Raw genomic sequence first — 71593 nt, 5'->3', positions numbered from 1 at the left:
TATAACGAATGCTTTTCTAGGATCCACAACAGATTCGTCAAGTTTTAATCCATCACATGAGTTGTCGTGGGGAATCGAAGAATGGACTAAGATTATGGAATTGTTTTTTGAAATGTTGTGTGTGTGTGTGTTTGTGTGTGTGTGTGTTTGTGTGTGTGTGTGTCTGTGTGTGTGTCTGTGTGTGTGTGTCAGGTCGGAGGTGGCGATTTTTTACAACGACAGGTCTGTTCTGGAGAACCATCACATCAGCGCCGCCTACAGGCTGATGGCAGAAGAGGACATGAACATCCTGATCAACCTGAACAAGGACGACTGGAGGTGGTCTCACACACAGACACACACACACACACAGACACACACACACACACACACACACACACACACACACACACACAGACACACACACACACTGATGACGCATCACTAACGGCTCTGTGGTGGTTGACAGGGAGCTGAGGTCTCTGGTCATAGAGATGGTGATGTCCACAGACATGTCCTGTCACTTCCAGCAGATCAAGACCATGAGGAACACCTTGAGCCAGACTGACAGGTCAGTACTGCTGACGTGACCTTTGACCTCTTATCTGCTTCACTCAAGTTTCTCTCCAATCTCTCATCCTGTGTTTTAGTTAATTTTCTTCATTGTCATGTTGTATTCCCTGTTGAGTTTGTTTTCAAGTCGTTTCAGATGATTGGAGAAAGACACGTTCATTATCTGTATGAAACAGATTTTGCTCACAACTCTGATCCAAAGCTCTTCACATAATGCTTCAACATTAATATTAAAACTATTCAGAGTACATGATCTGAAGCTCTGTGTGGGCCAGTGGAGACAGACTGTGGGAGTTCTGTGTCCTGGTCCAACACAAGGTTCTGCAGGCTGCTGGACCAGACTGGTCTCTGAGTCCCTGAGTCCCTCCCCCTGTCTGTCAGTGGTGTGGAGGTGTGTGTGAGTGTGTGTGTGTGTGAGGGGGGGGGGGCAGCTGTCACGCTCCAAACCCACGCTTGGATGAGGTTTGCTGTCGACATGCTGCTCTGCTGCTGCTGCTCTCTGGAGAAGCACGTGATCCACATGCTAAACAGACACCTTTCATACAGGAGTGTGTGTGTGTGTGTGTGTGTGTGTGTGTGTGTGTGTGTGTGTCTGTGTGTGTGTGTTTCTCACATTTCATCCCATCACACTCATTTAAACTTGGTTCTTTGTCGCTCAGCATCGACAAAGTGAAGGTTTTGTCTCTGATGCTTCACGCTGCCGACATCAGTCATCCGGCCAAAGCCTGGCCGCTGCACCACCGCTGGACCCACAGTCTGATGGAGGAGTTCTTTCAACAGGTGTGTGCACCACACACACAACACACACACAGGGCAGATTCCTAAAGTGAAGTCGAAACATTGCCCCCTGGTGGCTGGCTGCGGTATGAGTCATAAACCCTGCCTCTTCAGGTATATTCAGGCGGTGGGAGGAAGTGGAGATGCTTCTTAATTTAAAGTCACTGAAATAGACGAGGTCATTCTCCATCTGGAAACACTATAAAAAAGAGAGTTAGTAGTTATATAACATTTGTTTATTCCAGACAAAAACATAAGTAAAATATTCACAAGCAATGTGTTTATCTGCTCTGATGTGAGATAATTCTACATTCATTGATTCAGCAGTAAACCAAAGAGGTTTCCTGTTTCCCCTTGTTTCTGTTCCAGGGAGATAAAGAGGTGGATCTGGGTCTGCCCTTCTCTCCTCTCTGTGACCGGAAGGCCACCATGATCGCCCAATCACAGATCGGTAAGAGGCAGCTCCACCCCAATGTGACCTTCAGGACAATACATCTTATTTTCCACATGTTTTAATACGTGTCTCATAAACTCTCGAGCGAATCAAACAAACACAAAGTCAACTTCACACATGTAACAAACCCACGTTGGGTCAGCATCGCTCACTGTGGTTGATGCTGGACACTTTTACCATGAGCTTCACATCGTGGTCATCAACCATTTTATTGATAGTTTAAATTTCCCTTAGTAAAACTAACTGGGTCGAGCTTCATCTGCGTCAGCTGTGAACTCCTCTGGTGATTCACCACCGGCCCGACTCTCTTCAGCTTCGCGTGCATCACCTCCACCCACTGGTTCCTGACCTCAGTAACAAAGTCTTTCTTCTATCACGTCTGTTTTGAAGGTTTCATTGATTTCATTGTGGACCCGACCTTCACTGTTCTGATCGACACGACCGAGAAGGTGATTGGACCTTTGATAGAAGAGGATAGGAAGGCCAGACAGAGTGGGAACAGGAGGTCCAGGTACTACTACTACTATTACATAACTAATAAATACTTATTAACAATTGAAAATTCAGTTTCGAGAAAATTATTTGATTATTTTCCCAAACAAAAGCAAATTCTGTTGTTTGTGTCACGTGTTTTTAAAGAAAACTCGAGATTTCGAACTATTTGTTGGACAAAACAAGTTATTTAAATATGTAACTTTGTATATTTATGTGCTCTGAGACTTATTAAAGGCTAAATGTCACTATTTTAACATAGCATAAGCTACTACTACTATTACTACTAATACTGCTACTGTATGCAAGGTCAGGAATTGATAATCATTTCTGAACTGGACTGTTTCACACTCAAGCTTTGAATAGATATGAAACTAGATCAGAATCATTATTAAATATCTGGTTGTCTGAAGAAAAGCTAAACGAAAGTCGTAGAAATCCAATCAAACGTTGCACTGGATCCGGTCTACGAGCCTTCTAATTGGTCAAGATGAAGTCATGGTCTCACGCGATTGGACCAAAAACTGAACATGTGACTAAAGCACCACGTGACGCTCCACTGGTTCTTACCTTCAGCTCGTGTGTCTGATCTGTTTCAGTCTCACAGGAAGTGGCTCCGTTACCGTGGAGTCGGTGCAGAGACACAGCAGCAATCGCCATGGAAACAATGATGATGGACAGATGGACTTTTCTCTGACCGCAATTGACCTTCAGGTTCTGAGGCTCCACCTCTCGGGCGTCATCGCCAGCAACAAGGACCGCTGGAAAGAGCTGTCTGTGCACGGTACACACACACACACACACACACAGACACACACACACACACACACACACACACACACGCACACACACAGACACACACACAGACACACACACACACAAACACACACACAGTGTATTAACTTATGTTTTGCGGTTGTTGAGTGTATTTGTGCGTATGTTGTTTTAAGTACAAATTAGCAAACGCTCGCATGCTAAACTAAGACGGTTCACGCGAAACATCACGATATTAGAGTTGCAGCGTAGCGACGTTAGCATTTAGCTCACAGCTCCACTTTGCTTAATGCAACCCTCCTGTTAGCTGTCATTAGCTTTGTGTCACGTTTCCTTTAATTCATAGATTTTAAGTCTTCATGTGTCTGCCGTGCACAGAACTGGCCAATAGGGAGAAAGAGAAACAAGAGGAGGCGGAGTCTAACATCGGCTCAGAGGTCCAGTCTGAAGCCTCACCCAACCACAGCCCTCCTGACGAACACACCGCCGACCAATCACAGGACTCGCCAGGTGAAACACATGACGACCAATCAGCCGACCAGATGCCTGCGGATCACCTGACCTGGAACGGTACAAACCCGACACACGTTTGAATTCTCACGCCCTGAAGTTTTATTCTCAGTGAACTCACCTGTTGCTATGGTAACGCTTTCAGGGGCAGGCGAGGAGAAGGAGGGCGTCGCCGACCAAGTGCCTGAAAACGTCTGATGACGCTTTGCGGCAAACTCGCCACTATATCTGGCTGTTGCAGATCACCATGGCAACAGGCGGCACTGTGCGGTGGACAGGAGATCGGACTCTTGTGTGTAAACGAGCGGAGTCAGCGGCCCTCGAACGAGGACCCGAACCCGAACCCGAACCCGGCCACCGGACCTTATGTTTACAACCGACCATGAAACATCACATTCACAGATTCATCAGATAACATGTGGTAACGTGTTGTGGTTTTATTAGAGACTCAGAGGAGCGATGTCTGTGAAATAAAGTGGAAATATCAAAGCTTAATGAAATGAAAATAAAGGTGAAAAGGTGAAACCCAAAGATCGGCTGAGAGTTTCCTGTTCGATGCTCGATGAACTGAGCAGTGAGTCATGAAGCTGTTCTGATAGATTCTGTACATGTGAAGTTCTGCTCGTGGGTCTGAGCTCAGTGAGCAGATGTTGTTCTTCTGGCTTCACCTGAATCTGTGAGTCGTCCTCCATCTTTAATCCACAGTCTGGTTCCTGAAGTAAAAATATCAACAGGGGTTTCAATTATCAGCCATAAATATTTTAATCATCCAAAGTAAACAAGCGACGAGTCTGTAAGATATGATGTGGAAGAGAAGCACTACACTACCCACAATCCTTGAGTCCTTATGTTTGCTGTGACCATGGTAATGATGAGGAGCTCTGATCGTATCATTTAGCACGAATTCCTCTGATCCATGTTGCTGGAAGTCGTTGGAAAGGGATCATTTGCAATGGTTTATTGGATTTTTCTCAAAAGTCAATGGAGAAAATGAATGAGAATCTTTCACTTTGTTGAAATGATAAAAACTAATTAGGTTGTGTTTGAAATGTGAAAAATTCAGGAACAAAACCATCAAATTTGAATACAAATACAGAAACTACATTAAAACTAAAATATCGGTACCAACATACTTTTTACATTGTAAAGACTCTTTTTAAAAGTATGTTGTATATTGTATAGTTTACAATACATAAAACTTTTGATCTGAGTCAATTCACTGAATCTGATGAAAACAACAGAGAATAAACCACAAACATCAGAAGCTGAACAGAAATAAAAGTTCGACAGAAACAATACAACCTGTTTCTCATGCAGTGGCTGCACTGTGAAGGAAACACCAGCAGGGGGCAGCACATTGTTGATCTTAGATTCAAACGTGCAGAAAAAGAAGACGACACTGATGTGACTTTGATGTTAAATTAAAACTTGCTTCCCTTAAATGATTAAATAGATTTGAGATTTTACTTTGAACTGTGAGAATTGAATTGAGGGTTTTCCCTTTTCCTCCTTTTCTAAATAACATCCGGAATAAAATAATAATCCAGAAAATTATAAATAAAGAATCTGAGTATTTTAAACAACTGATTATTATTACAACTGAAAACAAATAATCTTATTAAGAAATTGGATGTTGTTGTTGTTTGTGTTTTAAATGGTTTGTTTCCAGCTCATTTCTATGAATCAATGTCAGAATCAATAATTTTCCTTCATAGATAAAAATTCATGTTTTTACCATCAACTTTAAAAGTGATAATTTGTCGGATGTTCTTTGAAGATCCTGTGTGAGGAAGTAGATTATAGAATCTGTTAATATGATGACGTATTTTTGTGTTAGTTACAGTTTAACTCTACACAAGATGATTTTTAGTTTAATGTTTGATTTTGTGATTTCTCAGTTTTATATTTTATGTAGAATCCATAAATCACCAGAGCTCTGTTCCTCTAACGTGTGTCCATGAGACTCACTGAAGCTGATAATTAAACCATTTAAATCAGAGGTCTTCAACATTTCTGCAGCACTCAAGGTTCCTAAGAGCACAGTGGCCTCCATAATCCTTAAATGGAAGAAGTTTGGGACGACCAGAACTCTTCCTAGACCTGGCCGTCCAGCCAAACTGAGCCATCGTGGGAGAAGAGCCTTGGTGAGAGAGGTAAAGAAGAACCCAAAGATCACTGTGGCTGAGCTCCAGAGATGCAGTAGGGAGATGGGAGAAAGTTCCACAAAGTCAACTATCACTGCAGCCCTCCACCAGTCTGGGCTTTATGGCAGAGTGGCCCGACGGAAGCCTCTCCTCAGTGCAAGACATATGAAAGCCTGCAGAGAGTTTGCCAAAAAACACATGAAGGACTCCCAGACTATGAGAAATAAGATTCTCTGGTCTGATGAGACCAAGATTGAACTTGTTGGTGTTAATTCTAAGCGGTATGTGTGGAGAAAACCAGGCACTGCTCATCACCTGCCCAATACAATCCCAACAGTGAAACATGGTGGTGGCAGCATCATGCTATGGGGGGGGGGGGGGGGTTTCAGCTGCAGGGACAGGACGACTGGTTGCAATTGAAGGAAAGATGAATGCGGCCAAGTACAGAGATATCCTGGAAGAAAACCTCTTCCAGAGTGCTCTGGACCTCAGACTGGGCCGAAGGTTCACCTTCCAACAAGGCAATGACCCTAAGCAGACAGCTAAAATAACAAAGGAGTGGCTTCAGAACAACTCTGTGACCGTTCTTGACTGGCCCAGCCAGAGCCCTGACCTAAACCCAATTGAGCATCTCTGGAGAGACCTGAACATGGCTGTCCACCAACGTTCACCATCCAACCTGACGGACCTGGAGAGGATCTGCAAGGAAGAATGTCAGAGGATCCCCAAATCCAGGTGTGAAAAACTTGTTGCATCATTCCCAAGAAGACTCATGGCTGTACTAGCTCAAAAGGTTCTACTCAATACTGAGCAAAGGGTCTGAATACTTATGTCCAGGTGACATTTCAGTTTTTCCTTTTTAATAAATTTGCAAAAATTTCTACATTTCAGTTTTTTTCTGTCAGGATGGGGTGCTGAGTGAACATTGATGAGAAATAAAATGAACTTTTTGGATTTTAGCAAATGGCTCCAATGAAACAGAGTGAAACATTTAAAGGGGTCTGAATACTTTCTGTACCCACTGTATGTTTATAAATGGCAGTGGCATGGCCACCCTGTACCTTGCACATGTTTAAATTGAAAACATGAATTTATGAATCCGTGTAATATTTGAAAAGCTTAGTATTGAATGCACAATATCAGAGTAGTTATGTTTATACATGGCACTAGGCCCAGTTTAATATATTTCAAATCGCTGCAGTGAAACATTTAAAGGGGTCTGAATACTTTCTGTACCCACTGTATGTTTATAAATTTTCTTCAGGCTGGTGTGTGAATGGACGTGTGTGTCCTGTTCCCATGCTCCGACCCTCAGACACTGTGAACTGATTAAAGAGACGTGATTGGCTGAGCAGGATGTCTCTCTGATGTCTCAGTGACTCATTTGTCTGATTTACTTAAATCTTCTTTTCATGTTTCTGTCTTTGACCGCAGTCACAACCTGTGAGTTCTGGTTTGTCAGCTGACCTGAGGTCTGTGCTGCGGAGACGTCAGGACGTCCTCAACAGACACTGAGGGTCTGGTCCATGTCCCGTCTGTGAACATGGAGGTTTCAGAAGTATCACAGAACAGCAGCCTTACGGCTCAACAAGGCCAGAGGTGAGTAGAGTCGACTCCATGAGATCTGGAGTTCCAAACAACATCAACACAAAGATAATAAACAAGATAATAACCCTGAGGGAGATGAGTGAATACACAGAGCTCCTGCCAGAGAGGATTTACAATGCAAAGCAGCCAGAAACATGGAAGAGGAGTTCAGATACGATCAGATCTATCTGCACAGTGACATGCATCCAGAAATACATGAGAAAAAATAGTTGTTTGCATCTTTGCCTTTTTGCATAAAGAGTTCAACAGAACACTCTTGTCTGTAGCAGAGGAGGAAATGGAGTTACATTTCCCTAAAGCTGCACTAGAGCTGGATCAGTTAGGTGTTGGTGGTGGACACTGGGACAGACAGTCCACCGAGCAGCATCAGGATGGTCGGGATCCTCTTTGGTGTCTTGTGTCTCTCAGGTCAGTGAATTTAACTGTTTGTATGATGTCTAACAGGAAATCTGAACATAGAGATTAGTCCTCATACATAACAACAATAACTGGTTTCCTCCTCAGGGTGCCTCACCTTCTCCACCTGCCTCCTCCACCAGTACCACTTTGTGTCTGAAGCAAAGACTTGGACTGAAGCTCAGAGCTACTGCAGAGAGAAGTACACCGACCTGGCCACTGTGGGAAACCCTGAAGAAATGAAGGAACTGAACCACGCAGTTTCTGCTGCTGGTCACAGGTCTCAGGTTTGGATCGGCCTGTACAGTCTTGTGGACTGGAAGTGGTCAGATGGGTTCAACCAGAGTGGAGCTGAATATAGGAACTGGAAACCTGGTGACCCAAACAATTATGAAGCCAATCAGTTCTGTGTGGAAATGAATACAGACGGAAAATGGTATGATCAGTTCTGCGATGTACTGCTTCCATTTGTCTGCTACAATGGTAATGTTGTGCTTTATATTGATCTTTACGATACAACATCATGTTTAAGATATGATTTAGAAATCCATTGTGTGATCTCAACAATCCCTCTTTTGTCTCAGACTCAGCTGCAGGAGGATTCAAGTTTGTGAATACAGCAATGAATTGGTCTGAGGCTCAGAAGCACTGCAGAGAACACTTCACAGATCTGGCCACTGTGACGAACGACGATGACAACACCAAGATAAAGAGCTTGATACCCGATGACGAATATGCATGGATCGGTTTGTACAGAGATCCTCAGATTTACTGGTCCGACGGGAGTCACTTCTCTTTCAGCTCCTGGTTCCCTGGTTTCAACTCACTTGGCTCGATGAAAGTCAGATGTGGTGTTGCAGATTTGAATCAGGAAGGAAAATGGAGATTAATTTCCTGTGAAGAAAGAAAACCTTTTGTCTGCTACAGCATGGAACAGCGCGGCTGGTGCTTCCTTGAGTGAGAGAGAGAGAGAACACATCCTGACATCAGAAAAACAGTAATTGTCTCAATAGTGATTCTAATAACGTTAATGCATTAATGAATATTTGGATGATGTTTGTTTTGACTACTGTTTCTTTACAGTGAGAGAAACTAGAAATGTCTTGTGATGTACTTGTGTGTTATCACTTCATGAATCTGCTCTGTGATGATTCTTCAACACAAGCAGACACTTTGGATCATTTAGACTCCGCCTGGTTTCAAACTCCTTCTGTATCTTTTCGTTACTGTTTTGCATTTTGCATTTCACTTTTTACTTCACTTTTTAGATCTTTTATCTTTTATATATTTTATATAGATATGTTTATGTCTAAATAAATGTTACTTTGTATAAATATTAGAAAAAGTGAGTAAATAAGAAGTAAATACTGAGTAAATATATATTCTTTTTTTATTCTTTTTTTTCTTATGTGTGGTGTATTTACTGTGTTTTTATGTTTCTATGTTCATTGTATGCACCAATAACCAGAGCAAATTCCAGGTAGGTGTAAACCTACTGGGCAATAAATACCTTCTGATTCTGATTCTGATTCTGGTTCTGGTTCTGGTTCTGGTTCTGGTTCTGGTTCTGGTTCTGATTCTGGTTCTGATTCAGATAATCCGCCTCGTGAACGAGATCTCAGCTCTTAGCTCTCAGCTGTTTGTTTTGTCAGATTTAAAAGCAAAATTGCAAAGAAAACATTAATAATTCACTGGTGTTGGGTTTATGGAAACTCCTGTCTTATAGAAAATAGATTGGTAAGATTAAGTAAATAGACAAAAATGTGTAAATGTATAAATGCATCAATAAATATATGTATATGCGACATTAATAGGTGACTTATGTGTTCTTCTATTTTCTTTTTGATATAAAATACCTTGAGCAGCACACATTAGTAGCTTCATTAAATATATGTATTGAAATAGTGACCAGCTGTGTTACCAAAGTCCTAATATCTCCAAACATGACCAGCGAATTATAACTTTTAATGGACATTTTCTTTCTTAGTAAACTTTGACATCAGGTCCATAGTGGACAAATCAATTCACACGTCAGTATTGATCATCATATCTGCAAGGGGCAGGCTTTTTAGGCTATTTATTTAATCATTGAAATTAAAATGATATTGTTAGATTGCTTTGGTAATAAATACACAAAAAATATATTTAACAATAATATTTCACAGCTCATTAGAAAACACATGAGGTACAGAAACATAAAATAAACTGAACTCTTGGTTATTTTGTCGTGTTGGTTCTCTGAGTGAAGAGACGGCCTCTCCACTCTATTACATATTCTATAAATCTGGGGAATAATCCCTCGGCTCTCAGGTGCGTCGACATTAACCAGCGTGCCCGGCCACGCCCTGCAGGTCACCTGTAAAACACCTGTGCTGCCGTGGAGTCCATTGATAGTTTGATTGACACATGTCTCTGAGACGCCTCACGCCACACAGCGCCATTCTCAAGCGTGCAGGCGCCTGGCTGCTCACACAGGACGCTCACTTCTCTGCACTGGTCAGCCCCTGATTCTGCTTGTTGTTGTTGTTGTTGTTGTTGTTGTTGTTGTTGTTGTATGTAACCTGTTCAATGTAGGGGTTCGGGGGTAAATGATGATGGTCTCCATAGGGCAGCTGTGGCTGAGGGGGAGAGCGGTCGTCCTCCAACCTGCAGGTCGGCAGTTCGATCCCCAGTCGGACCCATCTGCATGCCGAAGTGTCCTTGGGCAAGATGCTGAACCCTGAATTCCCCCCCCCCCATAAAGTGCTGCTAATAGATGCACTGTATGAATGTGTGTGTGATTGCAAAACTTTGCATTAAATGTTCACAGTGTGATGTGTGATAGCCTCGACCCTAACGACCAATCAGCAGGCGAGGATCGACATCATGTGACGGACGCAGGAAGTGAAGCGTTCTCCAGCCGCAGTGAGCAACACGCTTCAAAATGCAAGTGCTCACCTGTTCAGTGCTTTGCAGACCTAGAAATGTTTTAATTTTAACTTTAATCTTAAGTTACTGTAAGAACTTGTCCTGAGGACAGTGAGAGGACGTCCAGCTGACAGGAAGTCCAGCTGACAGGAAGTCCAGCTGACAGGAAGTCCAGCTGACAGGAAGTCCAGCTGACAGGAAGTCAGAGACACCAGGTAGAGAACAGGGATAGAGAGGGGAGGATGTAGAGGGGACTTATCCCAGCCAAGTCCCCCAGGGGGCAGTGTAGAGGGGTCTTAGCCCAGCCAAGTCCCCCAGGGGGCAGTGTAGAGGGGTCTTATCCCAGCCAAGTCCCCCAGGGGGCAGTGTAGAGGGGTCTTATCCCAGCCAAGTCCCCCAGGGGGCAGCGTAGAGGGGTCTTATCCCAGCCAAGTCCCCCAGGGGGCAGTGTAGAGGGGTCTTATCCCAGCCAAGTCCCCCAGGGGGCAGTGTAGAGGGGTCTTATCCCAGCCAAGTCCCCCAGAGGGCAGTGTAGAGGGGTCTTATCCCAGCCAAGTCCCCCAGGGGGCAGTGTAGAGGGGTCTTATCCCAGCCAAGTCCCCCAGGGGGCAGCGTAGAGAGGTCTTATCCCAGCCAAGTCCCCCAGGGGGCAGTGTAGAGGGGTCTTATCCCAGCCAAGTCCCCCAGGGGGCAGCGTAGAGGGGTTTTATCCCAGCCAAGTTCCCCAGGGGGCAGCGTAGAGGGGTCTTATCCCAGCCAAATCCCCCAGGGGGCAGTGTAGAGGGGTCTTAGCCCAGCCAAGTCCCCCAGGGGGCAGTGTAGAGGGGTCTTAGCCCAGCCAAGTCCCCCAGGGGGCAGTGTAGAGGGGTCTTATCCCAGCCAAGTCCCCCATGGGTCAGCGTAGAGGGGTCTTATCCCAGCCAAGTCCCCCAGGGGGCAGTGTAGAGGGGTCTTATCCCAGCCAAGTCCCCCAGGGGGCAGCGTAAAGGGGTCTTATCCCAGCCAAGTCCCTCAGGGGGCAGCGTAGAGGGGTCTTATCCCAGCCAAGTCCCCCAGGGGGCAGTGTAGAGGAAATATTTGAAGGCAGCTTTAGGAATAAAAACACAACATCTCTTTGTTGTGGAGTAAATGAGTCATGTTATATAGAGCACCCCCCCCACCCTCACCAGAGCACATTACAAAGTACTGGTAACCATGGGAACCAGTTTAAATGATTCAGCATAATTTAAATCACATTAGTAATAATAATGTTCACCTGACGCAGCAAAACGTCTGCGGCCAATGGGACAAACGGAGCTCCTCCTCCTGAGCTCCTCCTCCTGAGCTCCTCTTCCTGAGCTCCTCCTCCTGAGTTTCTCCTCCTGAGTTCCTCCTCCTGAGTTCCTCCTCCTGAGCTCCTCCTCCTGAGCTCCTCCTCCTGACCTCCTTCTCCTGAGCTCCTCCTCCTGAGTTTCTCCTCCTGAGCTCCTCCTCCTGAGTTCTTCATCCTGAGTTCCTCCTCCTGAGCTCCTCCTCCTGAACTTCTCCTCCTGAGTTCCTCCTCCTGAGCTCCTCCTCCTGAGCTCCTCCTCCTGAGTTCCTCCTCCTGAGTTCCTCCTCCTGAGCTCCTCCTCCTGAGCTCCTCCTCCTGAGTTCCTCCTCCTGAGCTCCTCCTCCTAAGTTCTTCCTCCTGAGTTCTTCCTCCTGAGCTCCTCCTCCTAGATCAGCATCATTATTAAATATCTGGTTTTCTGAAGAAAAGCTAAACGTACAAACCCTGAGAACAACACACATTGTGTCAGTAACTTTCCCTGAAAGTCGTAGAATCCAATTATGCGTTGCACTAGATCCGGTCTACGAGCCTTCTAATTGGTCAAGATGAAGTCATGGTCTCACGCGATTGGTCAAAAAACTGAACATGTGACTAAAGCACGACGTGACGCTCCACTGGTTCTTACCTTCAGCTCGTGTGTCTGATCTGTTTCAGTCTCACAGGAAGTGGCTCCGTTACCGTGGAGTCGGTGCAGAGACACAGCAGCAATCGCCATGGAAACAATGATGATGGACAGATGGACTTTTCTCTGACCGCAATTGACCTTCAGGTTCTGAGGCTCCACCTCTCGGGCGTCATCGCCAGCAACAAGGACCGCTGGAAAGAGCTGTCTGTGCACGGTACGCACACACACAAACACACACACACACACACACACACACACACACACACACACACACACACACACACACACACACACACACACACACACACACACACACACACACACACACGCACAGAGTGTATTAACTTATGTTTTGCGGTTGTTGAGTGTATTTGTGCGTATGTTGTGTTTAGTGCAAGTTAGCAAACGCTCGCATGCTAAACTAAGACGGTTCAATTGAAACATCACGATATTAGAGTTGCAGCGTAGCGACGTTAGCATTTAGCTCACAGCTCCACTTTGCTTAATGCAACCCTCCTGTTAGCTGTCATTAGCTTTGTGTCACATTTCCTTTAATTCATAGATTTTAAGTCTTCATGTGTCTGTCATGCACAGAACTGGCCAATAGGGAGAAAGAGAAACAAGAGGAGGCGGAGTCTAACATCGGCTCAGAGGTCCAGTCTGAAGCCTCACCCAACCACAGCCCTCCTGACGAACACACCGCCGACCAATCACAGGACTCGCCAGATGAAACACATGACGACCAATCAGCCGACCAGATGCCTGCGGATCACCTGACCTGGAACGGTACAAACCCGACACACGTTTGAATTCTCACGCCCTGAAGTTTTATTCTCAGTGAACTCACCTGTTGCTATGGTAACGCTTTCAGGGGCAGGCGAGGAGAAGGAGGGCGTCGCCGACCAAGTGCCTGAAAACGTCTGATGACGCTTTGCGGCAAACTCGCCACTATATCTGGCTGTTGCAGATCACCATGGCAACAGGCGGCACTGTGCGGTGGACAGGAGATCGGACTCTTGTGTGTAAACGAGCGGAGTCAGCGGCCCTCGAACGAGGACCCGAACCCGAACCCGGCCACCGGTGTTTACAACCGACCATGAAACATCACTTTCACAGATTCATCAGATAACATGTGGTAACGTGTTGTGGTTTTATTAGAGACTCAGAGGAGCGATGTCTGTGAAATAAAGTGGAAATATCAAAGCTTAATGAAATGAAAATAAAGGTGAAAAGGTGAAACCCAAAGATCGGCTGAGAGTTTCCTGTTCGATGCTCCATGAACTGAGCAGTGAGTCATGAATCTGTTCTGATAGATTCTGTACATGTGAAGTTCTGCTCGTGGGTCTGAGCTCAGTGAGCAGATGTTGTTCTTCTGGCTTCACCTGAATCTGTGAGTCGTCCTCCATCTTTAATCCACAGTCTGGTTCCTGAAGTAAAAATATCAACAGGGATTTTAATTATCAGCCATAATTATTTCAACCATCCGAAGTAAACAAGCGACGAGTCTGTAAGATATGATGTGGAAGAGAAGCACTACACTACCCACAATCCTTGGGTCCTTATGTTTGCTGTGACCATGGTAATGATGAGGAGCTCTGATCGTATCATTTAGCACGAATTCCTCTGATCCATGTTGCTGGAAGTCGTTGGAAAGGGATAATTTGCAATGGTTTATGGGATTTTTCTCAAAAGTCAATGGAGAAAATGAATGAGAAACTTTCACTTTGTTGAAATGATAAAAACTATTTAGGTTGTGTTTAAAATGTGAAAAATTCAGGAACAAAACCATCAAATTTGAATACAAATACAGAAATTACATTAAAACTAAAATATCGGTACCAACATACTTTTTACATTGTAAAGACTCTTTTTAAAAAGTATGTTGTATATTGTAAAGTTTACAATATATAAAACTTTTGATCTGAGTCAATTCACTGAATCTGATGAAAACAACAGAGAATAAACCACAAACATCAGAAGCTGAACAGAAATAAAAGTTCGAGAGAAACAATACAACCTGTTTCTCATGCAGTGGCTGCACTGTGGAGGAAACACCAGCAGGGGGCAGCACATTGTTGATCTTAGATTCAAACGTGCAGAAAAAGAAGACGACACTGATGTGACTTTGATGTTAAATTAAAACTTGCTTCCCTTAAATGATTAAATAGATTTGAGATTTTACTTTGAACTGTGAGAATTGAATTGAGGGTTTTCCCTTTTCCTCCTTTTCTAAATAACATCCGGAATAAAATAATAATCCAGAAAATTATAAATAAAGAATCTGAGTATTTTAAACAACTGATTATTATTACAACTGAAAACAAATAATCTTATTAAGAAATTGGATGTTGTTGTTGTTTGTGTTTAAATGGTTTGTTTCCAGCTCATTTCTATGAATCAATGTCAGAATCAATAATTTTTCTTCATAGATAAAAATTCATGTTTTTACCATCAACTTAAAAAGTGATAATTTGTTGGATGTTCTTTGAAGATCCTGTGTGAGGAAGTCGATTATAGAATCTGTTAATATGACGACGTCTTTTTGTGTTAGTTACAGTTTAACTCTACACAAGATGATTTTTAGTTTAATGTTTGATTTTGTGATATCTCAGTTTTATATATTATGTAGAATCCATAAACCACCAGAGCTCTGTTCCTCTAACGTGTGTCCATGAGACTCTGGTTTCACTGAAGCTGATAATTAAACCATTTAAATCAGAGGTCTTCAACATTTCTGCATCACTCAAGGTTCCTAAGAGCACAGTGGCCTCCATAATCCTTAAATGGAAGAAGTTTGGGACGACCAGAACTCTTCCTAGACCTGGCCGTCCAGCCAAACTGAGCCATCGTGGGAGAAGAGCCTTGGTGAGAGAGGTAAAGAAGAACCCAAAGATCACTGTGGCTGAGCTCCAGAGATGCAGTAGGGAGATGGGAGAAAGTTCCACAAAGTCAACTATCACTGCAGCCCTCCACCAGTCGGGGCTTTATGGCAGAGTGGCCTGACGGAAGCCTCTCCTCAGTGCAAGACATATGAAAGCCTGCAGAGAGTTTGCCAAAAAACACATGAAGGACTCCCAGACTATGAGAAATAAGATTCTCTGGTCTGACGAGAACAAGATTGAACTTGTTGGTGTTAATTCTAAGCGGTATGTGTGGAGAAAACCAGGCACTGCTCATCACCTGCCCAATACAATCCCAACAGTGAAACATGGTGGTGGCAGCATCATGCTATGGGGGGGGGGTTTCAGCTGCAGGGACAGGACGACTGGTTGCAATTGAAGGAAAGATGAATGCGGCCAAGTACAGAGATATCCTGGAAGAAAACCTCTTCCAGAGTGCTCTGGCCCTCAGACTGGGCCGAAGGTTCACCTTCCAACAAGACAATGACCCTAAGCAGACAGTTAAAATAACAAAGGAGTGGCTTCAGAACAACTCTGTGACCGTTCTGGACTGGCCCAGCCAGAGCCCTGACCTAAACCCAATGGAGCAGCTCTGGAGAGACCTGAACATGTCTGTCCACCAACGTTCACCATCCAACCTGACGGACCTGAGAGGATCTGCAAGGAAGAATGTCAGAGGATCCCCAAATCCAGGTGTGAAAAACTTGTTGCATCATTCCCAAGAAGACTCATGGCTGTACTAGCTCAAAAGGTTCTACTCAATACTGAGCAAAGGGTCTGAATACTTATGACCATGTGATATTTCAGTTTTTCCTTTTTAATAAATCTGCAAAAATTTCAACATTTCTGTTTTTTTCTGTCAAGATGGGGTGCTGAGTGAACATTGATGAGAAATAAAATGAACTTTTTAAATTTTTTGCAAATGACTGCAATGAAACATTTAAAGGGGTCTGAATACTTTCTGTACCCACTGTATGTTTATAAATTTTCTTCAGGCTGGTGTGTGACTGGACGTGTGTGTCCTGTTCCCACGCTCCGACCGTCAGACACTGTGAACAGAATAAAGAGACGTGATTGGCTGAGCAGGATGTCTCTCTGATGTCTCAGTGACTCATTTGTCTGATTAACTTAAATCTTCTTTTCATGTTTCCATGTCCCGTCTGTGAACATGGAGGTTTCACAAGTATCACAGAACAGCAGCCTTACGGCTCAACAAGGCCAGAGGTGAGTAGAGTCGACTCCATGAGATCTGGAGTTCCAAACAACATCAACACAGAGATAATAACAAAGATAATAACCCTGAGAGACATGAGTGAATACACAGAGCTCCTGCCAGAGAGGATTTACAATGCAAAGCAGCCAGTAACATGGAAGAGGAGTTCAGATACGATCAGATCTATCTGCACAGTGAGATGCATCCAGAAATACATGAGAAAAAATTGTTGTTTGCATCTTTGCCTTTTTGCATAAAGAGTTCAACAGAACACTATTGTCTGTAGCAGAGGAGGAGCTGGAGTTACATTTCCCTAAAGCTGCACTAGAGCTGGATCAGTTAGGTGTTGGTGGAGGACACTGGGACAGACAGTCCACCGAGCAGCATCAGGATGGACCGGATCCTCTTTGGTGTCTTGTGTCTCTCAGGTCAGTGAATTTAACTGTTTGTATGATGTCTAACAGGAAATATGAATATAGAGATTAATTTGAGTCCTCATACATAACAAAAAGAACTGGTTTCCTCCTCAGGGTGCCTCACCTTCTCCACCTGCCTCCTCCACCAGTACCACTTTGTGTCTGAAGCAAAGACTTGGACTGAAGCTCAGAGCTACTGCAGAGAGAAGTACACCGACCTGGCCACTGTGGGAAACGCTGAAGAAATGAAGAAACTGAAAGACACAGTTTCTGCTGCTGGTCACAGGTCTCAGGTTTGGATCGGCCTGTACAGTCATGTGGACTGGAAGTGGTCAGATGGGTTCAACCAGAGTGGAGCTGAATATAGGAACTGGAGACATGACCAACCAAACTATTATAGAGCCAATGAGCTCTGTGTGGGAATGACTGGAGAAGGAACATGGATTGATTATTACTGCCATGAACAGCTTCCATTTGTCTGCTACAGAGGTAATGTTGTGCTTTATATTGATCTTTACGATACAACATCATGTTTAAGATATGATTTTGAAATCCATTGTGTGACCTCAACAATCCCTCTTTTGTTCTCAGACTCAGCTGCAGGAGGATTCGAGTTTGTGACTACAGCAAAGAATTGGTCTGAGGCTCAGAAGCACTGCAGAGAACACTTCACAGATCTGGCCACTGTGAGGAACGACACTGACAACGAAGAGATACAGAGCTTGATACCCAATCTTGAATATGCATGGATCGGTTTGTACAGAGATCCTCAGATTTACTGGTCCGACGTGAGTCACTTCTCTTTCAGCTCCTGGTTCCAGGGTTTCAACCCACCTGACTCGATGGAAGTCGTATGTGGTGTTGCAGATTTGAAGGAGGGAGGAAAATGGAGATTCATTTCCTGTGAAGATAGAAAACCTTTTGTCTGCTACAGCATGGAACAGCGCGGCTGGTGCTTCCTTGAGTGAGAGAGAGAGAGAGAGAACACATCCTGACATCAGAAAAACAGTAATTGTCTCAATAGTGATTCTAATAACGTTAATGCATTAATGAATATTTGGATGATGTTTGTTTTGACTACTGTTTCTTTACAGTGAGAGAAACTAGAAATGTCTTGTGATGTACTTGTGTGTTATCACTTCATGAATCTGCTCTGTGATGATTCTTCAACACAAACAGACACTTTGGATCATTTAGACTCCGTCTGGTTTCACACTCCTTCTGTATCTTTTCGTTACTGTTTTGCATTTTGCATATCACTTTTTACTTCACTTTTTATATCTTTTATCTTTTAGATATTTTATATAGATATGTTTATGTCTAAATAAATGTTACTTTGTATAAATATTAGAAAAAGTGAGTAAATAAGAAGTAAATAGTGAGTAAATATATATTCTTTTTTTATTGTTTTTTTTCTTATGTGTGGTGTATTTATTGTGTTTTTATGTATCTATGTTCATTGTATGCACCAATAACCAGAGCAAATTCCAGGTAGGTGTAAACCTACTGGGCAATAAATACCTTCTGATTCTGATTCTGGTTCTGGTTCTGATTCTGGTTCTGGTTCTGGTTCTGGTTCTGGTTCTGGTTCTGATTCTGATTCTGATAATCCTCCTCGTGAACGAGATCTCAGCTCTTAGCTCTCAGCTGTTTGTTTTGTCAGATTTAAAAGCAAAATTGCAAAGAAAACATAAATAATTCACTTGTGTTGGGTTTATGGAAACTCCTGTCTTATAGAAAATAGATTGGTAAGATTAAGTAGATAGACAAAAATGTGTAAATGTATAAATGCATCAATAAATATATGTATATGCAACATAAATAAGTGACTTATGTGTTCTTCTATTTTCTTTTTGATATAAAATACCTTGAGCAGCACACATTAGTAGCCTCATTAAATATATGTATTGAAATAGTGACCAGCTGTGTTACCAAAGTCCTCATATCTCCAAACATGACCAGCGAATTATAACTTTTAATGGACATTTTCTTTCTTAGTAAACTTTGACATCAGGTCCATAGTGGATAAATCAATTAACACGTCAGTATTGATCATCATATCTGCAAGTGGCAGGCTTTTTAGGCTATTTATTTAATCATTGAAATTAAAATGATATTGTTAGATTGCTTTGGTAATAAATACACAAAAAATATATTTAACAATAATATTTCACAGCTCATTAGAAAACACATGAGGTACAGAAACATCAAATAAACTGAACTCTTGGTTATTTTGTCTTGTTGGTTCTCTGAGTGAAGAGACGGCCTCTCCACTCTATTACATATTCTATAAATCTGGGGAATAATCCCCGGCTCTCAGGTGCGTAGACATTAACCAGCGTGCCCGGCCACGCCCTGCAGGTCACCTGTAAAACACCTGTGCTGCCGTGGAGTCCATTGATAGTTTGATTGACACATGTCTCTGAGACGCCTCACGCCGCGTAGCGCCATTCTCAAGCGTGCAGGCGCCTGGCTGCTCACACAGGACGCTCACTTCTCTGCACTGGTCAGCCCCTGATTCTGCTTGTTGTTGATGTTGTTGTTGTTGTTGTTGTTGTTGTATGTAACCTGTTCAATGTAGGGGTTCAGGGGTGAATGATGATGGTCTTCATAGGGCAGCTGTGGCTGAGGGGTAGAGCGGTCGTCCTCCAACCTGCAGGTCGGCAGTTCGATCCCCAGTCGGACCCATCTGCATGCCGAAGTGTCCTTGGGCAAGATGCTGAACCCTGAATTCCCCCCCCCATAAAGTGCTGCTAATAGATGCACTGTATGAATGTGTGTGTGATTGTAAAACTTTACATAAAATGTTCACAGTGTGATGTGCAGTTCACAGCCTCGACCCTAACGACCAATCAGCAGGCGAGGATCGACATCACGTGACGGACGCAGGAAGTGAAGCGTTCTCCAGCCGCAGTGAGCAACACGCTTCAAAATGCAAGTGCTCACCTGTTCAGTGCTTTGCAGACCCAGAAATGTTTTAATTTTAACTTTAATCTTAAGTTACTGTGAGAACTTGTCCTGATGGCTCGGACGTGTCCTGAGGACAGTGAGAGGAAGTCAGAGACAGCAGGTAAAGAAGAGGGATAGAGTTGGGAGGATGTAGAGGGGTCTTATCCCAGCCAAGTCCCCAAGGGGGCAGTGTAGAGGGGTCTTATCCCAGCCAAGTCCCCCAGGGGGCAGTGTAGAGGGGTCTTAGCCCAGCCAAGTCCCCCAGGGGGCAGCGTAGAGGGGTCTTAGCCCAGCCAAGTCCCCCAGGGGGCAGCGTAGAGGGGTCTTAGCCCAGCCAAGTCCCCCAGGGGGCAGTGTAGAGGTGTCTTATCCCAGCCAAGTCCCCAAGGGGGCAGTGTAGAGGGGTCTTATCCCAGCCAAGTCCCCCAGGGGGCAGTGTAGAGGGGTCTTAGCCCAGCCAAGTCCCCCAGGGGGCAGCGTAGAGGGGTCTTATCCCAGCCAAGTCCCCCAGGGGGCAGCGTAGAGGGGTCTTATCCCAGCCAAGTCCCCCAGGGGGCAGCGTAGAGGGGTCTTATCCCAGCCAAGTCCCCCAGGGGGCAGCGTAGAGGGGTCTTATCCCAGCCAAGTCCCCCAGGGGGCAGCGTAGAGGGGTCTTATCCCAGCCAAGTCCCCCAGGGGGCAGCGTAGAGGGGTCTTATCCCAGCCAAGTCCCCCAGGGGGCAGCGTAGAGGGGTCTTATCCCAGCCAAGTCCCCCAGGGGGCAGTGTAGAGGGGTCTTATCCCAGCCAAGTCCCCCAGGGGGCAGCGTAGAAGGGTCTTATCCCAGCCAAGTCCCCAAGGGGGCAGTGTAGAGGAAGTATTTGAAGGCAGCTTTAGGAATAAAAACACAACATCTCTTTGTTGTGGAGAAAATGAGTCATAACATATAGTAGAGCATCCCCCCACCCCCCTCCCCCCACCCTCACCAGAGCACATTACAAAGTACTGGTAACCACGGTAACCAGTTTAAATGATTCAGCATAATTTAAATCACATTAGTAATAATAATGTTCACCTGACGCAGCAAAATGTCTGCGGCCAATGGGACAAACGGAGCTCCTCCTCCTGAGCTCCTCCTCCTGAGTTTCTCCTCCTGAGTTCCTCCTCCTGAGCTACTCCTCCTGAGCTCCTCCTCCTGAGTTCCTCCTCCTGAGTTCCTCCTCCTGAGCTCCTCCTCCTGAGTTCCTCCTGCTGAGTTTCTCCTCCTGAGCTCCTCCTCCTGAGCTCCTCCTCCTGAGTTTCTCCTCCTGAGTTCCTCCTCCTGAGTTCTTCCTACTGAGTTCCTCCTCCTGAGTTCCTCCTCCTGAGTGCCTCCTCCTGAGCTTCTCCTCCTGAGTTCCTCCTCCTGAGCTCCTCCTCCTGAGCTTCTCCTCCTGAGTTCCTCCTCCTGAGTTCTTCCTCCTGAGTTCCTCCTCCTGAGCTCCTCCTCCTGAGCTCCTCCTCCTGAGTTCCTCTTCCTGAGTTCTTCCTCCTGAGTTCCTCCTCCTGAGCTCCTCCTCTTGAGTTCCTCCTCCTGAGCTCCTCCTCCTGAGTTCCTCCTCCTGAGTTTCTCCTCCTGAGCTCCTCCTCCTGAGTTCCTCCTCCTGAGCTCCTCCTCCTGAGCTCCTCCTCCTGAGTTCCTCCTCCTGAGTTCCTCCTCCTGAGTTTCTCCTCCTGAGTTCCTCCTCCTGAGTTCCTCCTCCTGAGTTCTTCCTCCTGAGCTCCTCCTCCTGAGCTCCTCCTCCTGAGTTTCTCCTCCTGAGTTTCTCCTCCTGAGCTCCTCCTCCTGAGTTCCTCCTCCTGAGTTCTTCCTCCTGAGTTCCTCCTCCTGAGCTCCTCCTCCTGAGCTCCTCCTCCTGAGTTCCTCCTCCTGAGCTCCTCCTCCTGAGCTCCTCCTCCTGAGCTTCTCCTCCTGAGTTCCTCCTCCTGAGCTCCTCCTCCTGAGCTTCTCCTCCTGAGTTTCTCCTCCTGAGCTCCTCCTCCTGAGTTTCTCCTCCTGAGTTCCTCCTCCTGAGCTCCTCCTCCTGAATTCCTCCTCCTGAGTTTCTCCTCCTTAGTTCCTCCTCCTGAGTTCCTCCTCCTGAGTTCCTCTTCCTTAGTTCCTCCTCCTGAGCTCCTCCTCCTGAGTTTCTCCTCCTGAGTTCCTCCTCCTGAGCTCCTCCTCCTGAGCTCCTCCTCCTGAGTTCCTCCTCCTGAGTTCTTCTTCCTGAGTTCTTCTTCCTGAGTTCCTCCTCCTGAGCTCCTCCTTCTGAGTTCCTCCTCCTGAGTTTCTTCTCCTGAGTTCCTCCTCCTGAGTTTCTCCTCCTGAGCTCCTCCTCCTGAGCTCCTCCTCCTGAGCTCCTCCTCCCGAGCTCCTCCTCCCGAGCTCCTCCTCCTGAGCTCCTCCTCCTGAGTTCTTCTTCCTGAGTTCCTCCTCCTGAGTTTCTCCTCCTGAGATATTCCTCCTGAGCTCCTCCTCCTGAGCTCCTCCTCCTGAGTTCCTCCTCCTGAGCTCCTCCTCCTGAGTTCCTCCTCCTGAGTTCCTCCTCCTGAGTTTCTCCTCCTGAGTTCCTCCTCCTGAGCTCCTCCTCCTGAGCTCCTCCTCCTGAGCTCCTCCTCCCGAGCTCCTCCTCCTGAGTAACAAAGGTCACAGCGAGCAGTGACAGCCGCTGACTTCAGGCCAACTCATTCTAATTAAGAGCATCTCTCTGATTGACAGCGTGGTCCAGGCGACTCCGGCCGAGTCAGCAGCTGGCGACGGCTTCACCTTCGCCAACTTAATCAATTGAAAGTGGCAGCGACCCAATCACAGGCCTCAGATCCTCAGCTCACTGTTGATTGATTGATTCAGTTTGAGAATGAAGCAGCAAACTATACAAAGTAAATAATGAAAACTATATTTTATATGTGATCGAGCAAAGTGTTTGTGAGCAGCTACGTGGGCGGAGTCTTCCTATACTTGACTCTGATTGGTTTGTAGACGGCTTCTTTTTCTTCTTCTACTTTTAAATTCTGTCTCTACTTCCTGTGATTGGTCCAAACGTCCAAACTATCCAACAAAGTGTTTTCACTGCAAACAACAGAACCAGGTTCAGATGGATCCAGACCCAGAACTAAAACACATACATGTAGAGATTCATCAGTGTTTAAAGGTTTTAAACAAATCCCAACATGTTAGTGAAGCTTCCCTCCGACAGGAAACTTCACCAAACCTCAAGTTATTCTTTTTATTTCCCCCTAGAAGAGAAACAGGAGAAGGTGTGAATGTGTCAGATTTATAATGTTGGTTCAAACAGAAACACCTCACAGCAGCAGGCTGAACGTCTGGCTGAGTGGAGATAGAGTTCGTTCAGCTCCAGTGAGCAAACATCTTTCCTCTGAAAGGACTTTTCCTCTTCACACGGAGACTCAACGATTTGAGCTGAGGAGCAAAGTGTGAACATCTTTTGTCCTTTTGTTCAGGAGGAAGCTGTGAAGTCGCCGCAGGACGGAAACCGTGCCTTTGATCTCCTTCAAAATCCAGCAACAAAACACAAAACACATTTTATCTGCGACGCAGACGTTTTCTCTATGTTTTAATTTTGGTTTGAAGAAGAAACAACAAGATTTTGACTGAACGTCAGAAAAGTTCAGATTGACAGCACAGAAATTAATATTATCAATGTATATTAATAAATTAATCCTGATGTCTCAGCCTGTTTTTATATAATCAAATAACTAAAAACCAAACTGATCAGAAACACTTGAACAAACATCAGAAAAGAACGACCTGAAATTACAGAAACATCTCTTACAAACATTTATTTAATGTTTACTTTGATTATTTCGTTTGGTTCATGTCCCGTCTGCTAACATGGAGGAGGCAGGTTTATGATCTTTACTGCAGCCAGCCACCAGGGGGCGATTGACAAAGCATGGAAGTCGTGTTTAATGTGTTATTTTCTCTGTTTGCTTCAGTTGGTTTATTACGTCTGCAATTTAATTGTTTATGTCGTCAACAATGTTTTCATAAGAAGAAAATGGAAGTTGTATCTGTGTAAAAATTATCCAATAATAATCACAACAATAATAATAACTTTATTTGTGCAGCACTGATCTAAACAAGGTGACAAAGTGCTTAATCAAATCAAAGCGATTCAATTCAGTTGAATTTTAAACACAGAATCTTTTCACAATAAGATCCAGACTTTAGATCCAAAGAGAAACGACAGATCTTCACTCTGATAGATTCTCTTCAGTTCAGGTGATGAAACTAACTCAGTTAATAACACGACTCACAATCCAATTATTCCGATCCTCAGCGTGGAGCAGTGCTGCACCTCGCTGATGGGATTAGTCACGCCGCCATCAGCCGGGATAAAGAGCGGCGACACGGAGCGTCCACCACGAGACAGACACTTCATTCACATCCAGCAGATTAATGAGCTGCAGGCGGCCGCTGGTCCTGCTCATTAGATCTGAGACCAAACACAGAAGTGAGATAAAGGAGGAGCCTAACAGTTGGTTTGTGGACGTCAGGGACCAGAAGTGATATTTAATGAGTTTATGCTAAATCTTGGTATTTGTCGAGGATGGTAAAATCTTTGTGGATGTTTTCAACGACCACAGACGACTCTCGGAGATGATGCAGAATCATCAGTTTAATCCTCCAACAAATCACCTGCTGGTTACCTGAGAGGTCGTGATTGACAGCTGAGAATGACCCCTGATTGGTTGAGCGGGTATATAGGCGGGGCCTGGATACTGTTATACTAAAGTACTGTCGTATACTGAAGTAACCTGCACATTAAATCCAGTCAAATACTTTATTATCTGAGTACTTTTACTTCTGCTGTTTAAAATACATTTCTCGTGTATATCAACACGTCCAGCTTGTGTTGAAAGACGTTTCTGAAGATATTGTCTCCGGTCACAGGACTGAAGAAAGTGAAGCGTCTCTTCCTCTCAGGTTTTGTGTCTCTGAGCTGCATGTTGTCTCTGTGTCTCTGTGTCTTTCTGTCTCTGTGTCTCTGTGTCTCTGAGCTGCATGTTGTCTCTGTGTCTCTGTGTCTCTGTGTCTCTGAGCTGCATGTTGTCTCTGTGTCTCTGTGTCTCTGAGATGCATGTTGTCTCTGTGTCTCTGTGTCTCTGAGCTGCATGTTGTCTCTGTGTCTCTGAGATGCATGTTGTCTCTGTGTCTCTGAGCTGCATGTTGTCTCTGTGTCTTTGTGTCTCTGAGCTGCATGTTGTCTCTGTGTCTCTGCGTCTCTGTGTCTCTGACGAGTGGACGATGAGGAGCATGTTGTCTCTGTGTCTCTGTGTCTCTGAGCTGCATGTTGTCTCTGTGTCTCTGTGTCTCTGAGCTGCATGTTGTCTCTGTGTCGCTGTGTCTCTGTGTCTCTGAGCTGCATGTTGTCTCTGTGTCTCTGTGTCTCTGTGTCTCTGAGCTGCATGTTGTCTCTGTGTCTCTGTGTCTCTGAGCTGCATGTTGTCTCTGTGTCTCTGTGTCTTTGTGTCTCTGTGTCTCTGTGTCTCTGAGCTGCATGTTGTCTCTGTGTCTCTGTGTCTCTGTGTCTCTGTGTCTCTGACGAGTGGACGATGAGCAGCAGCTGTGGGACGGAGACGAGATCAATCCTCAGACACGTCAGAGCAGATTGAGGTTGGACTGAAATGCATGATGGGAGCAGGTGACGTGTTGGTGACACAGGACAGAGAGTGAGACATTCAAATGCAACTCGCTCAAACTCAAACAGTGGATTTTCATTTTGCTCTTTCATCAAATATTTATTATCTTTCTGCTCCAGTCGGAGATGAGCTGCAGAGAAACAGCAGATTGAATGTGTCTCTCGCTGGTTCATGTAAGTTGTGCAGTAAAGGATGCAATGAAAATGTGAGGCAGCTCCAGAGGATGATGTGTTTGTTTCCTTCAGGAGGAAACAGATTCTCTGCTCTCGCTCCTGCAGACTAATGGGAATTCATTTATAATATTTCTATATCTCAGAATCAGGGGGGAGGAGCCGGTGATAAAATCTGACAGTGTCTGAACGTACAGCTGCTTCAGGCTGAAGTCAACAGGAGGTGATCTGGATGATTGTGGGTTAAGGAGTTCATTGTGCTCTCTATAAAATAATGAAGCCTCCTCCTCCTCCTCCTCCTCCTCCTCCTCCTCCTCCTCCTCCTCCTCCTCCTCCTCCTCCTCCTCCTCCTCTGTGTTAATGTGCTGCCACAGTGAAAGATGGCGACTGGAAGGAGACGCCAGGCAAGAGGAACGTGTGCTCGTCTCTCAGGTGGATGTTTGCCTGCGAGCGGCGAGGAGAGAATATCAATCACCCGGTGGAGGAGTGAATGTTTAATAAGTCACAGCAGACGTGAGTTTGTGTGTTTGTGTGAGTGAGAGTCAAACAATAACGTGCACATCTGGGAAAGAGAAAAGGAACCTGAGGAGAAGCTGGAGGTCGAGGGAGGAGTTAAGATCTTTGATGTTGTCACAGCTGAAGCGTCCTTGAACCACAGCTTCCTCTTTGAAGATGAGTGAACATAAGAATGTGATTGTGTGTAAGGCAGATCTAAAACAACAATAACACATCAAGTGCAGATTTCTACACATGAGATATAAATGTGTAGAAAACTGTCTTAATATTCAGAGTTTTCCTCTTCAGAGTTTCAGGTCAGAACTAAATGATTATCTGTGAGTTCACCTTCAGCACAGTGAGTGGATCGAAGTGCAAAAGACCCAAAACTTTAACGGAGACGAACTTCAGCAAACCTGACGTAAACATCATCAAATATTAAAGAGGAAGAAACAGAAACACAGCTGAGTGAACATGAATAAATCTGGCATCAAATCATTAAATGTTTCATCACGAGTCTCAAATAAGATCTCTCCTCCACGTTTGTCTGGATAACAATAACTATAAATTTTTTCTAAATGTTGCTACGACTTGTTACCTGATGACATCACAGCCGGTTGGTTAGTGACAGACACGTAGGACAGCCGATCATTTCCTGTGCAGCCTCTGGCGACGCCCACTGGCTGAGACGTCTTCAGCTCGTCCATCAACACGTTGTCTCAGGAAGCTCGTCAAAGACACGATGACATCACAGACCCTCTTTAACCTCGTGAACGTGTTTTCTTCAGAACAACGTGAGAGAATTATTCCAAATGTTCTCTAAGACTCAGATTAACTGATTAGAATGTGGGTCAAAGGTCACAGTGGCCTCACAGAACGTGTGCCCGGCCTCTTGGATGTGATCTCTAATTTATCTTTGGGTGATTTCTTCCAATTTGACCAGTTTTCAATTTGACTCAATATGAACTGATCATATTCCAGAGGTCAAAGGTCAAAATGAACTTATTTATTTATTAATATAAAGTCACGGCACTGATTGGTTGAGACAAACGACCACAGGGCCGTGATTCTAGTTTCTTTCCAGATTTTTCGGAAACAAATGATCAACCATAACTAGGTGGAGTTCACATCTAGACATTTAACATTAAATCAGACATCATGAGATGTTGAGAATCTGAAAGACAAACACTTCTTCTTCCTTTGCCCTTTGACCTCATTACAAACACTGAACTACGTGAACTTTAAAGTAAATATAAATGCAAGGTGCACATTATTATCATGAAGTAAATTTAAAGAAGTAAAGTTTAAACATGAAATGGATCCGTATTGAGAATCTGTGTCAGCTCTGAGTTCGTCCTCCCTCCTTTGTCTCCTTCAGCGTTACTCATGAAGCTGGAGAGACGTCCCCGGCCTGCAGCTGAGTCATGAGCCAACACGCCGCTGGTCACCGCCATGTTTGTCCCGCGGCTGCGTCCGAACGTCCCGGGGACAAGCAGCTGATCCTCATCACAGGTTTCATCTGCTTCTCCCTGACGACACTGAAGCTGAGAAGAGAAGCTGCAGGTTAGAGAAACTCAGCAGATCCAGAACTTTCTGAGGATTCTGTCAAAATGTAAATGATCCCTCCCGACCCTAACACTACATCAAAAAAGATTTCCTATATCTGTAAAATATATACATATAACATGTATATATATATATAGTACAATATATACTATATTCATATTTAACAAACTAAATCCATATACTTCAAATATATGCTATAAACTCCACCTATATATACACTACAGCACTGCAGCTATGTAAAGTACATGTACATATATATAAAAACCACATGTACATGTATACCATCTGTATATTAAGCACATGTACATATATATAAAGTGCATGTACATGTATATAAAGCACATGTACATGTATACCATCTGTATATTAAGCACATGTACATAAAGCACATGTACATACATGTATAACATCTGTATATAAAACAAGCACGTGTACATATATATAAAGTACATGTACATGTATAACATCTGTATATAAAACACGTATACATGTATAACATCTGTATATAAAGCACATGTGTATATATAAAAAGCACATGTACATATATATAAAGCACATGTAGATGTATAACATCTGTATATAAAGCACATGTACATGTATATAAAGCACATGTAGATGTATAACATCTGTATATAAAGTACATGTACATTTTTAACATCTGTATATAAAACACGTGTACATATATATAAAGTACATGTACATGTATATAAAGCACATGTAGATGTATAACATCTGTATATAAAGCACATGTACATGTATATAAAGCACATGTACATGTATATAAAGCACATGTACATGTATATCGGAGTATGAGACCGTGTGTATGTGAGCAGTGATGTCACGTCCTCATGGAGCTGGGGCCCGGGGAGGCTCCTCCCTGTTCCCGGTGACATCAGCCTCCTCTCGGCTGCGCTCCTCCAGGAGACCCGCTGGACTCTCCCTCTCTCTCTCTCTCTCTCTCTCTCTCCCTCTCTCTCCCTCTCTCTCTCTCCCTCTCTCTCTCTCTCCCTCTCTCTCTCTCTCCCGGAGCTCGACGGGTCCTGCGCGCTCTGCTCCCCGCGTCCGGAGCTTCCTCCCCCGGGCTGAAGAAGAGGGTCTGTCGGTCAGGTAGGACCCGAGCTGCACATCCTCCAGGGAGAGGCAACTTTTCACACACACACGCACAGACACACACAGACACACACACTCACACAGACACACACAGACACACAGACACACACACACACACACACGGTTAGTCGACAGCACGGGTTGTCTCTGTTTGTCTCTGTTTGTCTCGGGTTGTCTCGGGTCTGGTCCGGGTCTGGTCCTGGTTGTCTCGGGTTGTCTCGGGTCTGGTCCGGGTCTGGTCCGGGTTGTCTCGGGTCTGGTCCTGGTTGCCTCGGGTTGTCTCTGGTTGTCTCTGGTTGTCTCTGGTTGTCTCGGGTCTGGTCCGGATCTGGTCCGGATTGTCTCAGGTCTGGTCCGGGTTGTCTCGGGTTGTTTTTCTGACCCGGTTGAAGTTGACCGGAGCTCCGGGGCCGTGCCAGAGGGGGGGGGGGGGCTCCCGGTGGTTACCATGACAACAGCACATTAAACATGAACATCAGAGAGAATCAACGGGCTGAAGGAGGAGGAACATCTGGAAGTTTCCTCTGGAATGTGTCGACCTGTTACTTTAACTTTAATAAACACAGATTCAAACATCAGCAGCTTTTTAACACTGAACCCAGATTCTGTGTTTTATCTGAATTCATATTCCATCTGATCTTATTATTCTTCTGTCAGGAGATCACAGGGAACATGTGTTTGATCTTATTCAGGTTATAATAAAGGATTCATTACTTCAGGCTTTTAGAGTCAGTTTTAATGAACCAGCTGCAGGAGGTAAAACTATGTTTACTATGACAAGGAGTAAAGACAGATATTCAAAATACTCAGATAAAACTACATCAGAGTATTTGAAGATGATCTATAAACAATACAAAGTAGCATCAGCTGTTTCCATATTCAGCGATGACATTAGCTAACGATGACGTTATCTACTATGGTAACGTAAATAAATACAATCTGTAGACCAGAGCTTGGTTTCATGGTTCGGCCAAAGGATGAGATTCTGAATCTGGAATCAGCTTTATAATAATATTATATATAAATATAATACCTAGGGAGGAAACACGCTTATTATTCAGTCACACATCTTTCTGCTCCGTTGTGTGACTTCACCTCATGTGTGTCGTTGTGCGACTGTAAGAACTTCTGTTTCTCGTTGTGTCTTATTAAGCCGTGCTGCTGGTTTGAATAGTTCAGAGTTCATATTCATCTGGGATGCTTATGAGTGTAGATCTGTTAATTCATGTTGATCTGAAGCAGCTGACGATCATCAGTCGAGCTTCGTGGTTCACGACATCCAGAGAAAGACGTTTCACTCTTTGTGTGTGTAGAGTGTTTGTACAGAGTGGAGCCTCCTCTCTCACAGACTATCTTTGATCCGACTGTGACGTGCACAGACGAATCTTCTCTTTGCTTCATTGATAATTCTCAGAATGTGTGAATGATTATTAACGGTTTAGCTTCATAAAGCAGATGAACCTTCTCCCACCAGGAAGCTTCACTGAGCTGCAGTCACATCCTGAACCAGAAACTCTGAGGAAGCTTCAGTGTTCGTGGACAGAGAAGTTGTAAACGTGACCTCCTGACTTCCTCTTCTTCCTCCTCTTCCTCTTCTTCCTCCTCTTCCTCCTCCTCCTCTTCCTCTTCTCTGATCTGACCTGCTCATCCTTCACCTTCACTGGTTCAGTCTCATCTGCTGCTGGGGAAAGTCTCATTCAGAGGAAAATCTCACCAGTGAAAAACTATCTGGATGTAAACAACGTTTTTAAATCAGATTTTCTTTGAGATAAAAAACTAAAAGTTGAAGGTTAAATTTAAAGAAATAGTTTGATTATCATTTTAATAGGGAACAATCATGATCTACTTTTTCATCTTAATAATAACAGCAGAGATCCTGATGAATGAAGATGAGTCCGTTATTATCTTACTTCATAAACACTCACATCATATTTACTTCTTATTAAGCTGCTGGAGTCGCACCTGCTGGACCGTGAGATATTACCCAGAATCCACCTGGGCGTGTGAGTCAGTCTGTGGACATGGTGTGTGTCTGTGCTGCTGCGGTCTGTGCTGCCCCCCCCCCCCTCCGGGGTCCAGGTCTGTGGTTCTGAATGAGCTTCATTGTTTGAATGAATGCATGTGATTCCAGATAAGCCCCCCCCCACCCCCCCCAGGGGTGAACGTGCGTCTCCTGGTGTCGCTGCAGCTCGGCTCCAGCTGATTACAACACGACGTGCCAGCTGGTGCCCCCCCCCCCCACCCCCCCGACAGCTTTACTTGTCAGGCACTGAAGTCGTGTCAGGGGTGAGTCATCCTGAAGACCCCCCCACCCCACCCTCCCTCATGGCATCAGCTGGAGTGTTCACACACACACACACACACACACACACACACACACACACACACACACACACACACACACACTCACACACACACACACACACACACACACACACACACACACTCACACACACACACACACACACACTGTTTACCTCCATGTCAGAGTGAACCCACATGACCTGAGCTAGCATCACGTTAGCACGTTAGCACGTTAGCTGTGACCCTAACAACAGAGCTGGAGACTCCAGGTCAGAGTCACAGCTTCTTGTTTCCTTGTGTTCTGGAGCTTTGTCGTTGAGTCGAAGCCTGAAACTCAAACATCAGACGTCTGGTGACCTGGAAACGCTTTGTGACTGAAGAGCAATGCATGCTGGGATCTGTGAGGCTGAGAAGGATTCACCTGATGGATCCTCTCAGTCTGGTCCTGTGGTCTGTCCACGTGAGACGAGTCCTCCTGAGGATCCTGAAGTCAACATCGAGTCTAAATCAGACTCACACGTTGAAATGAAAACACATTGAATTTCAATGTGTTTGAACTTCAATATGTGAGTCTGATTTAATCACCAGTCAATTCAAGAGTCAGATCACATGAAGGGATCCTGACTGTGAGTGTGTGTGTGTGTGTGTGTGTGTGTGTGTGTGTGTGTGTGTGTGTGTGTCAAGAATGTGGGTGGTGAGGTTGGGGGATAAGGGTGAATGTGTGTGTGTGTGTGTGTGTTTGTTTAAAGTCATTGTCTTCAGCTTCGTGACATGACTGGTAACAACTGAACCATCCTAATAAATTCCCTGATAAACGCTGGGAGCGACACTTGAACGTGACCTTTGACCTTCTCTTTGTCGTGGAAGTCTGATACGTTTCTAGTTTTTCTTTCCCCCCCCCTTGTCCTGAATAATGCATGATTTCATCTGCAGCTCAGCATTCCTCACATTCCTCCTCACTTTATCCCTCAGCCGCTGCACCTCGGTGTGTTTATACTGAGGAGTCACAGGCTGAATGGAGTCAGCACAGAACCACAGAACCTAAGAACCACAGAACCACAGAACCTAAGAACCACAGAACCAACCCACTGACCCGGGCCCGGCCACCGTAGAACCTGCAGCGTAAACATTAGTAAACATCAGGAAACATTAGTAAACATCAGTAAACATTACTAAACATTAGTAAACATTAGTAAACATTAGGAAACATCAGTAAACATTACTAAACATTAGTAAACATTAGGAAACATCAGTAAACATTAGTGAACATTAGTAAACATTAGTAAACATAAGGAAACATTAGTAAACATTAGGAAACATCAGTAAACATTAGTAAACATAAGTAAACATTAGGAAACATTAGGAAACATTAGTTAACATTAGTAAACATAAGGAAACATTAGTAAACATTAGTAAACATTAGTGAACATTAGTAAACATTAGTAAACATTAGTAAACATCAGGAAACATTAGTAAACATCAGTAAACATTAGGAAACATTAGGAAACATTAGTAAACATCAGTAAACATTAGTAAACATTAGGAAACATGAGTAAACATTAGGAAACATTAGTAAACATCAGGAAACATGAGTAAACATTAGGAAACATCAGTAAACATTAGTAAACATTAGGAAACATTAGTTAACATTAGTTAACATTAGTAAACATCAGTAAACATTAGTAAACATCAGTAAACATTAGTAAACATTAGTAAACATCAGTAAACATTAGGAAACATTAGGAAACATTAGTAAACATTAGGAAACATTAGTAAGCATCAGTAAACATTAGGAAACATCAGTAAACATTAGTAAATATTAGTAAACATAAGGAAACATTAGTAAACATTAGTAAACATAAGGAAACATCAGTAAACATTAGTAAACATTAGTAAACATTAGGAAACATTAGTAAACATTACTAAACATTAGGAAACATTAGTAAACATTAGGAAACATTAGTAAGCATCAGTAAACATTAGGAAACATCAGTAAACATTAGTAAATATTAGTAAACATAAGGAAACATTAGTAAACATAAGGAAACATCAGTAAACATTAGTAAACATTAGGAAACATTAGTAAACATTAGTAAACATTACTAAACATTAGGAAACATTAGTAAACATTAGTAAACATTAGTAAACATTAGGAAACATTAGTTAACATTAGTAAACATTAGGAAACATTAGTAAACATTAGGAAACATCAGTAAACATTGCTAAACATTAGGAAACATCAGTAAACATTAGTAAACATTAGTAAACATTAGTAAACATTAGGAAACATCAGTAAACATTAGTAAACATTAGGAAACATTAGGAAACATTAGGAAACATTAGTAAACATCAGAACACATTAGTAAACATTAGGAAACATTGGTAAACATTAGGAAACATTAGTAAACATTAGTAAACATCAGAACACATTAGGAAACATAAGTAAACATTAGTAAACATTAGTAAACATCAGGAAACATTAGTAAACATCAGTAAACATCAGGAAACATTAGTAAACATTAGTAACCATTAGTTAACATTAGTAAACATTAGTAAACATAAGTAAACATTAGTTAACATTAGTAAACATCAGTAAACATTAGGAAACATTAGTAAACATTAGTAAACATTAGGAAACATCAGTAAACATTAGTAAACATTAGTAAACATCAGTAAACATCAGTAAACATTACTAAACATTAGTAAACATTAGGAAACATTAGGAAACATCAGTAAACATCAGTAAACATTAGTAAACATTAGTAAACATTAGGAAACATTAGTAAACATTAGTAAACATCAGGAAACATCAGGAAACATTAGGAAACATAAGTAAACATTAGTAAACATTAGTAAACATTAGTAAACATTAGTAAACATTAGTAAGCATTAGTTAACATTAGTAACCATTAGTTAACATTAGTAAACATTAGTAAACATAAGTAAACATTAGTTAACATTAGGAAACATTAGGAAACATTAGTAAACATTAGTTAACATTAGTAAACATTAGGAAACATTAGTAAACATTAGTTAACATTAGTAAGCATCAGTAAACATTAGTTAACATTAGTAAGCATCAGTAAACATTAGGAAACATTAGGAAACATTAGTATACATTAGTAAACATCAGTAAACATTAGGAAACATTAGTAAACATTAGTAAACATTAGTAACCATTAGTTAACATTAGTAAACATTAGTAAACATAAGTAAACATTAGTTAACATTAGGAAACATTAGGAAACATTAGTAAACATTAGTTAACATTAGTAAACATTAGGAAACATTAGTAAACATTAGTTAACATTAGTAAGCATCAGTAAACATTAGTAAACATTAGGAAACATTAGGAAACATTAGGAAACATTAGGAAACATTAGTAAACATCAGGAAACATTAGTTAACATTAGTAAACATTAGTTAACATTAGTAAGCATCAGTAAACATTAGTTAACATTAGTAAGCATCAGTAAACATTAGGAAACATTAGGAAACATTAGGAAACATTAGGAAACATTAGGAAACATTAGGAAACATTAGTAAACATTACTAAACATTAGTAAACATTAGGAAACATCAGTAAACATTACTAAACATTAGTAAACATTAGTAAACATTAGGAAACATCAGTAAACATTACTAAACATTAGTAAACATTAGGAAACATCAGTAAACATTAGTGAACATTAGTAAACATTAGTAAACATAAGGAAACATTAGGAAACATTAGGAAACATCAGTAAACATTAGTAAACATTAGTTAACATTAGTAAACATTAGTAAACATAAGGAAACATTAGGAAACATTAGGAAACATTAGTTAACATTAGTAAACATAAGGAAACATTAGTAAACATTAGTAAACATTAGTGAACATTAGTAAACATTAGTAAACATTAGTGAACATTAGTAAACATTAGTAAACATTAGTAAACATTAGTAAACATTAGTTAACATGTTGTCACTCTTTATCCCCTGAGCACTGGTCGTGTTGTCAGTGGGGGGGGAGTAGTCTTTGTGTTTGAATGGAGGACATGAATGAGGAGCTTCATTTGGTTGCCATGGTGACATCATGACGGTATCAGGAGCAGTACTCTACAGTACTACAGTACCACATTACCACAGTACTAAACAGTACAACGGTACTACAGTACTCCACAGTACTCCACAGTACTCCACAGTACTCCACAGTACAACAGTTCTACAGTACTCCACAGTACATCACACTAGTTCAGATGCACCAAATGAACGTCCTTGTGGTTCAAACATTTTATCGTCAGAGGTGAAGACTGCAGCTTCTTCTTCTTCTTCTTCTTCTTCTACTTTTTAATTCTGTCTCTACTTCCTGTGATTGGTCCAAAACTCTCCAACAAAGTGTTTTCACTGCAAAGCAACAGAACCAGGTTCAGGTTGATCCAGATCCAGAACTGCTCTCCTGGGTTTAGTCTGTTTGTCTCGAAGCTACAGAAACAAACTCAATACTGAACTTTTGTTTCCATCTTCTCCAAATCATAACAGCTGTGAAGAGAAGGAACATTTACATTTACTGTGGAATCATTGGTTTTTGATTTATTAGGCTCTAGGTTTATTTCTCATGAACAAGCCAAACGTTCACCGGCACTGAGATGAACGAGTTTGGTGACGACCTGGTCAAAGGTCGACTTCCCTGTGACGTCACAGTGTTCTGCACAGACTCTGGACATGTGACCGGTACGACTCACAGTGACAGTCGGCTGTGGGTTGTGATGAGTTCAGCTTCAGAAGCTCTGACAGTCCCTGAGCTGCGTGGCTCCGCCCCCTCAGGACCTCAGATCCTGCAGCTTTGTGTCCTCCCACCCTGTGAGTCTGTTTGTGTTCATCTCTCGTTCTGCTGCTGCTGCCGGAGCACACGGCTCCGCAGCTCCTCTCAGGATCTGACTGTTCAAGGGCCCAGAGGGAGGAGTCTGAACGAGAGGGAGGAGTCTGACCTCAGTTCACTGGGTTCAGAAACACAGAATTATCTCCTGTTTGAACATTCACAGTAAATATAGAAGGGTGGTTTTTATCTGCTTCTTTTTAGAGATTAAAATCATTTTAGAAAATAACAGAACGTTAGTTTTGTTCACGTCTTCCTCTGATGTCATGATTGACAGTTTGTGCGGTTGTAGAATAGTTTGTGTGTCTTTATTGTGTTGTTGTCTCAGCTTTTGAGTGTTTTTATAAATTAAACATGTTTCTTTGTTGTGTTTATGTCGTTAACAGAACTCCAGCTGTAGATATGTTACTAAATATTTTTGGAGGTTTGTCTTCTAGTGTGTTATTAGCAAAGAATCCACTTCCTCCCTCTCTGCAGAAATGAATCCATAACTTCCTGGATACAAACGCTGACATCTTGAACTGAATCATTCTCAGACATGAACAATGGTTTGTTTTCTTCCAGTTTCACTTCCTTCAGCTGTCATGGCGTCCATCTTTATTTACAGTGGACGTCAGACTCACTTAAGCCAGTTTTGATTTTATTGTCTAAGTTTTATCACTTCCTGTGAGGAGGTGGCGTCTGAACATAAATGTGAGATATCGTTGCTGTCGGAGAGTTTACGATGAGCACCACTCGTCTCCTCTGTGGTTATCAGGAAAACGCCTCAGTATCTCCGTGGTGTTGAGTCTGGAACGTCCTTCTGGACCATGAGCCAGCAGATGAGAACAATGCGTTGAAGGAAACGTGGCAGGCGGGGGGGGGGGGGGTCGCTCAGATCTGCCTCTCATCACAAAGGCATTTCCTCCTCAGCCACTTCCTGCTCAGGAGGGGTCGTCTCCGAGCGGACCCCCGGCCCACCGAGCCTCCTCTGGTCCTCGGGACCTCGATGGCTGCAGGTTAACGTCTTCATGTCTCAGGTCTCCGGCCTCATTAATGCTGCGACTCGTCTTTTCCTCTGGACAGATAATAAACTGTCATATTAACACAACTCAACACAAACTATTTACAGATGTGACAAAAACCTCTGTTGTATCTTTGATTATTTTCTTGATCGGATGACGGACTGCTTGGAGATAGAAATATGTTTATCCCAGTTTCTTACAGTCCAGATTGAGGCCTATATCTGTCTGATCAATATTAATATAATATTAATAATATTTCAAACCCAAAAATGTGTTTCAATGAAAACAAATATTCACCTCATCTGAGAAGCAGGAAACAGAAATTTTTTCACCTTTTCAAATGAAGATTCTCTGATTTATCATGAATTGATTATGAAAATCAAATCTAAATCCGTTGCTGGTCACTGTGCAGAAAAGGCTCAAACCTACAGATCATTATTTTAAATTCTAGGGTTGAGTTTTGGGGAAATTTGACGAGACTAAAGTCAGTTTAATATTTAAATGAGAAGATGATACGAATGTGAAACCCCTGAATTTATAGAGATGTAGAGAAGATTGTACAGATTTTCCTTCATATTTCCAAACCTGTAAATGGTCCAAATCCTGACTAATTGTTCCTGCTGCTGTTTACCATCTGTGGCCGGGGACGAGATGATCTCCTCCACCGAGTCCATCTGCTGTCAGACCTGTTGGACCTGCAGACGAGGCTCTGCTGCTCCTTCACACTGATCTGACTCCCACAGACCAAAGTTATGAATATTGAATTTAATCACGTCTGCCCCTAGCCAACCTCTGCTCTCATTTCCTGTCTGGACTGTGCGGTGGCAGCGATGCGTTGACCGTGCCAAGGCACCGGAGCTGTGTGGGAGAACAGTGTTTAAATATATATTTATGCACTTAGCCCCGTGACCTGAGAGGAAGAGCTTCAGGAAGCTGTCGTGCTCGCTGCTCTCTTCTCGCTCCTCAGGAAGAGGGTGGAGCCAAACACCAGGTCCCACTGATCCACAGAGAAAACACCTGTGATCAGCTGATGAATCAAACCAGACTGAAACAGACAGAAGGTTTAACTTCTCACTGTTACACCTTATGTTCCCTAATGTTTGAACATGTGAGTGAAGCTGGTAACACACAAACACACCAAATATTAAAACCCACAAACACAACTCGTGACTCTGAGACTGAAACATCATCATGGGAAAAATCCCACCTGAGCTACAGGTCAGAACAATGTTCCACATCCTGAAGGAAGCTGAAGGTGGATGAAAGGGAACAGAGGGAGCGGGTGGAGACGTGGGCGTAAACAAACACACTCTCTCTTAAAGGAGACATGTTCCCTAGAGGTCTCCACGAGAACTGATTAAAACCTGCTGTGTCCTTTAAAAACTCTTTATAATCCAACTCCATAGAAACAATAGTGAAGTGATTTCTGTTCCCTCATCGCTCAGCAGAACCAGTCCTCCCAGAATCAGATGTTTACTGGTGCTTAGGGTTGCAAAATTCCGGGAATATTCAAAGTTGGAAACTTTCCATGGGAATTAACGGGAATTAACGGGAATAAACTGGAAATTTTGTGGATAATTTATACTCACTGTATTCACCTTGTCATATACAGACATAAATATAAACATTTTGTTGTGTCATAGGCTGATTTGAGCCCTGAGGAAACTTTGGGCACTTGACTATATGCTTCTGCATCGTTGTGTCATTCTTAACATAGGTCTTTGCACAGTATTTGCAAATGTACACAGCCTTTCCTTCTACATTGGATGGGGTGAAATGTCTCCACACATGAGAGAGTGCACGTGGCATTGTTCTGTAGAATAAGATGAGAAAAAAGTTTGTAAAAAAACACTAATGCAATGCCAGAGATATAAATAGTTAGCCAAACAATTGGAATCGTCTGTAAACATATTTTACAATTGATGGATAAATGAATGGAAATAGTCTAGATGAACAGATGAACAATCCTCAATCAGCATGCTAATATATTTTCCCAGTAATATCATGGAAACTTACCTGACTAGTCCTGCACTCTACAGCAGGCCTCAATAGCCCTGCTGTAGAGTGAAGCATGCTGGGAGTTATCTGTGCATGTGATGGAAGAATGCTCAGTGGAGGGTTGAAACTCAACGTTCCATACATCTTTAAAATAGAGTTTTGAATGATGTTTTTATTGCTCAGCGTTTAATTTGCGTATTTTTTAGTTTTTTTTCAAAATTCCCCAAATTCCCGAGCTTAACTTCCCATGGAAACTTTCCGCCCCTTTGCAACCCTACTGGTGCTGCTGCGTTTTTGAGGAAAGTCCCGACATTTCCTGATGACACGTGTGGATTAAAGTTTCACGCGACTTCACGCAACTCGTTAGTGAAGCGTGTGCTCGAGGCGTCATCACCAGGCAACATGTGGCACTGTTGTGTTGTTGTTGTCCACACCCTCGATTGTTCTGTGGTGGGAGTTAACCAGGGTGGTCAGGCTGCTGGAGACCACCCAGCGTTACGTCTGACCCCCCCCACCCCCACCTCCCTCTGGGTTGAAGAGATGAGATCCAGACGTGGGACGGTGGAGGCTGCAGTCGGTTCACATGAGGGTGGAGTGAGCAGCGGAGTCGCCCTCAGGCTCCAACAGGCCTGAGTCCATGGATCTGAAACGAATTATTTTAGATCAAAGTTGTTGAAAACTTAATTCTCCAAGTTGCACAAATAGTTGTGTGACTGGATCCGGCTGCTGCTGGTCAGCGTCAGAATCTAATGAGACAAGTTCATTCATGACAAGCACACACTCAATGTTCTTCAGTATGAAAAGCAAAGATACACAAAGACATGACTACACATGAGCTTGAGATATGATATATAATAACATGATAATAAGAGGGTATTTGTTCCCTGAGTGTTTTAGTTCTGATATAAACTCGGATGAAACAGTAATAACAGTTTATATATAACATTAAAAAAGTAAACTATAAAGTGAATAACAGCTGATGAAACGTTTACTGAGTTCATATGAGTCATTAGAGTCTGTGAGTGTGTGTCTGTGACTGTGAGTCTGAGTGTGTGTGTCTATGAGAGTGAGTGTGTGTCTATGAGTGTGAGTGTGTGTCTGTGAGTGTGTGTCTGTGAGTGTGTGTGTGTGTGTGACTATGAGTCTGAGCGTGTGTGTCTGAGTGTGTGTGTGTGACTGTGAGTCTGAATCTGTGTCTCTGAGTGTGTGACTGTGAGTGTGTGTGTGTGTGTGTGAGTGTGTGTGTGTGACTGTGAGTCTGAGTGTGTGTGTCTATGAGTGTGTGTCTATGAGTGTGTGTCTGTGAGTGTGAGTGTGTGTCTATGAGTGTGTGTCTGTGAGTGTGAGTGTGTGTCTGTGAGTGTGTGTGTGTGACTGTGAGTGTGTGTCTGTGAGTGTGTGTCTGTGAGTGTGTGAGTCTGAATGTGTGTCTCTGAGTGTGTGTGTGTGTCTGTGTGTGTGTGAGGTTTATGGACAGTCGTTTCCTGTAGTCGCTGACCGTGCAGGTTTCTCACACTGAAATAATAATTCAGCTGCAGTGAACAGTAACGGTTGAATAATTCCTCTTTCGTCCTGAATGTCAACCGGAGAAGAAGCTTCACACACTTCTTGTTTTGTGGCTGGAAACAAACCTCGATGCAGAAGAACATCAGCTCTCAACCAATGAGAATCAGGCAGAAATCCAAACATTATAAAATCACATCTGATGTAAAACAAAGATATGAATCATGTTCTCGGCCTCGTCCCTGAACTGACGCTCTATGAATTATGGATTCAAACTAAAAGCCTGATATTTCTCAAACGTTCCACTGACCCACATCTGTTCTCTGCAGTTCTTCACCCATTCATTATTTGTTCATGTCTCCGTGGCGACGAGGAACCAGGCCCGAGGCGAAGTGTTCTCAGGTCGTTCCTCCGTCAGCTCAGCAGACTCAGGAGGAACTGAGTCGATTTTGGTGGTCAAAGGTCAAAGGTCACCATGGCCTCACAAAAAACAGAGATCTGTAACTTCAGTTTCTTATAGATAAATTATATAGTTTTGTATCCAAAAGGTCAAAGGTCAACCTCACAGTGTAATCTTGATACTTCTCACTTTTTGGATGTTGACAATCTTATATCTTTATGTTTCTATGGAGACGACAGGAAAGACGAAACTGTGGTTTCATTATTGAGTTAAGGATCATGTATTAAACTGTAAATAAATAAACTGACATCAGTGAACATCTGAGTTTCTAAGTTTCACTGAGAAACTCTGCGTGAAATCATTTATTATTCTGTTTCTGATTAATCTTCTGATCTGAGGATGAAAGTTTCTTGAATCACTCACAGTTTATTTCTGTTTGTCCACTTTGTTCTGATCAGTTTTTTATTGATTTGTCAATGTGAAAAGCTTCTGAGCAACAAACTGAAAAACATTTGGAATTAAAGCGGAAGATCAACATCAAGCAGACGATTTTCACTCTGTGAATTTTAAATAATGAATAAGAAGAGGAAACGACTACATTTCCTTATTTGTATATTTACTTCCTGTGTTTCAGAGATCATGGGAGGTCGTTGACGCTCGACCTGCTCTTCAGTTAAAGGAAACCCATCAGAGTCGTCTGGTGCCTAGTGACGGGTTCCAACATGGCCGCCCATCGAATCAGAGCCACCGCCAACAACAACGTTTCCCTCCCACGCTGCAAGTCCGAGGGGACGCTGGTCGACCTCAGCGACGGCGTCTCGGAAGCTACGCTCAACGACGTCAAAGGTCAGAGGCTGAAACTGAAAACTCATCAAACAGATAAAGAGTCCAGTTGAAAACACGTTAATGTTTTACTCTGTTTTCTCACTGGTGAACATCTTTGAATCAGAATATGAAACTTCATAACTTATAAAAGGAAAGAACCACTGTGTCATTGAGACTTTCAGTGGATCCGACCATGTGACTCTAGAGTTTAGAGCAGCTCATACATGCTCACCTGACATTGTTCTTTCCTCCCCAGTGCCTTCTCCCAGTGCCTTACGACTGGACGCCACCGCCTCCTTCGGCGCCGCCAGGGAAGTGGTTGCCATAAAAGACTACTGCCCCTCCAGCTTCACCACCCTGAAGTTCTCTAAAGGCGACCGCCTCTACGTGCTGGACTCGTCGGGGGCCGAGTGGTGGTACGCCCACAACAACACGGAGATGGGCTACATCCCTGCTGCCTACGTGGAACCCATCAACTACAGGGACTCGTCCTTCAGCGACAGTGGGATGATTGACACTGTGGGAGATTTGAACGAGGAGGCGGCCAAAGAACTGGACCTGCTGGGAGAGTGGTCGGGGGTGATCCTGAAACCAACCGCCTTCCAGAATGGAAATCCTTTTGCAGCAGCTCACACGGGCTCTACGAACCCTTTCCTGAACGGAGGCCCTCTGGATCAGAACAGTAATGAGAAGTCAGTGGACCTTCTTCTGTTCGACTCGCTCGCTCCATCAGTGCCCAACTCCACCGGCAGCACTGCTGACATACTTGGTTTTGCCAGTGGTGTGTTTAACTCCAACCCACTCAGTCCCACCGGGGGCTTCGGGCAAACGCTGCGCAGGGACAACCCGTTCTTTCGGAGCAAGCGGTCCCACAGTCTGTCGGAGCTGTCCATCCTGCAGGCTGAGTCCAACTCCCCTCAGGTCTCTGGGGGTTTCTTCGGAGGTCTGAAAGCACCAGCGCCAGAGCAGTTCCAGAGCCGGGAGGATTTCAGGACAGCGTGGCTCAGCCACCGCAAGTTGGCCAGGTCCTGCCATGACTTGGACTCACTGGGTCAGAGCCCAGGCTGGGGCCAGACGCAGCCGGTGGAAACCAGCATCGTCTGTCGCCTGGACAGCTCAGGAGGTGCCGTCCAGCTTCCAGACACCAACATCAGCATCCACATCCCCGAGGGTCACGTGGCCCCGGGGGACACTCAGCAGATCTCTATCAAAGCTCTGCTCGACCCGCCGCTGGAGCTGAACACCGACCGCTGCACCACCGTCAGCCCGGTGGTGGAGATCAAACTCAGCAACATGGAAACCAAAACCACCGTTACCCTGGAGATGAAGGTTTCCGTGGTGGTGAAGATGGAGAGCAGACAGACGACAGAGGTCTTGTGCGTCAGGAGCGATTGTAAAGAGGGACCTTACTCTGCCATTCCCCAGGCCTACATGTACGGGGACACAGTCCAGGTGTGTCTGGATAACCTGGAGCCCAGCATGTACGTGTGCGTGGTGGCTCAGTCCCAGTCTGTATCTCCTGACTCCACGGTTTGGGAGCATGTGGTCAAGAAGATCACCTTAGGAGTGTACGGCCCCAAACATATTCACCCGTCCTTCAAAACAGTCGTAGCTATGTTCGGTCATGATTGTGCCCCAAAGTCTCTGTTAGTGAGCGACGCCGGCAAGCAGGTGCAGGCTGCCCCCCCCGTGGCACTGCAGCTCTGGGGTAAACACCAGTTCGTCTTGTCCAGACCGCAGGACCTCCGCGTTGGCGTTTACTCCAACATGGCCAACTACGAGGTAAAGGCCGGGGATCAGGCCAGAGTGGTCCGGGGCTTCCAGGTCAAACTGGGCAAAGTCAGCAGGCTCGTCTACATCATCGCTTCACGCGACAGTGAAGAAGTCTCTGATTTCACCTTAAGAATCCAGGTCAAAGACGACCAAGACTGTATCCTGGGTCAGTTTTGTGTCCAGACACCGACTCCGCCTCCCAAAGCCGGTCCGAAGACCTCAGTGCAGCGGCGCTTCCTGAAGAAGAAGGAAGTCGGAAAGATACTTTTGTCTCCTCTTGCTGTTGCCACCAAATACCCGGTTTTCCAGGACCGGAGAATAAACAACGTGAAGTTTGGAAAATTAATCAAAACTGTGATCCGACAAACAAAGAACCAGTACCTGCTGGAGTACAAGAAAGGAGACTTCGTAGCTCTGTTGAGTGAAGAGAAAATCAAGCTGAAGGGTCAGCTGTGGACAAAGGAATGGTACATTGGATATTATCAGGGCCGAACAGGGTTCGTCCACGCAAAGAACGTGCTAGTGGTTGGCAAAGTGAAACCCATTTACTTCAGTGGGCCAGATCTCACCACCTCAATACTCCTGGAGCAAACACTGAAGCCCTGCAAGTTCCTCACGTACATCTACGCCTCTGTGAGAACTATACTCATGGAGAATATCGGCAACTGGCGAGCGTTCGCAGACGCACTCGGATACGTCAACCTGCCGCTGACACACTTCTGCCGCGCGGAGCTGGACAGCGAACCCGAGCGAGTGGCGTCGGTGCTGGAGAAGCTGAAGGAGGACTGCAACAACACCGAGTGCAAAGAGAGGAAGTCCTTCCAGAAGGAACTCCTGACGGTAAGTCCCGGCCGTCGTCCTTCTCCTGCTGCAGTGGCCACGTGTTTCCTTGTGTTTCCTCCTGGAGATTCTTTCTCTTCCTCCTCTCCCAGCTGCTCTGGGCTGTGGTCTTTAGGCTGAGGTCCAGTGGAGGGTTCTGCAGGGAGTGCAGTCGATAACTGCTGTGTAGGCAGCCGATACTTCGTCCTCTGTTGTTAGGGCTCCAGAGTTAGTGAGCAGTTTGTTTACTCCGGGCTGATCTGATAAGTCTCTGTCTGTATGTGCACATGAATCAAGGGCGGCAGTGAAGCAGCTTAATGAATTGAACTGATAATTTAAAGTTGTTCTAGAGCTGAGACATTTGTCTTGTCTGGAAAGTGGGAGTAGGTGGAGACACGTCGTTATTTACAGTTTATGGCCTGAACACAAACTTCTGAATCCGAACTGGACGTTAAACAGACTCTGAGAACGAAGTCTGTGTGAAGTCGGATTGAGATGATTCGTTAACACGTAAAAGGCAGAAAATGACATTAATCCAGTGTTTACAGGTGAGTCCCAAAAAATACATAGAATCACCAAATTTGGTGGAAAACACCTAATTAGTCATCAGTTATTCTTTTACTTCACAACACTAAAATTCCAAATTAAAACTTCAATCAGACACGATCCCTCTAATAATCAGGCTGAGTTGTGCTAATCTGCAGTTCTGTGTCTGTTACCAGTCGTCTCTCAGTCGGGAGGTTTCCCTTCGAGCTGAGCTGCTCCTTCACTTTGTTTCTCTGTTAGAATCAAATCCCTCGGAGTCTCGGTCGGAGGTCGTGGACGTACGACACGGAGCAGGAACTCTGTAATTTACGTGAGGTTGTAAACACTAGTTAGAACCATTTATAGAAAGCATGGAAAAGAACATAATAAAAGGTGGTGACTGAAAATATGTCCTGGGAGTCACGCTGTACAATTCATCTCTGAATATAGATCTGTTTTTAAGTTCCTCGTGTCAGGATCACAGTTAAACTGCAGCTGGAGGAGACTCAGTCACGGAGTCTTTGTCGAGCTGATACAAACGTTCTGTTTGTGTTACGTTCAAACATCTGAGGTTCGTCCTCTGAGGACATCGATACGTCTGCAGGCGTCAGATTAAATCCTTATCTGCTGCTCTTGTGTCACAGCTTCTTTAGGATCTGTGTGGTGTGACAGTATTTTTAGAAGAGGGAACCAGCTCCGTGGTCTGACTCCACTCGCCCCTGAGCGCTGGTGGAGAACGAGTCCGTCGGCTGTGACGGTTATTTATAGAACAAATGTAGAACTTTCTCCATTTAACTGTTTCTCAGTGTGTTTGAGTTTAATACGATAAAAATGAACTGAGATACAGATTAAAACATCCTGTACTGAGCTCAGTGTGTTTCACATGTTCCATCATATAAACACACTGATATGTGAAAACACACAACCTCACTTTATTAAACTTAAACACACAACACCATCAGAGAGAGGAACACACACAACAAACACACAGAACACAACTAAATGTGCCTGTTGTGAGTCTTTGTGTTGTAGTCATCAGTGTGTGATGAAAGGATCCAGGTTGTGTTTGTTGTGAGTCTTTGTGTTGTTGCATCTCGGTCTACAGATGTTTCCTGCCTCATTGTTCAGTTTGAAACAGAAGCTTCAGGCGTGGACCTGCAGGCGCCTCCAGACGACCTCCACGTCCTTCCCACAATCCTCCTTGATTCAGACCCACACACGTGCTCATGCCTGACCTGAGTCCGAGTCACAGGTGAACTCTGTTACACAACAGACCAAGTGGAGGAGACCAAACACGGAGATAAAAGAGAGGAAACTTATCTATAAAATAAAAAATAAAGCAGTTTTCATTCTCAAACTCCAGAAACTTCAGAAACGTGTTTGACTCTTTGCTGTAGTTTGTTCTCTGGGTCACGATCTGGAGTTCGTGGCCACAGGTTCAGGGTTAGAGTAGATCAACGAGTACAACGATCCGGTTCCATGCTCGTGCTGCAGCGACCCGCCCAAACTCGTGAGCTACTTTATAGTTGTGTCTTTTATCCACACTCCTGTAGTTCAGTGTGAATTCCTCTGGTTTGACTGAGGAGAGAAGCTCCAGGGAAAACCTCCTCCTCCTCCTCCTCCTCCTCCTCCTCCTCTGCAGCTGGAGCAGATTCCATAAAGTCCTGAGGCCTGAGATCACAGAGGTGGAACCTTTGTCTGTCGGTGTTTAAAGAGGATTCTGGTTTCAGAGCTCTCGCTCCTGAATCACTGCAGTGAGATCAGATAGATAAAGTCTGGGAATAACAACAACATCCTATTTCTGGTGAGGACTCTGCTGAGCCTCATTTTCTGCCATTAGCTACAAGCTTTTCCCATATTTGTGCACAATATTTTTTTCCCACAATCCCCGACTTCCTTCCTCTTTCTCTCCCTCACTTCCTCTCCTCCTCCTCCGCGGCTGGGTGTGGCAGCGCTGCTTCTGGAAGAATCCACAGATCGCTCTCTGGAGATTTGGCCTCATTTTGGGAATGTGCTTCATATTTTCGTTTCAGAGTCAGTTAATTAAGATGGAAGAGAGTTAATATCTGGGGTAATAACTCAGAACAGCTTTTAATATTATGGAGATAGATCATTTAATTATACTGATATGACAGATTGTGCTTTTTATGCAGAGGTTTTATCTGCTCGGGAACATCAGTGACTTCAGGCTGAGACAGAAAACTCTTGAAATATTCAACTTGAATCTGGATGAAAGCATCAAGTCTTTCAAACAGTCGATGTTACGTGTGAAGCAAATCTGTCGTGAGCGATTATTACAATGAACTAAATTATAGGGAAACCACAGATGCAGATTAGGGACGTGTTGATCCGTCCTTTACACAGAACTACTTCCCTCTCGGTGTTTGTGTCAGTGCAATGAAATAAGGAAGTTGTTAATGAACTGTTCTGTAACTGATCTGTGATCAACTCCAAGCTCTGACACCATTTGATCAGCTGTGATCTATGCTGTTGTTTTGAGGTTGTTCATGAGAGAAAAGGATAAAGAGAAAGGGATGAAAGTGTGAAGCCTGGGAAGGCTGCGAGTGGGAGAGCTGGAGGAAGTGGGACGGAAAATGAAGATGAGATAGAAAAATAATAAAGAGGAGATTGAGAATCAGTTCTGTGGCTGAGAGGGAAAATAGAAGCAGGATGACAGAAGAAACATCATTTATCAAAAACCTCTGCTGGTCGCACACAGGGTTCAGTGTGTGCGTACGTGTGAGTGTGTGTGTGTGTGTGTGTGAGCGTTTGTTTGTGTGTGTGTGTGTTTGTGTGTGTGTGAGATATGATTTAACCCTGTTTCGCTCCCACATCCACGTTATCTCTGAAAATATGTCGACAAGAATTTTCTCCTCATTTTGACAAGCAGATGATTTATGCAGCGGGGGAGGACACACACACACACACACACACACACACACACACACACACACACACACACACACACACACACACACACACACTTCCACACACACACACACACTTCCACATGGACCAGCTGACCTTTTGGATAAACCCAGCAGAGCTTTAACTCCCTGCTCCGTCACAGAGTTGTGTTGTTGTTGTGCGTTCAGAGTTGTGTGAACTCGCCCTCGGCTGCTGCGTTGTGTGATTATTAGTTTAACATCAGACACTCGGTGATAAATACTTTACAACCCAGATTTACAGCAGCCGGGAAGTTTCCAACCAGGGAGACGAGCCAAGAAGAGAGAGAGAGAGAGTGCAGAGCCTTTTTCCTTTCGGGGACATTTTTCTGTTTATATTTAGGTTGTGTTGTAACCATGACGACGCCCTGTTCATGTTTATCTTGTGTCTTTTGTGTTTGTTTGACACTGTCAGTCCCACTTCACCCTGTCCTACGAAAACACAACACATTGTTACCCAGAAGCTATCCTGTCGGCCCCAGACAGGAAGTGAAGTCAGGGGTTGTGTCTGGGACTTCCTGTGGGTTTTATCCAGTGAAGAAGACGCTCGTTGTCGAAGAGGAAACGTACAAGTCATGTGGCATCAGCAGGTGTCTGATTGGTCCTCTCAGAGTGAGAGAGGCTGCTGGAGCATGACATCTGCATTCCTCACCCCCCCCAATTCTCACCCCCACTCCTCACCCCCCTTCATATCCTGAAGCTCCACACATTCCTACACGTGAGACTGAAGAGATTTAAATTCACCTTCACTTGTGTGTGTGTGTGTGTGTGTGTGTGTGTGTGTGTGTGTGTGTGTGTGTGTGTGTGTGTGTGTGTGTGTGTGTGTGTTGTTGCGACAAGGACCACTTTGTTTAGTTTGGATCATTGAACGTAAAAACTATTTGTGGTGTTGGACATTTGTTCTTTGTTTGTGTGTGTGTGTGTGCACTTGCATTTGCGTGTCCCACATCAGGATTTGCATGTTCCCGTGTGACGAGCAGCAGATTGTTTCTCAGAGTCTCTCAGAGTTTTCTTTTCCCACAGACTAGTTAGAGCTGAACTGGTGGAGACAGAGAGGCTGATGGGAGAAGCTCCAGTCCAGGCTGGTTGATCCCAAACCAACAGGAGGAGCATGTCTCTCTATTCAGATCCTCACGTCAGAGTCTGAGCACGGAGACGATGTTCACGTGTCCAAACGTGTCCGACAGATATCGATCATCGTGACTCGCTCTCTGACGCCCCCTGCTGTTCTCTGTGCTCGGGCTGCGTCTTGTCTCCTCTGTCTTCTGCTCTGTTTAGTCAGCGAGTTATTTTCCTGCCGTCGCTTCAGGAGCGTCGTGAATTCTGTCGGCCGCTGTTGAAGCAGCACGAGGTTCTAATTTCTGTTTCCACCAGAAAGCATCTGAAATATGCACAAAGCTGAGATTTGCAGAGGGATTGGAAACGGTGGAAAATAACAGCGGCTCAAGTCCGATGTTTGAAACCTGGAGATGTTTGTTGGTCACGTGTGTGAGTTCAGCTTCTGACTCTGTTGATTCACACTCACAGGGAAGATGTCTGAGTTTGTATGAGTGAGTTTATGATAAAATGAATAACAGGTTTGAATCTAACGAGCATATTATGGTTTTGAACTCATGTCTCCTGAATCTGAAGCTCCACCGGCCTCCTTCACCTCAGGCTGAATTCTGCTCTGTTCTCCGCAGGCTCTGCTGAAGATGGACTGTCAGGGTCTGGTTGCTCGACTCGTCATGGACTTCGTTCTCCTGACCACGGCCGTGGAGCTGGCCGGGCGCTGGAGGGAGGTGGCCGAGAAGCTGGCGAAGGTTTCACGTCAGCAGATGGACGCGTACGAGGCGCCGCACCGGGACAAGAACGGGCTGGTGGACAGTGAGGTGGGCAGGGACCTGTACTATACTTTAAAACAATGAGAGGAAGTGAAGTCACAGGAACAGGAACAGAACTCACAGGTTCCCTCAGACGTGTGAATACAATGTTTGAGCTTCACTTTGAGTTGTGTTTAGAAACAATAAAACAAGGTCAAAGGGCACGAATACATTTTAAAATAAGATTAAATGAATTATACAAATATTGTAGATGCTTCTCAAAGGATTGTACGAAATGAACCGGCAGATATTTGACTGTTCACTGTATTTAAGTTGATTGATGTTGTTGAAGTCCATCATGTGACCTCCCTCTCTCTCTCTCTCTCTCTCTCTCTCTCTCTCTCTCTCCCTCTCTCCCTCTCTCTCTGTCCTCAGGCCATGTGGAAGCCGGCCTACGACTTCCTGGTCACGTGGGCGGCTCAGATCGGCGACAGCTACCGGGACGTGATCCAGGAGCTGCACATGGGCCTGGACAAGATGAAGAACCCCATCACCAAACGCTGGAAGCACCTGACGGGCACGCTCATCCTGGTCAACTGCCTGGACGCCCTGCGGAGCTCCGCCTTCAGCCCTGACGCTCAGGAGGACTGCGCCATCTGAGCTCTGTGTCCCTCGCCGTGTCCCACGCTGCTCATCAGCTCCAACGCCACTACTGCTGTCGTTAGAGACGTTAGAGATGTACGGTTCCTGCGGCGCTGCCTTCAGCTCCTCGTGCCCGGGGGGGGCGTCACTGACCCACGCCTCCGCCACGCCGCACGCCGCCGTGTGGAGCTCACAGTATTCACAAAGACTCTTTTAATAGTTCCTGTCGTGCACAGCTATGTATTTTTATACTCTTATTACGACACAGCCTTTTTTAAAGCAACACTTTGAAGCCTTTGGTCTGTAACCGTGGATCGAACGCCAGGAAAAGACTCTTTTAGATATCGTGGTCACATGTGTCAAATCTCTTCTATTTATTTGTACATCACAGAGAGAAGTGAGCTCTTCTTCTCGTCTTCAGGTTCTCTCTCTGTGGTCGGATCGCGTCCGTCAGGATCATTTATAAATCATCCACCTTTTAGTCAAAGTGTCCAACTGAGAAATCACCTCCAGTCAGTTCTGTTAGAGAAAGTGAATCAATCACAGATTTGGATCATGATGAATCATCTCTGGTTCCAGATTCTCTAACATGAGAATTCACTGCTTTGTTATGTCACATCATGAGAAATAGAAAATCTTCAAATCCTCACAACCAGGAATCTGAAAACGTCATTTAAACATTTTGTGAGGATGAAAGTGAAATTCTGAATTCTGTAAACAATGATCTCAACTCAAGGATCCACCTCCTCACTGGAGATCAGGTTCTGCCTCAGCAGTCGTTTCACATCAGACTGTGAACAAACGTGTGTGTTTAATATGAACTGTCTCAATAACAGAGTTCAGCTCTTTGTGACCTGGAACCTGCAGGAAGAGGATCTGGTCTCAGGTCGCTGGGTTTGGACCTGAGACCAGATCCAGGTTCCAGTCCAACTTCTGTCAGTTCAGTGTCTCAGGAAGTCTCAGAAGAAGAACGTGGTCCACAGGCTCAGTAGATCCACAGGAACTGAGCAGATCTCTTCACCTCATCTGTGGCAAAGTGAGTCGGTCGACCCTGAGTTGAGATCTCACTCCATCTGCTGAATATTGTTTCTGATTAACCAATTAAAATGATGATTTCCAGTTGCACCTGAACCCTCTGTGCCGTGTGTTTCCTGTTGTGACTTCACTGTGTGTCCAAGCTCCTGGTCCAGGTCTGTCTGCTGCTGCCTGTAGAACCTGGAACAAAGAGCCCGTGCTGGCGTGAAAACCTTTGTGGAAAAGACTCTAAATAAAATGTAAATATTTCTACACTCCATGTTGTAGCTGCTGTGATGAATTCACTGTGAGGGTGAGGGGGGGCAGCGGAGACGTGGGACGGCATCACACTGCTGGTAGTCCATGTTTGATTGTGTCTCTGAGCAGCAGGTCACAGATTTATTATGGAACACGAGCATGATGGGTAATTAATTAATTAATGACCAATCCAAAGTCTGCACATTCAAGTTTTTTATTTTAAAATCTTATTGGATAAATGAGGAGCTGTCGTTAACAATATTTAGCTTTAAATTTAGAAAACAATTCTCACTGATCATTATTATAGTAAGTTCATCCTTTATAGTGCACTCATTGTTTCCCAGAATGCATTGTGGGAAGTAAACCTGCATGGTGCTGCTGGTGGAGAGACGAGAGGAGAGAGAGAGCATCATAACACAAACTGAGTTCATCTCTACATTCATACAAAGTCTTATAACATTTTGACTGAAAATATTAAAAAAAAGTTTAAAATTAACATTTCAAAATCATTGACAGAAAAGCAAGAAAAGTAAATATTAGAGATATAACAATCAATATGCAATGAGACCAGGAGACGACCACGATGAAATGAAATGAAGAAATATAGAGCAGCTGTAATATGACAATAACCAATAAAGTCAAATAAAAGGTGATTAGCAAACAAACAGCTGTCTGGAGAAGTCAAACACGTGACGATTAAATCAAAGTGATAATAATACAATATAATAAATACAAATAAAGCAGTTCTGGGACAGCGGTGTTTCCTGTAGCGCCTCCTTCAGGACGGAGAGGAGACCTGCAGTAGACAGGAGGAACAACATGGCGGACAGGCTCCACCCCCTGCTGGCGGAGAGATCAGGTGAGTTCACCTGTTTCCAAAGAGTCTGTGTCAGCTTCCTGTGCTTTGTGTTGTTTGTGTTGTTTGTGTTGTTTGTGTTGTTTGTGTAGTTTGTGTTGTTTGTGTTGAAGCTTGGTGCTACACACACCATCTCCTTTAGCCTTGTTAGCTTGCTAGTGAAATGAAAAGAGCAGCGACACTATTTTGTGTCTTTGTTTCATTGAATCAACAACTGAGAGATTTAAAAAGCAGAATTAATCATAAATAACTAGAAACTATTGAAGCCTTCAACACAACTCTGTATTACACAGCTCTACGTTGTGTGTGCTAATGCTAATGCTAACACCTGTATGACCTATCCGTGTTTCCTGGTGTTTCCCTCTCATTAGCTCGTAAACACGCGTGTGGCGGCCATCTTAACTCGAGGTGGAAGCTAAACCCACGAGTTGTGTTCTGTTGTGTTAATGTGAGTCCAGATGTGTTAAAATCTATACAAACAGCTTGTGTTTATGTGTTTACAGCATTTAACCAACATAGAGATATTGAATATGTACGGTTTTAATTAAGTATTATAAGTTATAACCATTATTCTATAGATGCTCGTCAGAAGATCTCGTTTCCAGAGTTACATCCATGTTACGACTTCGTGTCCAAGTTCTCGATCATCATCATCGGAAGCAGGATCCATATTTCAATATATTTGTTATAACTCATAATTCTGTGGCTAAGTGATGAAAGTCTTATGGGAATTGTTCATCTGATGCTGATGAGGGACTTGTTGGGAAAAAGAGAATTTAGTCAATAACTCAACATTTGAGGATAAAGTGCGTCTTTCTGTCCGAACTCATCTGAGTCTGAGAGAAAAGTCCGATCTGAACAGGAAGTCAGTTTGTTGTGTTTTCTCAGATTACAACACAACACAAAAAGTTGTAAAAACACCCGAAGCCAACACCCGGAGCGGTGGGCGGAGACCTGCTTCTGTACTTTGGTAATTGGGAGGATTTCTAAACAAGATTTATCTGTGAACTGGTTTTCTCTCCCTCGCCCACTCCTCCTCTCCGTCCCTCTCTCTCTCTCTCTCTCTCTCTCTCTCTCTCTCTCTCTCTCTCTCTGTGCCGTCGGAGCTAGAGGAACTTAATTAAATACACAGATTAATGGAGGAGAAAGACGGAGCCAGGAGCAGTGGAATTAATTCGGTGGAGTTGTGGCTGACATGCTTCAGATCCCGGCCTGCAGCGCTGGTAATGAGCTCCCCCCCCCCCCCCCCCCCCTGGGCTCAGGATCCAGGGATCATCTGAACAAAGAGGAGACCCTGGAGGCCGCTCATTCAACATGGAGACGTCCCGTTGTTACTGCTCCCCCCCCCCCACCGGTACAGCAGTAACTCTGCTCAGGGTTTGAATATTGCTCCTGTAAATAAGGCCGAGTCAGATGTGAGAGGATTATCGTGTGAAGCTTCGTGAAAGACAGAAGTTACAAACCTCCATGTTCCCAGTGTTGAGTCCCAGTGGTTGTTCACACAGCTGGTTGATATGAAGGAGGAAGTCTTCACGTCTCTTCTTCCTCTCCACTCGACTCACTGAGAGAGAGAGAGAGTTCCATGAAGCTGGTTCTACATTCATCCTTTCTGTGGTGAGTGAGTGGGAAGCTGGAGATCAAGGTTCAGATCGTCAGAGAAGCAGGATCAGTTCTTCTCCATCGTCCTTCAACCAGAAACTCTACTGGTGGTTGCTCTTCTCACTGGAAACACGTCTTCTGGGACAATTAAAGACATTTGTTAATAAACTGTACTTCATGATGGAATGTTGCAGCGATTCATTCTCCATCCAAAATCCCAAATACAGAAACTGTTCCTTTCCCACCTGTAGGTTATGATTATGACTAGTACATTTGCACTGACTGTTACTTTTTTCACGACTGTATTATCCTGCTCATAGTGTATTCATCGTTCTCATATCATACAATTCCTCTTAATACTGTTATATTCCATATATATTTCTTACTGTACAGATCTTATTTATTTACATTTTCACTTTAATATGCACAATTCTCTGCACTTTTACTGCCTTTTTTTGCACTTCTGGTTAGATGCTAAACTGCATTTCGTTGTATAAGTACTTGTTCTGTGCAATGACAATAAAGTTGAATCTAATCTAATGATCATGTTTTCCAGCTGTGACCTTCTGAGTCTCTGTCTGGATGCTTCCTGTCTGTGCAGCCGCTGGAGTCCAGGACAGAATCAGGACATCAGTGTCTCTAGCTGCAGTCGGTTGACATGTCAAGTGTCTATATGTTAATATTCACTTCAGCAGGAGATGACACGAAATCCATTTTCTAATGCAAACGCCGGCTGAGTGATTCTCCAGCGACGTGGAACCTCCTGATATTAGCATTTTCCTGAACCATGTTTCCTTCAGTGGTCTCTGCAGGTGATGGTGAACCAGGCGATGAGAGAATCCAGTCACGTCTCACACGATGATTGTCTGCTTTTCTTTTCTTCTGTCAACACCAGCGGCCGAATGTCAGTGAACCTGCAGCTGAGCCTCGGGCGGGAAGCGGCTCGCAGTAATACGACTCATTTCTGTATCAGCGTGCTGTCATTTCACCGAGGCAGCGTTCAGCCGCCGCCGAGGGAAAGGTCACCGTCCGGGGTCAACCACTCAGCCCCCCCCGACCCTCCACATGCTTAATGGAACCGTTTTCCTTTGTCTCCAGAAATGTGGCTCTGAAAAATAAGAGCTTTTTCCTGCTCCTGCTTCTCAGAGGTGAGTTTTTAATGAGTTCCAGTGAAATCCTGTTTCATCGGAAACTCATTTCAACTTCTGAATGCTTCGTCTGAAGTGAGCGGAGGAGGAACAGTGAGGAGAGAAACTCTTCTCTGTGACGGAGCTGAGAGCTGAGCTGAGTCGTTCTCAGTTATCACTGCATTCATCGAATATCTGCCTCTTGTTTCTCTATCATTTTTCTATCTACATATTTTGGATCAATATGGTTTGTGTTTATTTAGCTAAATTAAGTGCTTTATAATTTATTCTTCTTTCTGGATGAACAGAACCTTTCAGTTGAAGTTGGACAGAATCTAGAGACGTGAAGCATTGGAAGATTCTCCAGTAGATGACCAGTAGAGACTGGAGTGGATGGAGTGAGATGTTCAGCTCTGATGTGACGTCCAGGTGATTTATGAAAGTTAATCAGTATTGAGGAGACTTCATGTGGACGAGTCTCAGCTTCAGCTCTCTGGACTCTGTCAGCTGCTGCTTTGGGTTTATAGCAGATTTCTCTCAGATAAACTGAGAGAGTTTATCTTCTGAAGGTGAGAAATGAGTTTAGACGTTTGTGTTGTCTGAGTGGATCCGTGTGACTCTGATGTCCAGAGGGACATGTCCATCAGGACTCTATTACTCAGTGTAAGGTCTCAGTCCTCAGCACCCGGCTCCACAGGCTGAAGCTGCTGTGATCACACAGTAACTCATACAGAGCTAATGTCTCTCACATGGACGTGTATTGATCCTGAGGGAAATTTAAGAAGGATGCAGCTAAGCAGAGCTCGGTTTTATATTCAGGGAGACGCAGCTTCTACTGAGACTGATGAAGGTTTAACAGACACATTTACATTTATATTCCCTCACCTCTTTAAACTGATGTGAGTATCCAGTTGGGTTTGGTATCGTTCAGGTTCATCTCGTACTGCTGCAGGTTGGACTGGTTATGATGCTGAATGGACCAGTTCAATACGATACCGTTTAATTGATGTTTAAAATGGTTCTGGTGCCAAAACTTTTACTAAAAAAGCAGAACATGATGGTTGAGGCCCACATTCATTATTAAAAGTTAAAAGTCTACTTAACCTTAATATACAAATATAGGCAAATACCAAACTTTAAAAACATTTAATGTAACTACACTGATGAACAGTTTCAGTTTTTAATATCGTAAAATACTCCAAACCTTTTCGTTCTGTGAGCTAACGTAAAGTGCTGCTGGAGAAGTCACCAGAGTGTCTGTTAACTACACTCGTCTGGTGATGTTCACGTTGCCTCTAAAGTCAGATTTGATATTTTTGTCTGGTGTCGTCGGCTGCAGACGAAGTGAACATGAGCCGACTTGTTTCCACCACAGGAGTTGGTGTCTCTGCTGACGTGAGGAGAACAGACGCTGGTTTGTTCTCTGTGCAGCTCTTTGATGAGAAAGGTGAGTGAGATCGAAACCTGGCCTCTGTGTGCTCAGTCAGACCCCCCCCCCCCTACTGTGTGTGTGTGTGTGTCTGTGTGTCTCTATGTGTGTGTGTCTGAGATAAGAGACTCTGATAAACAGGAACCAGAGCTAAAGGAGAGAGTCGCTCTGGGACCAGCTCTACGTTGACATGCACACGCGTGTAGACTCATGATCTGAACCTTAGACTGTAAATAAACATGGAGGACACGCGCTCTCATTGGGACGATGAAGACAACAACTCCCATGATCCCACGCTGCTTCACAAGGTCTACACACACTAGATGTTGTTCTGATGGACGGCCCCCTAGTGGCTGGATTCACTTATTGTTCTGTTGGTTGTCAGAAAACTGAACTGAACCGTCTCAGAGTCGATGAATTCAAAGTCACTGGGATGTGAGCGAGTGACCAGATGAACCAGGCTCCTCCCACTCTGTCACCTCCAGGTCAATGAAATCAGTCGATGCAGCTTTAACTTTATTTTTATATCTGACAGGATTCATGGTTTAGAAATGTCGGTCAGATGTTTGCTGGTGTGGGACCAGGGGTTTGGACCTGTGCTGGACTCTCAGGGATCAGCTGTGGAGACCAGGCCAGAAGCTGCTCAGCCTCCAGATGGAAACAGCACGTTGCACAGAACCTTCTGAGAGGAGCTGGTTCTCCTCCAGGACACAAAGAGCTCAGTGGGAGACGGGAGCTGCTGGTCTCCTAGGAGACGTCGGGTCGGAGCTGGTTTCGAGGAGGAGGAGGTTTCCTGAGATAAGAACATTTCATCAGAGCTGCTCTGCAGACGTCTGTTATCAGCCCAGAGCAACAGGACGGAACATTTCACACTCAATCCGGATTTATTCATTATATCCAGAGATGGACTAGGAGGAAAAGCCCCCCCCCGGTCTCTTCTCATTGTGCTGCTGCTTCCTGTTCCTGTTCCACCTGAGCTCCTCAGCTGCTCAGGCCTCAGTGTTCTGAGCTTCAGAACCTGTGGAGGTTTTAAACACGTTGTTATGAAAACAGAAACTGAACGTGAGCTGAGAACTGATCGTCTCACTCGTCTGTGTGACCTGGTTCAGTCTGGACTCTTCTTCTTCACCTTCTCTTCAGTTATGATGAAGAGTCAATTATTCTGACTCTGATACTCAGACATGTCAGAGTTCATTATGGTCTTAAAGTCTGAGATATAAGTTGTATAAATCCTGTATTATCTAGTGTACAGTAAAGTTGATCAGTGCGTCTCCTTCCAGCTCTTCAGATGAGGACTAATGGCTGAAAACAGCGTGACTGAATAATAAGTGATATCGCTCCTCTCTGAACTCCCCCCCCTCTCTTTCTGTCTCCCTCACCCACCCCCCCCCCCCTCAGAGTCAGTCAATACGATCCATTTCAGTAAACATCCAACAGGCGAAAGCAGAACTGTTTCATTAATATGAGCTGCTGCAGGAGGCAGGACGACCACAGCGCCAACAAAAGCCTCTCCTCCCCAGTAAACACTGCTGCCATGGCAACCCCCGAGCACAGCATGCAGGTCTCCATGGCAACCTTTATGTGTTTGTGTATGTGCACGGGAGAGAGTGTGATGGTGAGGGAGAGGAGGAGAAGGGATGAAGATTGAAACGCATCAGGGCAAATGAGTGTCAGAGGAGCAGTAAACAGAAAACAGGTTTAGAGCTTTTCCTCTGCAGCGTTCAGGAGATCAACCGAGTTCAGACATCTACTGTAAACACACAAGAGCAAATCAAATGTGAGAAATTAACAGTTAAGATTCACAGTTCCTATGACTGTGAATCTTAACAATCACTCAGAGTCTATGGAAAGAAAATCAACGCATTATGTTTCCTTATAACAATCTGAGTTTGGATCTGAAGCATGATTCCTCTGAGCTGTCAAGCTGCACTGGGTTACAACACACATACACACACAACACAAACACACACACACACACACGCACACACACACACACACACACACACACACACACACACACACACACACACACACAGCCTCCTCCTCCTCTCAGACTCTGCTGACACCTGCAGCGTTTCATTTTTCAATCACCATTTGTCATTTTCATCCAACAGGAGATGTTAATGAGAGGCGCTCGCTGCTGTGTGTGTGTGTGTGTGTGTGTGTGTGTGCGTGTGTGTGTGTGTGTGTGTGTCCTCTGCGTGCACGAGGTTCTGCAGAAACATTTAGTGAAGTTGATTCCGGCTGCAGCTGCAGTGACTTGACTCAGCGATGCTGTTGTTGTCTCACCGGAGTCGACTCAAACTTTAGTTTCTTCTTGGAGGTGAAGACTTCCTGTTGTGTTGTGCAGCAGGAGTTCATCACACCAGGTCAACACAAAACACACAAAACACACAAAACACACAAAACCGCGGCTCGGGATCCGTCTAAGAGCTGGAATACAGAATCTGAACACCACAATATTGGGGTGGCGTTAATTTATTCCACTAATTAACCCTAACTCTAACTCTAACCCTCCACATTGAAAATATCCTGTTTGATTGGGCAAGTTAAGTTGATAAATTTAAGGGAGTTTTCCAATTGTAACAGAAAATGTTTTAATAAAAATAACAATTGCTACACAAACCCACACATGTTTTAAAAAATGCTCTAAAATGGCAAATAAAACCTGTGTTAAATCAAATGAAATATAAACACATCAGGCAAAATAAAGTACCTGAAATAAACCAGTGTGTAGTTATCGTACATTCACAAGATGAGATTCCTCAAATTCAATACAGACAATAATAATGAGAAAACCAAACAAACATGGGCTTGATTTGATTTTGAGAAAGTAAAGAAGATAGAAACATGTGTTTGTGTCACTTTCTAACTGGATCATGTGTTTGCATCATAAGATATTTAGTTCATATCTCAGATCACATGGAAAACAAACCAACAAATCTTCCTTCAGGAAACAGAAAGAGTTTCTTTATGACGTGAGTGAAGTCGCCTGCAGCAACTGATTCTATGAACACACATCTTGTGTGTTGGTCGCACACAGCTCAGAGAAGTTCACGTGGATGAACCAGCGCTGAAAGAGGACAAGAGGACAGTTTTAAGATAGATCCTGATTAAAAACAACAGGCATATTTAAAGGACTAATATTGATCAGATCTGCTGCAGGTTGATGGACTTGGTCTTGGTGTAATATAATATTGTAATATGTGTCCAACCTGCTGAGTGTCCAACCTGCAGAGTGTCCAACCTGCTGAGTGTCCAACCTGCTGAGTGTCCAACCTGCAGAGTGTCCAACCTGCTGAGTGTCCAACCTGCAGAGTGTCCAACCTGCAGAGTGTCCAACCTGCAGAGTGTCCAACCTGGTGAGTGTCCAACCTGCAGAGCGTCCAACCTGCAGAGTGTCCAACCTGCATAGTGTCCAACCTGCAGAGTGTCCCACCTGCAGAGTGTCCAACCTGCTGAGTGTCCCACCTGCAGAGTGTCCAACCTGCAGAGTGTCCAACCTGCTGAGTGTCCAACCTGCTGAGTGTCCAACCTGCAGAGTGTCCAACCTGCAGAGTGTCCAACCTGCAGAGTGTCCAACCTGCTGAGTGTCCAACCTGCAGAGTGTCCAACCTGCAGAGTGTCCAACCTGCTGAGTGTCCAACCTGCTGAGTGTCCAACCTGTTGAGTGTCCAACCTGCAGAGTGTTCAACCTGCAGAGCGTCCAACCTGCAGAGTGTTCAACCTGGAGAGTGTCCAACCTGCAGAGTGTCCAACCTGCAGAGCGTCCAACCTGCAGAGTGTCCAACCTGCTGAGTGTCCAACCTGCAGAGTGTCCAACCTGCAGAGTGTCCAACCTGCAGAGTGTCCAACCTGCTGAGTGTCCAACCTGCAGAGTGTCCAACCTGCAGAGTGTCCAACCTGCAGAGTGTCCAGCCTGCAGAGTGTCCAACCTGCTGAGTGTCCAACCTGCTGAGTGTCCAACCTGCAGAGTGTCCAACCTGCAGAGCGTCCAACCTGCAGAGTGTTCAACCTGGAGAGTGTCCAACCTGCAGAGTGTCCAACCTGCAGAGCGTCCAACCTGCAGAGTGTCCAACCTGCTGAGTGTCCAACCTGCAGAGTGTCCAACCTGCAGAGTGTCCAACCTGCAGAGTGTCCAACCTGCAGAGTGTCCAACCTGCAGAGTGTCCAACCTGCACAGTGTCCAACCTGCAGAGCGTCCAACCTGCTGAGTGTCCAACCTGCACAGTGTCCAACCTGCACAGTGTCCAACCTGCAGAGTGTCCAACCTGCTGAGTGTCCAACCTGCAGAGTGTCCAACCTGCTGAGTGTCCAACCTGCAGAGTGTCCAACCTGCAGAGTGTCCAACCTGCAGAGTGTCCAACCTGCAGAGTGTCCAACCTGCTGAGTGTCCAACCTGCAGAGTGTCCAACCTGCTGAGCGTCCAACCTGCAGAGTGTCCAACCTGCAGAGTGTCCAACCTGCAGAGTGTCCAACCTGCAGAGTGTCCAACCTGCAGAGTGTCCAACCTGCAGAGTGTCCAACCTGCAGAGTGTCCAACCTGCAGAGTGTCCAACCTGCAGAGCGTCCAACCTGCAGAGTGTCCAACCTGCAGAGCGTCCAACCTGCAGAGTGTCCAACCTGCTGAGTGTCCAACCTGCAGAGTGTCCAACCTGCTGAGTGTCCAACCTGCAGAGTGTCCAACCTGCAGAGTGTCCAACCTGCAGAGCGTCCAACCTGCAGAGTGTCCAACCTGCTGAGTGTCCAACCTGCAGAGTGTCCAACCTGCTGAGTGTCCAACCTGCAGAGTGTCCAACCTGCAGAGTGTCCAACTTGCTGAGTGTCCAACCTGCTGAGTGTCCAACCTGCTGAGTGTCCAACCTGCTGAGTGTCCAACCTGCTGAGTGTCCAACCTGCAGAGTGTCCAACCTGTACAGTGTCCAACCTGCAGAGCGTCCAACCTGCAGAGTGTCCAACCTGCATAGTGTCCAACCTGCAGAGTGTCCAACCTGCAGAGCGTCCAACCTGCAGAGCGTCCAACCTGCAGAGTGTCCAACCTGCAGAGTGTCCAACCTGCTGAGTGTCCAACCTGCAGAGCGTCCAACCTGCAGAGCGTCCAACCTGCAGAGTGTCCAACCTGCAGAGCGTCCAACCTGCAGAGTGTCCCACCTGCAGAGTGTCCAACCTGCTGAGTGTCTAACCTGCAGAGTGTCCAACCTGCAGAGCGTCCAACCTGCAGAGCGTCCAACCTGCAGAGTGTCCAACCTGCAGAGCGTCCAACCTGCAGAGTGTCCCACCTGCAGAGTGTCCAACCTGCAGAGTGTCCAACCTGCTGAGTGTCCAACCTGCAGAGTGTCCAACCTGCTGAGTGTCCAACCTGCAGAGTGTCCAACCTGCAGAGTGTCCAACCTGCAGAGTGTCCAACCTGCAGAGCGTCCAACCTGCTGAGTGTCCAACCTGCAGAGTGTACAACCTGCAGAGTGTCCAACCTGCAGAGCGTCCAACCTGCAGAGCGTCCAACCTGCAGAGTGTCCAACCTGCAGCGTGTCCAACCTGCAGAGTGTCCAAACTTTAATGTTGGGTGAAGCTTCTTCCTTATGACTGTGAACATAGAAGATGAATGTGGAGAGGATTCTTCTGTCTGTTTGACATCTTTATGTTTCCTGGAGCTCCGGTTATTGAAACTCTCGTTGGACCGGACTCGAGGATTCTCCGTCTGCCGAGGAGAGAGAGTGATGAAGGTTAAAGGTCGTCCACGTTTCCCCGGTTTATCTTTATTTGCAGAGTTTTGAATGAAATGGAATCTGACGACTCCAGTGTGAGCTCAGCTCTGAAAACCACAAGTCGTTTAAACATGATTTCAGTGCCGAGGAGCCGGTTGCATCATTCTTCTTTCATCGCTGCTGCAGACTCAGTTTCTGTTGCTTTTCCTTCACGACTGAGGATGAAAAAGCTTCTCAGGAGAAGAAGAGAACTCTTCAGGGTCATCACTGCGTCTGGGTGTTTTATCAGATCAGACTTTCAAGTCCCAGACACACAAACTGTATCTGCTCTGACATCACTTTTTATTTCTTCATGGACATAAAACCTTCTCTTTGTCTTTGGGAGTCAAACCAACCCTCAGTTTTCTCTCCTGCATTATTCATTCACGAGCTATGAAACATTAAGGAAGCACCATCCTGACTTTTATTTACCAAATTACCTTCCACAGCAGCAATTATGGAAATAACAGCGACTGAACATCATTCATTTGTACAGCTGCGACCCACTTCCAGCTTCATATGTGAATGTTTAATGTCCTCAGACAACAGCATGAAATCTTCATAAGTCTTCACAGAGCTGCAGAGGAGGGGGGGGGGACCAGAGACAAACTCCCTCCATCAGTAAATCAGAGGAAGAAACACAAGAACATGATTAAATCTAAACATCTGGTTCACATGTGAGTCTCTGGTCCTCAACACGTGAATAAAGCTCCACATGAAGAAAAGCTTTAGATCTGCTCCTCTTTTAGGAATCCTCTTTTACAACTGACGCTCAAAACAACAGCAGCTAAATGTTTCTGATATTAATATAATAACCATCTACATCTGCACTGAGTCACCAGGCCGTCAGTGAGCACATGCATTTAACATGCTAAAGATGGGTGTGTCCTATACTGCTAATAATCACATGATTAGTGTCATACACTACAAAGTTAACATGCCTATTGTATGTGCATTGTAACATGCTAAAAGATACATGCTACACATGGGCTCTTGAGAAACTGTTGCCATGTTAATATTAGCATTTAGTGGACAGCCTCAGGTTGTCCTGCAGGTCAACGCTGTCAAACAAGGCTGAAGGACTTTTCAACAAGATTAAGATTATTCATTATAAAAAGATTCTCCACACGAGAAGTGTTTTCAAACCAAAATACTTCCTGAAATATAAAACATACAGATTTATACACTGAGATAAATGTCTTTAATAGTCTCTGCAGTGCAGCTCCACACCCGACAACACACATCTGTGGACTCAGAACTGTGTGTGTGTGTGTATGTGTGTGTATGTGTGTGTGTGTGTGTTTTAATGGCTCCTCTGAACAACTGTGAGAATAACCCTAACCCAACCCTGAGAGCAGAGAGATAATGAACGGCCTCTGAGTTTATCGATGCTCCTCCTCTCTGGAAATGAATCATTTTTCAGAAGGTCCTCACAAACCCACTGAAACCACAGTGTGTGTGAGCTGATGTCTCTGTGAGGACACACTGGAACGTGAGATGGTTCTGTTGGGGTTAGAGAACGAGTTAGAGAACGAGTTAGAGAACGTGTCAAGGAGGTGGGAGGAGGAGACGCTCCTGCAGGTTCCTCTCTGGAGCAGGGCCGGGTCTAGGCAGGGGCAAGAGGGGGCCTGGCCCCCTCAAATAAATGTTGTGCCCCCTCAAACTAAATCCCAATTTATAATAATAATAATATAATAAAGCACAATGCCCCCTAAAGATTTGAGGCTGCCCCCTCATACATGCCTGTCTAGACCCGGCCCTGCTCTGGAGTCGTGATGAAGGAGAAACCTGGAGACGTGTGCACACATGTTCACTGCGTGTTACAACAAACACACAACAGCTGCTTCTCAGAACTCTGTGTGTGTTCCTGCTCTTACATCTTTGTGAGGACCGTTTTAAACACACACCTACAGAGTGAGGACATGTTGACCCGTCCTCAAGTCTTGGTTTTAGAGTTAGGACGAGGTTAGGGTTAGTTAGAGTTAGTTAGGGTTAGGTTAGTCATCTGGTTTGGATAGTTAAGGTTGGGGGGGTGTATAATCAATGAGGGTCCTCACTAAGATAGAAGAACGTTCTGAGGAAGTGTGCAGAATTGATAAAAGACATTTTTGTGTCACAGCTGCTTATTGTTGTGATTAAAAACAGCTGAATGTGAGAGAATGTTGTTTTATTGTTAGACTGCGCCATCTAGTGGAGAGAAGTGGAACAGCCTCATGTTCAGAGTCTCTTGAGTTTCTGCATTAATGTGATGAACAGAAATGAGGTCGAGATGTTGACTCAGAATCAGATGAGATCATGGAGGAGCAGGTTTATGACCAACTCTACATCCAGACACCAGGGGGCGATAGATGTTACTTGGCTTCACTTTTGGAAGCTGACCTGTCCTCCATCTTTGTTTCACAGTTTGTAGATCTGTTGAGCATCAGAGTCCTGGACTGTAGACGCATGTATACACTTGAATATATGTTATATATATGTTCTCTTTTTTAATAACTTCCATTCCCACAGCTCTTGTCTTCAGTGGTTTGAACTGGAGCAAACATCTGGATCTGCATTAACACATCTGGACGGACTCGGGTTCAGAGCCGGTGGATCAGTCGGATCATTCTGACTTTTCTTTGAGGATTTGATCTGTGATGTGAAACAGGATTTATTCAGATTCTCTTTAACATTCAAGACTTTATCTTTAAGAAATAAATATCCAGAGTCACTGACGTTTATTTTGTGGATGTTACAAATCATGAGTATTAATTAACTTAACCCTAACCCTTTGGATTTAAAGTTATATTGCATATATTTATAGTATTTATACATTTTCTCTTCTGATAGTAAATGTGAATTCATCATCTGAATCCTTCATGTTATTTCACGTTTGTACCAGGAGAGGGCGCAGTGGACCACGATTCAATTTAGAAGATCAGAAACTTTATTTTATCAAAATTAATTCATCTGAATATCTGAGATTTGTTTACTTTATAAACGTTCTCATGGTTTTAAATGACGGGAAGGTCAGCCGTGTGTGTGTCTGTGTGTGTGTGTGCGTCTGTGTGTGTTTGTGTGTGTGTGAGAGAGAGAGAGAGAGACAATTTATGTGAGTTGTAATTTGGAGTTTTGTGTGTTTTTGTTGTGTTTCTGTTATTGTTATTCTGTTATATGTTTGTGTGTGAGTGTATTGTAAATAGTGTGTGTGTAGCTTATTGTATGGATGTGTGTAGTTTATTTTGTGTGTGTGTGTGTGTGTGTGTGTCTTTGTGTGTGTAGCTTATTGAATGCATGTGTGTAGTTTATTGTGTGTGTGTATGTGTGTGTGTGCCTGTAGCTTATTGAATGCATGTGTGTAGTTTATTGTGTGCGTGAGTGTTTGTGTGTGTGTCTTTGTGTGTGTGTGTGTCTTTGTGTGTGTGTGTATCTTTTTGTGTGTGTGTGTTTGTGTGTGTATGTGTGTGTGTGTGTGAGTGTGTGTGTGTGTGTGTATGTGTGTGTGTGTGTTTGTGTGTGTATGTGTGTGTGTGTGTGAGTGTGTGTGTGTGTGTGTATGTGTGTGTGTGTGTGTGTGTGTGTGTGTGTGTGTGTGTCTGTGTATGTGTGTGTGTGTGTGTGTGCGTGTGTGTGTGTGTGTGTGTGTGTGTGTGTGTGTGTGTGTGTGTGTGTGTGTGTGTGTGTGTGTGTGTGTGTGTGTGTGTGCTCGCTCTGGTGGACGCTCGCTGTCTCATTGGACATGTCCCGGCGGGGCGGGGTGGAGCAGCTCCTGTTGTTCAGCCTCAGTCACAGAGCAGCTGCAGCGGCGAGAGGAGACAACCGGGGAGAGGACAAGAGAACCGGGGGACAGAACCGGGGAGAGGACAGGAGAACCGGGGGAGAGACCGGAGAGAGGACAGGAGAACCGGAGAGAGGACAGGAGAACCGGGGGACAGACCGGAGGACCTGTCGGTGGATCCCGGGCATCAGCACCGAGGCTCCGCAGAGGACCCGGGCAGCAGCAGCATCTGAGGCCGGGGAAGGGCTCTGATCGTCGGGCTCGTTTCTGCTCTGACACCGTGAAGCTGTGGAGCTCCGTGAGGAGAATAACAATGATCCTCACTGCGTCCTGCTGAGGGACACACCGGGGACACACCGGGGAGACACCGGGGACATCCACCTCCTCCTTAGGGCCAGAGACACCGGGGACACACCGGGGACACATCGGGGACATCCACCTCCACCTCAGGGCCAGAGACACCGGGGACACACCGGGGACATCCACCTCCACCTCAGGGCAGAGACACCGGGGACACACCGGGGACATCCACCTCCACCTCAGGGCCAGAGACACCGGGGACATCGCCCTGTGGCCAGGGGCGCACCCGGCTGGACACCTCCGGGGGCCCGGGCCACCCCTCAGGAGTCCTCCACCCTGACCACAGGTCTTCATGAGCGTCTGTCTCTGTCCCTCTGTCCTCCAGTGAGACGCTGACCATGGGCAACAGCTTCTCCAACATCTCGGCCTTCCAGTCCCTTCACATCGTGATGCTGGGCCTGGACTCGGCCGGGAAGACCACCGTCCTGTACCGACTGAAGTTCAACGAGTTCGTCAACACGGTCCCGACCATCGGCTTCAACACGGAGAAGATCAAGCTGAGCAACGGGACGGCCAAGGGCATCAGCTGCCACTTCTGGGACGTGGGGGGGCAGGAGAAGCTGCGGCCGCTGTGGAAGTCGTACAGCCGCTGCACCGACGGCATCATCTACGTGGTGGACTCGGTGGACGTGGACCGGCTGGAGGAGGCCAAGACCGAGCTGCACAAGGTCACCAAGTTCCCCGAGAACCAGGGCACGCCGCTGCTGGTCATCGCCAACAAGCAGGACCTGCCCAAGTCCCTGGCGGTGGCGGACATCGAGAAGCAGCTGGCCCTGCACGAGCTGGCGCCCGCCACCGCCTACCACATCCAGCCGGCGTGCGCCATCATCGGGGAGGGGCTGCACGAGGGCATGGACAAGCTGTACGAGATGATCCTGAAGAGGAGGAAGTCCCTGAAGCAGAAGAAGAAGCGCTAGCGTTTTGGATTAAAGCGGTTTGATGCTGTGAAGCTGCTGGAGCTGACTCATGAGAACCTGAAGGACTCGAGCGTTGAGATGAAGCAGGAACAGCCGGCCTGTTCCTCCTGATGCTCCTCCTCCTGATGCTCCTCCTGATGCTCCTCCTGATGCTCCTCCTGATGCTCCTCCTGATGCTCCTCCACCGGACGTGAAGCCGAGGACGCACACGCTTGGTTTTACACGTGGCGGCGGTCACTGGGTTCTTCTGGGTCCGGTGGCGTCCTGCAGACTTTCCTCTTCCTGGACGTTGAAGGAGACGTTTCTCTTCCTGGACGTTGAGGAGACGTTTCTCTTCCTGGACGTTGAAGGACACGTTTCTCTTCCTGGACGTTGAAGGAGACGTTTCTCTTCCTGGACGTTGAAGGAGACGTTTCTCTTCCTGGACGTTGAAGGAGACGTTTCTCTTCCTGGACGTTGAAGGACACGTTTCTCTTCCTGGACGTTGAAGGAGACGTTTCTCTTCCTGGACGTTGAAGGAGACGTTTCTCTTCCTGGACGTTGAAGGAGACGTTTCTCTTCCTGGACGTTGAAGGAGACGTTTCTCTTCCTGGACGTTGAAGGAGATGTTTCTCTTCCTGGACGTTGAAGGAGACGTTTCTCTTCCTGGACGTTGAAGGAGACGTTTCTCTTCCTGGACGTTGAAGGACACGTTTCTCTTCCTGGACGTTGAAGGAGACGTTTCTCTTCCTGGACGTTGAAGGACACGTTTCTCTTCCTGGACTTTGAGGAGACGTTTCTCTTCCTGGACGTTGAAGGACACGTTTCTCTTCCTGGACGTTGAAGGACACGTTTCTCTTCCTGGACGTTGAAGGAGACGTTTCTCTTCCTGGACGTTGAAGGAGACGTTTCTCTTCCTGGACGTTGAAGGACACGTTTCTCTTCCTGGACGTTGAAGGACACGTTTCTCTTCCTGGACGTTGAAGGAGACGTTTCTCTTCCTGGACGTTGAAGGAGACGTTTCTCTTCCTGGACGTTGAAGGACACGTTTCTCTTCCTGGACGTTGAAGGACACGTTTCTCTTCCTGGACGTTGAAGGAGACGTTTCTCTTCCTGGACGTTGAAGGAGACGTTTCTCTTCCTGGACGTTGAAGGACACGTTTCTCTTCCTGGACGTTGAAGGACACGTTTCTCTTCCTGGACGTTGAAGGAGACGTTTCTCTTCCTGGACGTTGAAGGACACGTTCTCCTCGTGCTGGACACACTTTGCACTTTTCATTTCCTGACAGAGAAGGTCACAGATCCAGGTTCATGTACACGGAAACAGAAGTGAAGTATTTTTTGAATATTAAAACAGTTAAAATCCACAGTTTGCCTGATTGTTCTCTGCTTCGTGTGATGATGATGATGACGAAGGTCACACTAACTCATCATCTTGGCGTGATGACGACCTCTGACCTGTGAACAAACAGACGCACAGGTGTGAGTCAGCCAGAGGTCAAAAGGTCACAGGTTTCCTCAGCGCCGGGCTCGTGCTCGGAGAAACGCCGCAGCTCGTTTGTGAAATTTATGGATCTGCATTGCGGCGCCGTGTTCTTCTTCACGGGGGTTTGACAGCGAGGAGCCGGTAGAACCAGCGAGCGTCACATGACCTCAGAATCCTCAGTTCTCCTTCTGTCGTGTTAGTTCACACTGAAACCAGATGTTCTCTGATCTCAGGTCTGCAGCTTCAGTGAGACTCAGTGAGATCTGCTGCTGGAGGAGGTTCAGGTTCTGACCTCAGGATCAGTTTGTGATTCATCAGCTGAGTCACAGTGAACGACTCAGTTTAAACCTTTAAATCATTTAACATCTGTCAAAGTTCAGCTTGTTTTCATACAAGTAAAAAGACAAACTGCTAAAATATTCATATTTCAGAGGCAGAAACAGATTTGTGACATTTTCTTTTACAAAATAACTGAAAGTATTAATGAGGAGCTGAACTCCATGTGTGTCTGAGACGTTTACAAACTATATAAAGTTGATAAATTATATCGTCATTTGAGATATTTCTTCATCAAACTCGTTTCATTGTTTCTTTTAAATAAATTTAGAAAGTTCGCACCATGACGATTGTTTTATGAAACGTCTCAACCACTGGATTCATTTCCAAACGTGTTCATCTTCCTCCTGAAGGTCGATCCCTCAGCTTCTCCTCTAGCGCCACCATCAGGTCATTTTAACGTGTTAACCTCTGACTCTGAACCGTTTCACGTCCGAGCAGAAAAACCTTCCACCTGAATATTTCATTGGCACCATCTTCTTTCTTTAGGCTTAAAATAAACATTAGAACTTTGTGACAGCAGCAGCAGAAGATGAAGAAGACGAAGATGAAGATGAAGATGTTGCCTGGTAACAGCTGAAGGTGGAACCCTAAAAAAAAATCTGTGGGGATTAATGACACAAAAATGGGTCTAAAAATAATGTATCCAATCAGAATCCAGAGCTGCTGCTGCACACGATCACATGTTTCAGTGATTTGTTCCAGATTCACAAACAGACGCATGAAGATCAATCAACTGGAAAACATCTGTTTTATGTTTGTTTATTTCATTTTAACAGTTTAAACACCAACATGTGTCATTTTATGTTTTACTCTAACTGTAGTTTGTTAAAAATCTGTTTAAAGTTTATTCAAAGACAATTTCCAACCTCAACACAATCAGTTTGTTGCTGTGTAACACAGGAGACCCACTGTGGGTTTCCTCTCTCACAACACAAAGAACACACAACCCTGTCATCTCAGGACTCCCCGTCGCTATGGCAACAGCAAAGCAAACCCAGCCCCGGCCTCCGTGTCTCAGTCGAACTGATTCTCTTCTCACTCTCGTTTGCAGTGTTAACGTTTGTTTCCCTCGAGTCTCCAGGACTTTGATTCATCAAATACAAAGAATCTCACACGTTCCACCTGTTGCTGTGAAGCTGAAGGATCCTTCAATAATTCAAACCTTCACATCAGATATTTAACAGTTAAACATTAAGTATAAAAAACGAGTTCAAGTTAGAAATGCTTCATAAATCCTTTATTTGACTTTATAGATTCAGTTCCTGATGGAATATGTTGTGTTTGACCAACTTAATATGAACTAAGATGCACATTCAAACCCTGAGTTGTGTCTTTAAGGCTGAACAACGACCTGCTCCAGTTCAGACGACACAACACAACTTGTTGTCTCGAGTCGTGTTCAGACACGACTGAAGACAGGGACACACATTCCTCCTCTGGCGTCTACACAATCTGTCATCAGGAGAACAAACAACTTGTGTACTGCCCTCACGCTGGCCTGCGCTCTGATTGGCTGTATCTGTCACCAATTAATCAAAGCATTTAACCTGCTATAAATCCGGTCAGAAGAGGGGAGGAGCCTCTTAAATCTGAATTGAATTGAACATTACTTGATGGACAACACACAGACTCCGGCTACGATGAATCCAGACGTACAAACTCTCCTCTGGTGCGACAACAACACAACAAACCCACAACTATCACAGTTCACACACTCTAACTTCAGTTTTGTGTTGACGCAGTTTGATAGTTTTCACGTTGTCGACTTTAACGTTAACTTTGTGTGACTCTTCTTCTGAGAGGAGATAAAACCTCTCGTCAGCGTCTCAGAGGAAACTGTGATACTTCAGGGACTCGCTCCTGCGTCGGAATGTTCAACCTCCTTTTTTAATTGGATTTCTAAAAGTGGTTTCCCACCGAGTGTTCCTGAGCCACCGCTGCGTCCTGCAACAATAAAACACACAACTCTATCCCCCCATGTATATATCCACTGTGTGTAAGTGTGTGTGTCTGCTGTGAATGTTTAAAATACTCTCCAGCTCTTTTGAAGCTGCAGGTCTCACGGTGGTTTTGGTTTCTTCTGTATAATAATAGTAAAGTGAATTATTTGCAGCTCCAGCAGGAGAACGGGTCGAGATCCTGAAGATTCCCTCAGTGCCTCGGTTCATAGAGACTGAACCGTGGCTCCTCCTCCTGCTCCTCCTCCTCCTGCTCCTCCTCCTCCTCCTCCTCCTCCTCCTCTGGTGTCTCTAATTATCTACTTCCACAGGATCTGCTGGAGCAGGACTAACTGCTGATT

At 44.9% G+C, this 71593-nt stretch overlaps 3 protein-coding genes across 4 annotated transcripts in view; all 3 read left to right on the top strand.

Annotated features, from left to right (window-relative positions):
* Positions 1 to 3757, top strand: part of LOC133022010 (dual specificity calcium/calmodulin-dependent 3',5'-cyclic nucleotide phosphodiesterase 1A-like) — a 7769-nt gene extending 4012 nt beyond the window's left edge. The window contains exons 6-13 of the mRNA XM_061089024.1: positions 193 to 318; positions 449 to 550; positions 1212 to 1332; positions 1699 to 1780; positions 2174 to 2294; positions 2875 to 3059; positions 3428 to 3619; positions 3705 to 3757. Of these exons, the coding sequence (XP_060945007.1) occupies positions 193 to 318; positions 449 to 550; positions 1212 to 1332; positions 1699 to 1780; positions 2174 to 2294; positions 2875 to 3059; positions 3428 to 3619; positions 3705 to 3757 (982 nt within the window). The remainder of the gene's footprint in view (positions 1 to 192; positions 319 to 448; positions 551 to 1211; positions 1333 to 1698; positions 1781 to 2173; positions 2295 to 2874; positions 3060 to 3427; positions 3620 to 3704) is intronic.
* Positions 3758 to 28951: 25194 nt separating this feature from the next.
* On the top strand, positions 28952 to 51717 carry LOC133021420 (SH3 domain-binding protein 4). 2 transcript variants are annotated; one of them, XM_061088261.1, is made up of 5 exons: positions 28952 to 29028; positions 41733 to 41944; positions 42180 to 44536; positions 49668 to 49856; positions 50223 to 51717. In XM_061088261.1, the coding sequence occupies exons 2-5, from the start codon at positions 41821 to 41823 to the stop codon at positions 50445 to 50447; spliced, it is 2895 nt and encodes a 964-aa protein (XP_060944244.1). In that variant the 5' UTR covers positions 28952 to 29028; positions 41733 to 41820; the 3' UTR covers positions 50448 to 51717. The 2 variants fall into 2 exon arrangements, with proteins under 2 accessions (XP_060944244.1, XP_060944245.1); XM_061088262.1 differs by lacking the exon at positions 28952 to 29028 and adding an exon at positions 38196 to 38258.
* Positions 51718 to 66278: 14561 nt separating this feature from the next.
* LOC133021435 (ADP-ribosylation factor-like protein 4C) lies at positions 66279 to 67963 on the top strand. The gene has a single exon (XM_061088291.1). The coding sequence runs from the start codon at positions 66912 to 66914 to the stop codon at positions 67488 to 67490; it is 579 nt and encodes a 192-aa protein (XP_060944274.1). The 5' UTR covers positions 66279 to 66911; the 3' UTR covers positions 67491 to 67963.
* The last annotated feature ends 3630 nt before the right edge of the window (positions 67964 to 71593 follow it).

Source organism: Limanda limanda, chromosome 16, assembly GCF_963576545.1.
Source record: "Limanda limanda chromosome 16, fLimLim1.1, whole genome shotgun sequence".
Taxonomy (NCBI): domain Eukaryota; kingdom Metazoa; phylum Chordata; class Actinopteri; order Pleuronectiformes; family Pleuronectidae; genus Limanda; species Limanda limanda.
This window is presented reverse-complemented; position numbering and strand designations above follow the sequence as displayed.

Excerpts from the sequence above, each read along its gene's own strand:
- LOC133021420 (XM_061088261.1), top strand. The coding sequence starts at position 41,821 with ATGGCCGCCCATCGAATCAGAGCCACCGCCAACAACAACGTTTCCCTC. Across the intron at positions 44,537-49,667 it reads TCCAGAAGGAACTCCTGACG|GCTCTGCTGAAGATGGACTG; the intron begins GTAAGTCCCGGC and ends TGTTCTCCGCAG. Across the intron at positions 49,857-50,222 it reads ACGGGCTGGTGGACAGTGAG|GCCATGTGGAAGCCGGCCTA; the intron begins GTGGGCAGGGAC and ends CTCTGTCCTCAG.
- LOC133021435 (XM_061088291.1), top strand. The coding sequence starts at position 66,912 with ATGGGCAACAGCTTCTCCAACATCTCGGCCTTCCAGTCCCTTCACATC.